The following is a 72,089-nucleotide window of genomic DNA, read 5'->3' on the forward strand; positions in this document are numbered from 1 at the left end:
AAAAAACAATCATAATATATATTTGACAAAATGGAATCCCGAGTTGTATTCTCGGAGTTATCATGACCAAAGTGTTTTGTTTTGGTTTTTAATTTTCTGTTGCCTTTTCTTAACAGACTACAGTGCTACTGGCAATCTCAAACACTCACAAGTCATGTCCCCAGCAGACCAGAAGGTTGTCTTGTATATGGTCCATTTTGACTATAGCCTGAAACAATCAAAAAGGAAAGAGAATTGGAGAAAGGATAAGAACAAGCACGAATCTGGCTTTGTGATTATGGTTATGAAAGTCCTTTGAGAGGCAGAGAAGATCTCTTCTCCAGATCCTGACCTACTGTGTATTTGGAGTAAATAGTGCAAGATGTGCTGCAGCAGGGACTGCATCTCAGACTTCCCTCCCTGCAGGAAGCTGCCCCTTGCTGCTGGGCTGGGGCGATGTACAATACCTAGTTAAGCTCTTACTGATTGCGTGTTGTGTAGCTTTGCAATGCAGAGGAACAGCTTCAGCGGGAAGATCTGCATGCCTGGGAAGTATCCCATGACCAGTTGGGTGGTGCATGTTCCTTTAAACTGAGGTTCAAATCTTCTGGAGGTACTAGGAATGCAGTTAAATGCTTTGAAATTGGTGGAAACCAATTTTTTATTTTTAATTTAAATCAATACACACCAAAAAATAATACTTTTTTCTCAGCTTTAAGGTACAACAGGTTTACCTAAGTCTCTGTGTTTGTGATGCACAGTAGTGATCAAGCTGGCTGCTGAATTATTTCCTTATAAGATCATTTAACTTCAAAACTTCATATTATACAGGTCACATGTTCTGATGATATTCAGAGGGGAATTGTCACTTTCAGACAACTAATATCAGTCATTCTTCTATCTATATTTGGATTGCAGGCTCAGGAAAGTGTGATGGCAGTTATTAACTGCTCTCAAGAAATCCACTTGCAAGATGGATTTATTTCTTGATTAATGATGGAGATTATTCAAGTATTAATTCCAGTTTTTTATACAGCAAACTTGATATCATCCTTGTTCTCTCCACCCTTAAAATTACTATGATTACTTTAATTGTTAGAAAGCTATTATTTGATTCAGATTTGCAAAGTAATTATCAGCTAGTAGCACATCTGCCATTTCTTACTAAATTTTGGTATGTATTGTTGTATCTCAATTAACAAAAGATCTACTAACTGAGGCATTGCTGTATGAATTCTACTAAGGCTTTCAAGCATGACATAAATTTTGTCCTGATTGATTCTGACTCTTACTGTGTGCTGTTTAATTTGTTGCTTTGCATTTCAGAATTGTTCTGTGAACCCAATGCTTGATGTTTTATACAATGATTTCTTCGTCTGCAGCAATCAGATGTACATCTAGAGGTTTTAACTGATGGAGCATCATTTATGACATTATTTCTACTTCTGCTTTGTGAGTTGTATTCTCATTACCTTTTTTCTTTGATTGTGTCACAGGCTGCAGGGATTAAATAGAATTACAGTTTTTAATCTCATCTTTGAGATGGTACTACTAACATAATGGGATAATTACCTCCACATGTCTAGCTTCTCTTTCATGAATATGAGGAGCAGTGAAAGCAGCAAACATACCAGCTATTAATACTGGAGCATCATTGATTTGCTTTTTACACCAGCGGTACTTCTTATATAAAGTTGTTCAACTTGTTGCAAAATTATAAACCATTTAAGAATGAGATTTTAAGCATTCATAAATATGCACATGTGCTTATGTGCACACCCAGACATACTCACATACTGCAAATGTCTGTGAACATTTCTGTATTAGATAAACAATTTCAACAACTTACTACTGAGCTGTTTGAAATGTGTCTTGTACAGAAAATATATGGATAGTTCAGTTCATGTGTAACGTTGCTTTCTTAACACTGTAAACTCTTCCGGGTTATGAAGTTCAGTTTATGTATGTTTTCTGTAAAAGTACTTTAACGACCTTTTTTAGAAGCTATTATCAGACAAAATTGTTTTCAAAGTGTCTGCAGGCTTTTCTCAAACTCCTTCTAGTCTCCAGATTTAGAACAATCTCTCATTACAATGGTTTTCCTTTACAACTTCTTATTTCAGTAATTTTACTTACTGGTTTTACACATAACGATAGCCATGAAAATATTAGTAGAAAGTTGAAAGTTAGAAGGAAAATGAATTTAATTTGTGGGATGGGTACAAAGGTTGGGAAGAGTGGAATATATGCTGTTCCAGTTGCATTTAATGGCTGCTTTACTTGCTTATGTAGATAATTTTGTTGTCCTTAGTATTTACATGTATTACTGTCATACCAGGCACCCTAGCATTTTGTGTGTGTATTAGAATGACTAAATAATTCTGAAACCCTTGAACAGACTGGATTGTGATCCGCAGCTTCAGAATTTTTATGGAAGAGGAGCAAAGAAGGATAGTACAATTTTCTCCTATAGTGGGGCTGTACATCCCAGGCTACAGAGATACTGCTTTTTTTGAATTTGTATCTGACCTTTTTATAATTTCTTGGGGTTTGAAACAGTACAGTATTCTAGTTATAGTTTGATTTTTAATATACTTATTTTAAAAATTGAATTGCATATTCTAGTATTAAAAAAATCTAGTCTGAGCAGGTATGGTTAACTCTAATCTGTTTACAGTACAGAAATACATACATATCTGTCAACATCAACAACAGAAGAGTGGAGTATTTGAACTGCTGGGAGTAGCATGCTGTAACACTAATTGTTTCCTTTTAGATTTGCTGTGGAATTGGCTTCTACAACAGCAAAATGCTTGAATTACTTGTTAAATCAGTTTATTTAAGGTGAAATTCTCTTATTATCACATTGCTGGTTTCTCATGTCCAAAATTCTGGTGTGTAGCTGTTTGGAAGAGGAACTGTGCTCTCCTGGGCATGGAGACCTGGGCTCTCCTAGGGAACGCCAGCAAGGGGGAGAGCGCTGAGGGGCAGGAGTCTTTGATTTCGTAGTCCTGCACGACCTTCAAGAGCTGCAGCTTCTGTTACAAGTTAGATTCCCTTCCCTCTCGCAAGTTGGAAAATCAAGTATATGCTAACTGATACACAGGGATTTCCCGTATTTTTTTTAATTATTATTCTATCTTTGTTAAGTGTCATCTCTTTACTAAAGCTTACACCCATTTGGGCAGCATGAAAGCATGTAAACACTTTTCCAGCAGGCAGGTTAGTGTCTTTTTTCTTACTAATGAAAGTAGAGAAGCTATTCTGTTGCAACTCACTGCTTAGAAAGGCAAATGTCTCCTTCTCCAAAGCAAAACCAATATTCTCTAACAGAAGCCTATTTTCAGGCTATTTTTCACTACAAGTTCAAATTTATCTGATGTTTTTTCCTCATGTTGAGGATTCCCCCATTATTTTTCTACTCCTCCACTTGGAGAGAGGCAGCCATTTAAAAATCCAGCAGGCCTGGTCCTTTGTCTGGTTCCTACCTGATCAGATGTTCATTCTCAGCTCCAGACTTACTGGACCTTAGATGCACTAGCACTTCACAAGTGTGGTGTAAACCACGCGCTGTCTTCAAAGGACACAAGTAGGTAAGCTCTATGTGCTGAAAACGCAGTACTGAAATGAATGTTAAAACAGTTAAATAAAAGTCCTAAGTGTTGAAAGCTCCACAGGATTTTTCAATAGCTGACAGCTCTATCTGGAGACAAGAACTTCCCAGGAGCAAGGCCTTTAACTGTGGCTTTGCTTGCTGAGCTATCAGTTTGAGTCAAGACTACTACAGATTGTGCTGAGAAATCCTTTGGGCGCACAGGAAAATTAGTACAGTATGGTCTTAAGACAGAAATAAAGCCTGCAAGCCTGAGTTTTACTAACTTTATTCTCTGTTGCTTCCAATGAAATTAGTTCTTGTTTCCACGGTTGTTGGTAGGATCAGAATCAGACCCTATATCATCTTTCTACATTGTTTTTATAGGAGTTGTTAAAGTCTTATTCCAGTATGCTGACATAAGCTTAGTTCTATCTCTGATGAACTGGGAATATTGGGTTCTGCTTTGACAGTGTTGGCTGAGCCATACATAAGGAGGTAACAGAGTAGGGCCACAGGAAAACTTGAAGTGGGAAATTCAGAATGGAACTGGAAGACAGCAAAGTGAACACGAACATGGAAAGACAGAGGAAATGCTGGAGGAGGAGGAAGAGGAAGAGAGGATGAAATAATTAATGCAGCTGGTCAGGTCCTCAGTTGTACTGGGAACAGGTAAGACACAGAGGAGCCATTCAAGGATATTATATCCAATTTCCTACCTAAAGATAGTGTAAACATAGACTAAAACAGCCTTAAAAATCACAGGAGAGTCTGACCGCCAGCTTTTTTCAGCCTCATCCTCGGTGCCAAAGTACTGTTGAGGTAAGGTGGTATGTGGGTGCTACAGGGGCTTTCTGCCACTTGAGGTGGCCCTTCCAGGGCATTTTTCAGGTGCTTGGATGCACCCGGTCAGGAATCTGTGTTGGCAAAAAGGTTGACAACTTGGTTTATAGTACAAAAATTGTGTAGTTTGACCTATGTCCACATGATTCATTTGGCATGACGCTACACCTTACTAACACAGATGGAATTAAATTTGCAAGTAATTATCACTATATGGCATATAATAAAGATTAGGGATGTTATAATTGTTGCATAGTTTTAACATACACAGGCCAGATAATATAAACCTAGGAAGGTCCTGGTGAAAATTACACTTCAAAGAAATTCAAAGCTTTAGGTACAGGAGGGCACATTTAAATGAATCAGCCATAGCGGTGTCCTATAGTTACGCTATATTGTTCCTGTGTGATTGGGCCATTTTCATATTCATAATCGCATTTCAAATCACACCAACTCTCAGAGAGGCTTTGAGTGTTTCCTTTTTTACTTTTTTTCCCTCATGGTGTCACTACAGGCCAAACCTGACATACCCTCATGCATCCGTGTACACAAGCCTCACGACGCTGGAAGAGGTATTTGTGCTCTGCTGCCTCCTAAGGGGAGAGTTGTCTTCCATGACCTGTTGCAGGGAATACAAGAAATGGATAAATTAGTGTGCATAAGTTTGAGTGGCTGTACAGCTTGGAGGCTCGTTTTTCTGCAAAGCTTCTATTTGTGCCCCTGGACAGTGGGTATTTTCAATATGAAAGAAGACAAGTCTCAGAGTCAGCAGTTGTGCCAGGCAGCAAATGTATCAGAAATTAAACTGTATACTAACTTTCTGGGCTTTATAGGCTGAGACATTTTATTGAACTTTTAGAGTAAATATTTGTATAAACTGGTGAAGGTCGACTGCAAAGGCAATGTTATTATCTGGCTTAAAATTATTACCTATAAAGTGTTGTTAATAAAATGTTCTCATGTTCAGGCCGAGTTCTCTTACTGCTCATCATTAAGATACATTTTATTGAAAATGTTAGCAAATGTATGGTTCAAACATAATTTCATTATGCAGAAGTCATTTTCTTTAGCACAAAAAAGAAAGGGAGAGCAATTGGCAGTATTTATTTATGAGAGCATACGTGACCTCCATTCCAGCTATTTATGTCATACACTGGCATTTCATCTGTGTACTCCCAAAGTAGATCCTCTGTAAAAAGATGACCTCTGTCTTATTTATGGGCAGAGCAGAGGTGGCAATGGTCAAAATGCTGAGATTCTGACTTCATGACATTTTTATCAACCCTGCTAATGCATTTCAGCTGGAAAATGCTGAAGTTGTCAACATGCAGGTTTTGGATATTTTTTTCATGTCAGATTTTCTGTAATTCAGCTTTTGTAACTGTTGTTTTTACTTCTAAGGACTCTCTTATACCTCATGTATTGCCTCAGACATTCCTGTACATGCATGTAATTCATCCATTTAATTTTCAAGAACATTTCTGTCTTCTCATTAAATGGTAATTTCCTGTATCAGAAATTTATTGTCCTCTCTAGTTGTAGGATAATATTTCAAGATCAGAAAATTATTTATTTTTATATGTTAAGTGGATTTGGGGGTTTGCAAATCAGGTAGAATACATAACTTGATTTGTTTCTTATTGCTTTTAAATTTTTACTTCAGGTTGTTTGCAAATTAGTACTTTGACATTTTCATCACAAAATGACATACTAACCCTACCCCTTCAGCTGTGATGAAAAACGTTATTAAGATTGCAATGTCAAGCTTTCAGAAGCTAGGGGGAAGAAAATGGCATCTTGTCTAAATTGTGCATTCCTAACTTGGCCCTTGCCTCGGTTGAAGGCATTACCATATTGCCTTTAATTATATGAAAAAGTCTATTTTTCCCTTGCTTATTTAATATCCAAAGTAGACCTGTTTTGTACATTAATTAGAATTGTGTAATGAAGAGGTGCTGGGTTTTGTTGCAGAAGTTGGAACGTATTTAGCAAACTTGCTTGGGGATTACAGGAAGAAAAAATGTTGTCTATATTATGGCAGTTGAGGTTTGCCTTGAAGAGATGGATTCCTCTCTTTCACCCGCTGCAGTATTTCTGGACAACTTACTGAAATCAAACTTTTCACAGATGGTCACTGGTTTCCTTGGTGCTTGGGATCATTGGAAATGTTCTGAACACTCAGAGCTGAAAGCCAGGGCAATGGGAGCTGGGCTTTGAGCACATAAAATGCTACACAATGATTTCACAAATGTGATGTCCAAAGTGAGTGTGTAAATTTGACCTCAGTCTTTTTAAGCCTATGTTTCAAGGTGTTCCTCTTCTCAGGATATTTTGAAAGTAAATTATATTATGGATTTCAAGGATAATAACAAAATAGTGATTGGGTAATTTTGTCTTCAGAGCAGTGTTTGAACTACGCACAGTAAGAAAGCCACAGATACCCGCTGAATGATAAGGACAAAATAAATAGCTGCTCATTACATGAAAAGAATCCTCCTGCACTGCATGCATGCATGCTACACAAGCAAGCAAAAAGTTAAAACACATTGAAAAAAAACATAAGAAAGCATACTAAGAGCTACATAATCAGACTGGTAATATCTAAGATGGGAGTTCTCAGGCTACGGTATGTGTACCACTAGTGGTATGAAAACTATTTCAAAGTAGTCTTCAAGTAAAATCTGAGCATCTGAGCAGAACAATGTGTCCTCCTGCATGTGAGTTCCTCTTGTCGCATTCCCACAGGAAACTGGGACAAAGATCTGGAAGCATGCGTATCGCTTGGTACATGCCACATTTCCACCACCGTCACTAATCTGGTAAAATGCAATTCTTTTTCCAGAGCAAATGAAAACGATTACTCCAGGCTCAAAGGATATCCTCTTAAGCAATAGTTCACATTACCTGAAGCAAAGTGCCAGGTTATACACTTACTCCCCTCCTCCAACTCTTATTTAGCAGGAAAGATGAAGTCAAATGGCAGTGTGTCCTTCTAGGAATATCCTCAGGTGCACTTCACAAGCTTTTGCTAAGTAAGCTAATGGAACCAGTGAGAACAAACAGGAGTGACTTGTTGTCTTGTGTAATTTTAAAGTAATTTGCTGACAGCTAAAGAACTGTGAATATTAAATTCCATCCCAGGCATTCTAGTACATAAACTGTAGCAGGCAGAGACTTTTCCCACCTGCTACTCCTTAAAACTGACCTGACTTTTTTTATCCCTAGCTTCCATTCTCATCTGATTATAATTGCCTGGCATTCACAGTTTGTATTCCTCAGGCTTCTCATAGTTCCTTGCTCAGCACATCTGGGCTCCTTGTTCCAACCCCAGTTATCTCCATTGTTTCCTCAGCCCACTCTCCCCATCTGGACGCCTCTGAACCCCACCTTCCCCCATCTTTGTCCAAGTCCCAAGTTTTGTCCGCACGCTAGGGTTCTTCGTGACTAAGGCACAGCAGAGTCTTTAAGGCTTTACTACTCAAATCTACGTTTTCAGTGAGCAAATATTTCAAAGCAAGTTTTTCTGAAAGTTTATAACTTAGCAGAAGCTGGATGTTTTCACCACAATTCTTATTACTCTTTCCTGATTAAAAGTTCCTGTTACAATGAGGCTCCTGGATAGATACATATATTTAACAAATATATTTGAGTGCTTTATATCATCACCGACTCTATAACTATGTAAGCAACCACATACATACATATGACTACGTAAACTAAAAGCATAGATATAAGCTTAAGCAATTTTGCATCGGTGACATTATCTGAAAAATGAAAAATGGATCGTATCCAATTAATGGGTAAACTCGTAATTAGTCATGCTGTCATTAACTAGTCATTTAAGTAGGTTAATTAATATGTGGCTGTGCATTTAAGAACAAAATTTGAACTCAAAAACATATTAAAGATAATATTGCAATCCTATATCACTTGAAATATTTATTCATCTGAACATTTATTCAAACAGAAGCAAGCATCCACTTAACTGCTAAAGATACATAAATGTACAGTGATTTTTGGATCAATACAATGCATTGGAATTAACAGTGCCAAGTAAGTCCTAACTAACATATAAAATGAAGTGATTAGAAGTATAATGCACTTCTTATTTCCAACAGTATGGGAGGTGACAAATAGCATTTCAAGACATTCGCAACTGACAAAGGAAAAATGTATTAATGCTTGCTGCTTAACACAACATAAAAGTAAACATATGGGTGCATGTTTTAATAGATAGTTATAAATAGGCATACATGTGTATTAATTTGAATCTAATAGAGCAGTAGCACTCAGTAATATGATTAATAAAAGACAATTTTAAAATAGTTTTATTGGGCAATCAGTGCTAATGGATTTACTTTTATACTAAATAATCTATGTATTTCCTAGTAGCATTATTAAAACCAGTATTCATTGTTATAATTTCAAAGCAAATACACTTAGGTAATAATCATTGGCAATCACTGGCTTACATAAGCTCTTTCGCTGTCTTTAAACATATACAAATGTTCAAAACTGAGCAATATATATTAACATATTGTATCTTGACAGAGTCCCAAAGAGAACTGCCTGCGAAGTTACTGCACTTCAAGTACTTTCTAGTACTTACAGATGTGTCTGAATGCTTCACTTTGCTGCTGCTTTTGAGAAGAGAAGAAAAGGGAATTAGGGAAAGCCTGCTGAATATTTAGGAAAATATTCTGCTGCATAACTGAAGTAGCAGGAGATCCATAAAACCAGTCCACAGAAATGCTCTGTGGTTTATCAGTCTGTAGTGGAGGTGAAAACTTCCCCATGATTAAATCACTGTTTACATTCCATTTTTGGTATTCATGCACAAACTGCAGTCTATCAGCATACAGCATTTTCCACAGAGGATCCATAAAATAATGTGTTTGGTAAAGCCAGTTTGGTGCTGGGTAGGAAGGATAGTGTTCCCATGGCATGAAATAATTCACAGCAAGGCAATGCTCTAGCTCCTTTTGACGCCCTCGCTTTCTTGACCTTCGATGTTGCCTGAAGTCCCCGTGAACAAAGTCATTTAAATTTGATGGGTGGATACTCCAGTAGTTTCCTTTGCCATCCTCACATCTTCCCACCTTGATGAAACAATCATTTAGTGAAAGGTTGTGCCTTACACTGTTTCTCCAGCCCCGACCTTTGTTCCTGTAGAAAGGAAAATGATCTTCAATATATTTGTAGATAGCAGCTAAATTCAGTTTATTTGTAGGGGAAGAAAGAATTGCCTTTGCAATTAAGGCTATGTAAGATAGGGGTGGTTTTTCCAGAAATCTTGCTTCATCCACACTCACAGAAAGACCATTTTTGTCACCTATGTGAGAGCTGAGAATTCGGGGTGGAATCCTGTGAACCAGTTTTCCTTCTTCTTCTCCTCCTACTGTATAGACGTCTGGATTTCCTTCATTGTTTTCAAGAAAGTCTTCACTCATTATAGCAGCATGAAGTCTAGCATTTATTTTAAGCGTCCTGTTACTGCAAGTTGTCAGTTGAATAACTGGTCCACTGAAAATAACCAGCAGGAGAAATGAAAGTTGGACTTTAAATGTGCTGCTCTCACATACCCAGATTCCTATTTTATACTCTGTTAAGTCAACAATGAAAACTGAACTGCCTATGTTTACAAAAGTCAAGGTGCAAGTCCTAGCTGAATAAAAAAAAATACAAAATAATTATACTGTGTTAAGTATGAAGATAAACAGACCATGACGTTAGCCTCTCACTTCATTATAATCTGAGAAAACACCCTTCAGTGTTCCCCATTGAAACATAATGATTAATGAAAAATTGACGGTGGCTAGATAGAGTTGTGAAAGGATTAGACCCTCCAGTGATATGCAGAACAAATTGAAACCAACATGTTGGTTCCTGTGTTCCACACTTAGTCAAACGTGTTTTATTTAGTACAACAAACATTTGCTTTACACACTAAAAGAAAGTACTGTGTGAAATGAAACTTGCTATCAAATTTTGTAGCTTCAGGATACCTATTCTTGGTGAAATTGAATTAAAGCACAAAAAATCCACAAACCGCTCCCAGTTTTCCTTAATAACTCTCTGATCCCAATTGTGCAACTAGTTTTCATGCTGAGTATGCATGTGACCCGTCCTGCTGACCCAGGAAACCACCTGAGGGAAAAAGTACCACTCCAAGGAAGTGAGCATTGTGCTCTGCGTCCCTCAAAGCATGAACTGTTGCTTGAATTTTGACATTGCCCTCAGCCTCCTGAGGTCTGACACTGTTAAGGACTCCTCTCATGTGATTAGCCAAGGAAGGTAATTAAATATGTTTAAATATGTTCTAAAGAAAATAAAAGCGGTAGAAACTTTAACAGGAGATGCATTGTCTTCTTTTGGGTCACTTTTGATGTTCAAAATACATATTCCCAAATGAGATCCATGTTTCGAGGTATCAATGACAGCCTCAACAATTCAACCTTATGAGGCTGAAGTTGATGTCATTGTTCAGGCTCTGATGGGTTCTGAAAATAACTCTTGGTTGCTTCCTTCAGATATTAATTCTGGCAAAAGGGGTGGGGTGGGTGGGACTAGGACACCCATTAAACTGATCCTTTTCCCTCTGAGCTTAAAGTTCACATCCCGGCTGATCATCTTGATTGGCCACTTGCAAGCCTTTTCTCAGGCTTTCAAATCCACCAGCCTATGTTTCAGTTGGTAGCCACAATGTTTTTAGATCAGGAAAAAAGACTCGTAATGCTATTGTTCACATGGGTTATCCAGCATTTCTGTGTCAGCGCAGAATTGCCACCTACTTTCTTGCAAGATTTAATAGAGGACTTTTCCACTAACCATTGTGAATGGGATGTACCTGGTATTTTAACAGCCTTGGCTGTTCAAAAATCCTAGTGATGACATGATGAGCTACTAATTGTTTTTCCTGGGTCTGAAGTCTCAGCAATGACTTCTTTTGAAGGCATTCATTTGACCTGCTCTATTCCTACCAGAAATTCCCTGCCTGGCACATCCCAAAGTTGCCATTATCTTTCCGTTACTGGTGGCTTTTCATAACCCTCTGATGAACTACTTTACCCAGCTTGTTCTCCTCCTCTCTTATTTGCAGCTGAATGGTTGCCAGATCATAGCAGAAATTACTGAGATTAGCTCTGAAATGTGTGATCTGGCACTTTAGACTATTTGTTACAAATCATTCCTTTTCTGTTGCTGCAACTGTAAGCAGGTCATGCCTAAAGGGGTTCCTACAATAATAACATCAAAAGTTTGATTGCAATTCAAAATACTGGATTTGCTATAGATTATTAGGTTATTTCTACTGAGACTTGTGTTTTTATGGAACACTGCAGTTGCAGACTGGAGAACAAATGCCACTCACTGTGACGAGGACTATATATTTCTTCCCCCATATCTCCAACAAAGAAACACAGAATCAAACACATGTTCTGCTATTTTAGTAGTGACTTTGTAAATGGAGAGGATTTTAAAGAAGGACTAGGCACAGAGACTAGTCTTTGAGTGCCTACAAATACCCACATTAAATCAAGAATAAGCAAAACCATCTTATTATGGTTTTCAGTTTTAAGGGCAGGTTTTCAGAAACTGAGGAAACTGAGGTTATTAAAGGGAGCCAGACTGAAGAGTTCAGAAATTTAAATGTAGTAAATGCCCAAAAGTCAAAAGCATGAGCTTGAACTCAAATCATAAGCAAGAAGAAAAAATGTGTAGGAAAGGGCTCCATACTTGAACAGATGAACAATCCTTTCAGTGAGTAAAAGAAGATTCTACAGGGAAGGAAAGATAAAAGGGTGAGCAAAAGGAGATACATTTGGAAGGGCTGGAAGCCCTGATCTTCGAGATGAAGATTTATTTTTTCAGATATGCCCTAAAGGAAAGCATTCATCCCATACTTCTGGGCATCTTGCTTGTTCCTCCTTTCTCCACATTATTTCTGGAATTAACTTTTGTTTTCCTCTGAGTCCTGCCTTTAAAGGTTAAAGGGTGAAAATCTCTCTCTTTCCCCAAATCAAGGTTCCTTCTGAAAAATGTAAGGCAAATTCCCTGTTTCATCCTTATTCTTTGTGGGAATCTTCTTGTCACTGCCTGAAATGTCTGCAAAGCTTTCACATTAGAGGGACAACCACCTTCACTGGCTTAATGTCCAGTTTTATCTGAAAAGCAGATTCAGAGGCAGGGAAAGCATACTGTCTAGTCTTACTATACAGTCTTTTTCCAACCCGGGGAAGCCGATTCTTCAAATATCCACACACACCTTATTAAAGCAGCATTTTTGTTATTGCATTCTCTACAGTGCTGCTAAGACATTGGATGGTTAGAAATCTGAGATTTCCCACAAAACACCATAACAAAGAAGGGCCCAGCTTTGTTAGCCAGACTCGTTAAATTATTTATCCTTTTGATTTGTCAATAAATGAAACGTTCTTGAAAAGATTAATGGGTAAACCAGAGTATTTGGAAATTCTGTTGCAGTAATGTAATCTGTTCTGAATTTTCACTGCACAAAGATTGTCTTTTCCTCTGTCAGTGTTTGGCTCTCTGTCATCAATTTAGGTTAAAGAGAGTTTTGTCAGTGACTTAGCTGTGATTGTCTGAATGCGGGCTATCCCCTTGCAATAATTCTAATGTTTCTTTTTTTATATATATTTACAAAGACTGCAATTTTTATGCTTGGCACTGTGAAAACAGCAGAAATTTTAAACAGTGAGCTGGTTTCTACTCTGGGTCACAGAATAGACCAGTTGCAGTCATAGGACAAAGTTTCATAAAAAAATTCTGACAGCGCATACAATCTGTAACTAAGAGCAGAAAACATTTGAGGGCAGCCTTTGTCCTCACTCAGTCTTTATTACTGATATTTAACTTCAATCATGTGTAATTTAGAGTGAAAATCTTGCTTAAGCGAAATGCTGTGCTTTCTTCCTTAGCTGTACCTACTTTAAGAATGAATTGCTGTTTCAAAATACCTCTTGCAATGTGCCAGCAATGTTTTTTTCTACGGGATATAACCTTTAAAATCTTTCTTTTACCTCTTGTTCAGCACTTTTGACCATTCAACAGTCAGATAGAATAGTGTTCTGTGCAAGGAGAAAATGTTTTTATGCCTTATCCTGATAGATATATTTAATAACAGTGAAGTAAGTAATATATCTCAAACTCTCAGCTGAAGAAGTGCAGTTTTCTGGGGCACTAGGGAATACACTATTAGGAAGCCAAGTGGAACCAGATTTTATACTGCTCATCTTTAGCCCATGCTTAAGACATAATTGTTTTGCAGTTGACACAGAAAGGTATATTCTTTCTCTTTCCAGTCAAGGCCAAGAAAGATCAGCTGGCCAGTGCTAATAATAGATATGCCAAAAATGTAGGCAGGTGCAAGTATTTGTTAATTAAAGGTCTATTTGGCTATTGCTTTTGTTGCTCTGCTGTGTGTTTAAGTCCCAAGCCTGCTAATTCTGTGACGTTCTTTCCTGTAACGTTTACTATGCTGTTCAATAGAGAAGCTGTCTCATATAGACATGTCTTATTTTATACACAGCCTTCCTCAATTCTATCTGTTGTTTCCACTGTTACTTAAACAGTGTTTAAGAACACCTAGAAGCCATTTGTCTTGATTCAATATTTGAATTTGGTGTGTTCAAAAACAGTAAGGAAGATGAGGCTTTAGAAGTGTTTAGAGAAGTTGTCCCATTAAAATGTTCTAAAATTACCTGGTACTGTTACAGTCTGAAAGGAAATAGTTACTCTGTTGACTCATTTAGGTATTTTTGGGCACTGTTTTGCAAGATGCAGAGAACAAATGATATTATTTTCATTACAATATTTTCACAGTGTTAATGCAATTCTTATACATATAACTATACTTGCTTTGGTGTAACTCTATATACACTTTTGATAAAATACTGCACTGTCATGAAAAGGTTAACCCAGTACAAACTATCCAGGCAAGTCCTAAATCTGGTGGAGAACAGACATAAACTTCTACCCCTCTGCGCTGAAGAAGATGAAGCTTGTGGATAGGAAGTTGCTTTCCACAGAGTGTGGCCTCCCTCTGTTCTCAGCTATGTTTGTTGGTCTCCACCCTTATAACCAGTGATATTTCTTTCTTGTGTGAAGGCAGAATCTTCTCTCTCTTTTATATTGTTTATTTCTTATACAATGTTTTTCTGTTTCTTATTTTAACTGACCTTACTAAGTACACGATGCTTCTCTCAGGGCATGAGACTGAAGACTTTGTCACTCAGTGGTAGCACTTAGGCTAAACTGCTAAATAACCCTTTGCTTCCCAGCTCCCATGTTTCTTTACATCCAGGACAGAAGTAAAGGATTTGAACTCGGTGAATAGCAAGACAGTTACAGGTGCACAGAGTAATCTGAGTCAATTAAAGTCACTGATATTACTTGGTTTAAAAAATAAATATTTGAATACCACTTTGTTTTCAGAACAGCCTGCAGCCCTTATCATGGCATGAAGGGATTTGATGGCTTGGGCAGATGTGCTGGTTTTGGCTGGGGTAAAGTTAATTTTCTTCAGCAGCTAGTGTGAGGCTATGTTTTGGATTTGTGCTGAAAACAGTGTTGATAACACAGGGATGTTTTCGTTATCACTGAGCAGTGCTTACACAGAGCCAAGGCCTTTTCTGCTTCTCACCCCACCCCACCAGCGAGTAGGCCTGGGGTGCACAAGAAGCTGGGAGGGGACACAGCTGGGACAGCTGACTCCAACTGACCAAAGGGATATTCCTGACCATATGACGTTATGCTCAGCATATAGAGCTGGGGGAAGGAGGAAGGGGGGGACATTTTGGGTGATGGTGTTTTTCTTCCCAAGTAACCATTACATGTGATGGAGCCCTGCTTTCATGGAGATGGCTGAACACCTGCCTGCCGATGGGAAGCAGTGATTGAATTCCCTGTTTTGCTTTGCTTGTGTGCGTGGCTTTTGCTTTACTTATTAAACTGTCTTTATCTCAACCCATGAGTTGTCTCACTTTTACTTTTCCAATTCTCTCCCCCATCCCACCAGGGGGGAGTGAGCGAGTGGCTGTGTGGTGCTGAGTTGCCAGCTGGGGTTAAACCATGACAGCAGAATTTCTAACCTGCTGAAGCCAATGGAAAGTGTCTCCTTGACTGAACTCGTGCTGGACTAGACCAAGACAAATCACTGTTTGGTTTCAGCAAGCATTAAGAAAACAAAAATTGCAACAAAAAATAATAAACAGATCAGACCCCTCTTTAACTGGACTTTGACCTATTTTCATACAGTCTAGCAGCAATACTAGTTTCCATGGTGTTTCTTTTTCTGCTTTTCTCCTTCCATTTTTGACTAGAAATGGACCCATTCTCAAAGTATGCCTTGGTTTGAGATATACCCTGCCTTCACCAGAGTGTACTTGGTGGGCGGCCCTCCTCCTTCCTGCACCTCTTACCTCCATGACCCACTGGAGTCCACCAGGGAAGTTACCTTCCCATTTGCATTTGTCTATGCAGCTTTTTTGTAAAGAAACATACAGAATGAAAAAGGGGAAATGGCTTTTCACAGAAATAGGTGTAACCATTTGGGTAACAGTGTCATAAATAAGTTCTCCTTGTTTGGATAATTACTACAGTAGTATTTTCTTAGATTATGTTGACAGAAGAAAATGAGTTGCCATTAGAGCAGGAAGCCTTATTTCCCAAACTGTACCTAATTCACACAGTGCAAAGCCAAAACATGGATGTAGCAAATCAGCTCTGCAGCTATGTGCAGAGCAGTAAGCAGGAGCAGGCAGAAGTGATGCTTCTGGGATCCCACTGAGAAAAACTCTGGATTCTTCTGTGGGGAGAGCTCTGGAGATCTCACTCCTTTCTTAGACACTTATGAATGCATGGCTGGATAGCACTACCATCTATCTCTAAACAAGAAATCTTGAATAATTTTACTGTTGGCCCTTTTTGAAAAATACAGCATTGTACAGCACTGGTTCAAAATCAGTAATGTCCCAGAAGTTTATGGGCTGTGGTAGGGGTTAAGTGGTCTATGGAGGAAAGCTATTTTCTATGTCTCTCCTTATATGATGTTGTCTCAAAGTATGATGATGCTGGGGGAATATAAATGTTTTTACAATAGCATGTGGGATGGCTATTGAGAGGTTAAGATGGAGAAGCATCAGTAAGACCTGGATATGCTCTCATAGTGTGGAAGAATGCCTCATCAGAAAAGGGGATTCATGGTAAGATGTGGTAAGATGTGGTTCACCTTGTTGTCTGGTAATAGATGTACCCAGGTCAGCTTTAAAGTTACCAGTGACACTGTAACTACAGGGGGAAGGATTCAAAGTGGCCCGTAAGACCTGAACCATTTGGAAATGTGAATGAAGAGTTTGGTTTCTAGCCTGTGCTGGGATCTGTGATGATGCCACTAATGCTGTCAGTCTCTGACATGGCTAATTCCAAGCAAGTGCTGTTATATTTATTAGCTCGTACTGCACCATTAGATTATAGTGTAGGCTTACCCTTTGAGACAGACACAGGGGAAACAGGAGAGGTTAAGCAATATGAAGGAAAAAGGTGATGTGTTGAGTTTATTGTCTTTGTCCCATAAAGACTGCATCTTCCCATGCGTGGAATTCCATAAAGGTAAAAGCTAAATGCTAACTGATTAAGTTGATTGAGAAGCCACGGTTTCATTTCATATCATGGGAAGATGTCCTGCACAAAGGTTGAAAACCCTTTAAACAGTGTTTCTTCCTCTTTTTTATAGCTGTGTAGCACAGGGTTTGTGTTTCAGGGTTGGCTGCACAAGTTAATCCTGCAAGTTGCTTTTCTCTCTGGCTGGATGATGCTAAACGCAGTCTAGCACTAGATGATTTCATAATCTAATTAGTGGTGAATTCAGTCATATTTACAGTGGTGCATTACGAGTTCATCTCCAGTGTACTCACTTCAGTGTTTTATAGCATTCCTGGTTCATTTTGGTTGTGGTGGCTAACCCTTAGCTAGAAAAAGCTGGCACAGTCCTAGGATCTGGCCCACTGAGTCAGCATGGTATAACACCAGGGCAGAATGTGACGTTGCACTTTTATATCTGAAAACATTGTAAAAAAAATGGCCTTGAAAATATATGCGGGAATAGTTTACAATACAGAAACTATTTACCTGATGCAGTCAGTATACATCCTAATCAGAGATGAATAGCGCCTCATTTGTGCAATGTGTTGAATTTGTTGTGCAACGTAAGTTATCATCTAAAAATAGCTCCATTTGTGCAGTTTAACAATGCAAAGAAGTTAATTTTTAAATACTATTTTTCTTAGCATGTAGACCCACATAAAAATAGGGAATGCAGTATTTGAAATGTATCATTGAAATTATAACACCTAACACTGTCAGAGAACAGGCCAACATAGCTCACACACCATAGCATCTATTAATAGGCCTGACTCCCTTTTGCAATGTCAACTGTAACATTAATCCTTGTTTTAAATCACAGTGTCTCAAATATCAGCTGCTACTAGCTGTACAGTTCTCTTTCAGTTTATATCAGAGAGCCCAATGGAGTCTTTTGAAGGACCTAGTCAGGTTAGCAGGGCTAACTTTTTAGAAGTCCCCACTGTAAATGATTTCTCTTCAGAGGATGAAGATGTTAAACCTGACATTAAACATCGTTTCTCTCCACTTCCCCGAAGGCGGGATTCTGCTTCTTCAGAGGAAGAGGAGGCAGATACCCCCACCACCATCTCAAGAAAAGTTTCATTTGCTGATGCATTTGGGTTTGATCTTGTGTCTGTTAAAGAGTTTGATACCTGGGAAGTTCCAAATACAGGACAAAATGATGACATAGAAGATGAAGTTTTCCCGCAGGAGGAATATTTTTTCTCTCAACTGTTTACGTTACCTGCTTCACAAGAAGAACTTTTGCAAAAAGTGCGAGAGCAGAAAGTACTGTTGGAGTCAGTCGTGTTCCTGCCTGGGATTACCTGTATGAATGGCATTATACGAGTCCTCAATGTATCCTTTGAAAAAATGGTGTATGTTCGAATGACGCTGAATAACTGGCTCAGTTATTACGATATCCTCGCAGAGTTCATGCCTAATTCTTGTGGTAGTGAAACTGATCAGTTCTGCTTTAAGATTTCTTTGGTGCCTCCTTACCAGAAGGATGGAGCTAAGGTGGAGTTCTGTATACGCTACGAGACATCGGTTGGTACCTTCTGGGCAAACAACAACGACAAAAATTACACACTGATTTGTCACAAGAAAGAAACTGTGCCCAAGGTGGATAATAAACCACACAAAGAGGTTACTGATAGACATCTTAAAGGCTGCTTAAAGACGACACAAAGCAGGTGAGGTTACACCTCAACTTTTGGTAATTTATGATATAGCTGTCTAATGCTAACTTTCTAAGCATGCTTGCTGGAGCTAAGACTGCCCATGCTGTTTTCTTCTATTGTTTTTTTTTTTAATAATAAATTAGACCAAGACTTGTTTTCAGTAGAGCTCTGGTATATATCAGACAGTAGTTTTCTGCAGACAGATTGGTTGGGAACATAGTTTTAATATATGGCGTGCATGCCACTCATTTGAAAAGTAGAGTGAGGGTCTATAAATTATGGTCTGTGTACCAATTTTGATTTCTGTAGGATACAAATTGAGCTGACATCAGTGAGAGCTTTGCTCCAGACTGAGGTAGCTGTACAGTTAAAACACTTTACATCCACTTCCTTGGTAAGTCAACAAAAATTTAAAAGCAAATCTTGGGTTTTCACATGATTTATTTCATATTTCATTCTTTACATGCAATTATTAAAACAGAAATGGCACTGGTGGTTCAGGAAGCTGATAACTTAGGGAAGCATCCTATTGCAATTAGAATAGCAGGTCCAAACTTTTCTGCAAGTTGTTGGGCAGTTCTGCAAGTTGTATTCTAGGGTAATAATTCCCTTTTCCTGCCACTGCTTGATGTTTCTGTTTCACAAATGGCGAAATGAATAATGAATTATAAGACAGAATTGGTAATATATTAAGAAAAAGGATATATAGAATTTACTTCATATGTACTATTCTAATTAAATGTAGGCAATTACTATGTTAATTCTAGAGTAAAGTGGCAGTAACTTATAACTTAACCCCACATAAAGAGAGACACTCAGGAATAGTGACTTTTGGTTAGGGTTAGGGTTAGCGTTAGGGCTTTTAACTGTTTTTAACTCCTCTTCTTTCTGTGAGCAAACCAACATTGCGTGTGAAAATCTAATTCTCAAATTTTGCTCACCAAAATTTGCTATAAATCAGTTGGAGTTCTGCAGAACTGAACCTATAGTTTACCTGCATCATCCTTTACAATACTTAGATCCCTGAACTGAATTCATGTTGAGTTTTTAGTTCCCATACTCTTTCCAAGTAAGGCAGTGCTGTTTGATTCCCTTGATGCTCTTCACCTCGACTGAATTGGTGGGGAAATGGGAAAAAAACTGCAGCAGTGGTGGGAGCTTAAGGAGAAGGGAGACAGCCAGGGCTTCCCCTGTGCAGAACCTCCCTTCCCAAAACCCACACTCACTGTGCTGAGAGCCTCTGCCACCCCTAATCACGCGTCAGCCCTGTGAGGAGAGGTGCGCAATTCAGCTTAGTGCCTGCATCAACACCGTGGTGTAAGAGCAGCCCAGGGGCTAACCCGAGGCCTGATTCATAGCTAGCCCACAGAGCTCTCCTGATAAGTGCCCTGGCTCTGGGGCCACCATGATGATGCTTGCATGGGGGAACATCGCCGTATGTCAGAGCAGAGGGAACGATGCCTTTACCTGCCGTATGGTCAGATCCTGACATTTGTGCCTGGTTCTGTCCGTTGTATCTGTCCTTCAAGAAGTGTCACACGACCTGGGTAAATAAGATAGCCTGAGGTCCCCTGCAGAAGGGCTGTGATATCAAATGCCACAGGCATATGCAGGCAGTGTGACTTCAGCCTGAGTTCAGGTAGCCCACATGGAGCAGATGATGGACACGGAGAGCTGAGTCTTAACTTAGGGAGCCCTGGGCTTCCAGATGCTTTCAGGACTGACCTGCAAATTTAGATACAAGCGGGCATCTGAGGTTGCATCACTCCTAAGAGTTTAATTTCCTAAAGTCTCCTGTGACATACCTAGTGCTAGCATAAGTAGTGGAAGTGTTTATTATGGGGGATCCTCTTTTACATGTATATGCTAAATGTATTATATTTAAGTCAGACAGAGAGGTAGTTTAAAAAAATCACAGAATGGTTTGGGTTAGAAGGGACCTTAAAGATCATCTAGTTCCAACCACCCTGCCATGGGCAGGGACACCTTCCACTAGACTAGGATGAATGGGAAAGGAGATAACATGTCTACCCCTTAACATAAAATTACCTTGTCTCTAATCAGGGTGTAAAGTTGTCTCCCTCCATATCAGGCTGCAGAGGAATGTATATATGTATATACGTATATGTGTGTGTCTGTGTATACATATATATATGTATATATACATTTATCTGCATATTTGTTCATATATACACATATACACACATATATTTGTGATATTAAAACCAAAGTAGTCAGATTCTTGTTTACATTAAGATCTGTTACACCTTTTTGGCAAAGGGTTAACTAACATGCACTTTCCAGACCCTCTTTAGTGGCAGAAGGATGTAAAGAAACCTTACAGTAAATGCAAAAATGAGCTGAAAGTATTTTTGGAATACCGTTTCAGTGGTCGCCAAGGCTTCTGAAAGACAGTTCTGGCAGATTGTAATCCAGGACCAATTTTATGCTACAGGGACTTCATTGACTTCACAGGAGTTACAGCTTTCACCAGTGTAAATGAGGTCAGCATCAGGGCCTTTCGTTTCAAAAGAACTAAGATGCCAACCTCCATTGCTCACTTGTTTTTCAAAGCGTCTTTGTACATGTTGCCCCTTTGAGTGAGGAGGAACACCCTGCAGACATCTGCAAAAGTACCTCATTATTCTCCTTCAGACCCTCATTAAAACTCCTTTGCTTTGATGTCTAGAAAAAAGCGCAAGAAAAACAAACCCCCCAAAATTGGCAAAGTGAGGCTGCTGATGTGCTATGACTCCTTCATATCTCGTTGAACAGTGCTGCCTGTTTCCCTGCTCTCCTCCACCAGCCCGTCTCTCTCTTGCCTCTTGTTTTATGTTCAGATGATAAACTCTGCAGCATTTGTATATGCTGTGCTGGATGATTATAGAACATTTAGCAAAGTGGGGGTCCTGGACCATAACTAGCTTGTCTTAGGAGCTGCAGCAATGCAAACAGGTATATGCAGAAGTAATAACAAGTTTACCTATGGTTCACACAATAAATACGCAGGTAAGGAATATTGCTATCCATGCCCACGAGCTGGACATCTTAAATTAAAGATTTCTTTATAGCAATCTGAATAGAAGGATATTGTAACAGGACACTTATTTAGGCCCCTATTACAAATTAAGAAACCTGTTATAACTTTTTTTTTTTTTTTTAAATCTTGGCTCTGAGATATTTATACTTTCTCTTAAACTGTGCAATTTACCTCTTCAGTTAAAAAATAGGACTGTTAAAGATTTATGTTCTTTAAGCAGAGAGTCTGATCCACTCTAGGGCATACTTGTGTGGCTCATTAAATGTCATTAGTGAGGATTAGTTGCGTTAGTTAAGTGAAAGGAATAATACGCACTTTCAGAGGAAGTTACTGAGGAAACACAACATGACTGTATCATGTTACCCTTAAGAATATGAGCCAGGACAAAGTTCTGTGAATGAGGGCAATGGGGTGGTTTCTGACACAATTATTAAGAAATAAAATAAAAATGGACTTAACCCTCAAAAGTTGTGCCTGAAAAAAATGATAGTAAAAACCAAAACTGCATGGAATAGTTAATGCTGAAAACTGTCTAGATTTGGATATTCAGAACCACATGACTTAAAATCCTGCCTGTTCATTACATGTTTCATTTCCTTTTGCTTCTCTGTCTCGGCAGGAATAAATAGTCTTCTCTTAAATTTTCAAAAAGTATTTGCTTCTAACTGTATTTTTCCAAGCTAAAATTCTTTCCAACATAAATTTTAACAATTTTTGTGGTTTTCAAAAATATTGAAAGGTTTCACAGGCAGAAAATATAGTTTGAAAAAAGTAACATTTGATTGAATTAGTTTATGTTTTAGTCTATCTGGAAGTGTGCATTTAACTTATACATACTTGTAAATATACTTTGTATTTTTTTTATATATATATTATATATATTTTATATATATATAAATATACTTTGAAAAAAATTGATTCCTAAAATTTGAAGGTTGTCACTGGAAAAGAGAGAGCTTCTGTCAGTAAACAACCCTGATTTCTATCATATATACACATCTAAACATTCAGAAAAATGTAAATTAATTGTATCAGCTCTACTCTTTTTTTTTATTTGACTCTCGTGCTTTCAGGACATGGACAATGATTCTGAACACAAATTTCTCCTGGTCCTCAGGTTTGGACCAGATGATTTTGTTGTGGACCCCAGGCTCCTGCATCGGTCTGATCAGACAGGGACTGGTTGTGTGTTGCATGAGGCAAACTCCTGTAGATCATGCTGCATGGCGCAGTGATAACGACCTGCAACCATTTCCCCCGTCACTGGTGAGGCTGCGCCCCATTTCTGTGCTTGGTCCTGGTTTGCCACCTGTCAAGACAGCAGCGGGAGCAAGAGCACAAGGAAAATGGCTGATAAGCATGAGAATTTTTTTACAAAAGGTTAAAACATATATTTAGACTCCTGTCCTCTGACAAGGAAGGGGGAAGCTAGTATTTTTATCATAGCTGTTAGAGTTATTCCCCCTCTTACCTCTCTGAGCCTACAAGTGTATCACTCTGAACTGATGCTGGTCCTGTGCTTTTTTTCATAATTGTCAGACTGTACCTTTCTTTAAATGGTCGTACATCAATTCACTTCCCTCCGGGATGCCACTTTAAAACAGAACACAAAATAGGGCAATGTCTCGTACAAGAGCCGCTCTATGTACAATGCGCGATGAGAAGGAAGAGATTAAAAACCCCAGGTCTGTGGGCCACCAGTGCCAACTTCAGCAGCTTCAGACTGAATGGTCTTAAAACAATTGCCAGTGAGAAAATTTCTTCAGTGCATGAGTAGTCTCCCATCTTCAGCTGCTGTCTCATCCCCTTTCTGATGGAAACCAAAGGAAGTAAGTTGCTGAAGATCCAGCCTGGCAGGACTGCACTGTGCCCAGTCAGTCTTCCTCAGGCAGACGGCAGACCAGTGCCTAGGCTGCCCCGAGAAACGCAGTTCTGCATCGGCTCCTCTCGGCCTTTTCTGCAAACCCGTGATGTGATTAAAAAATGAAAGACTTCTGAGGAAGATGTTTGGAAATAGCTTCGCATATACTTTGCTATGAGGAAAAACCACATTATTCCCAGCAGGTCCACTTAAACTATGGCATTTAAATTATGTTCCCTTTTAATGCTTTTTCTTTTGATTATTGCCCATCCTAATCGGAAAGGGAAAAGGAGAGCAGAAAAGGTGTTAAAACACACATCGTCTTTGTGTACTGCTGTTTAATCTCAAGGTTGTTTCTGGCATCTCAAGTCACGGGTTACACCTTTATCAGCATACAGATAAGGGATTTGATTAAAGTTTATTACTATTATTAGGAAGTGACTGCAGTCACTGTTTTTACCAGGAGAGCAGCTGCTAGAGAAGCTATCCATTCACAGGGAGCCAGCTAAAAGCAGCACTCTTCTGCTGTTCAATCTGACCTAGTATTCCCGGCCCTTCTCTTGCCTCCTGGTCATTGCCAGTCTTTGCCAGTTGTAGAAGTGGGTAGCGCTGGCACCAAAATAAGACTTCTCCAGGTGCTTGAAGACCATGATTACCAGGGACACAGGATAATTATTTAAGGTGGTCTAAAATATATTATTCAGAGAAGTAAGGTAAAAGCAAGCTGTGGAACTGAGACTGAGTGTTAGGAAGTGCTTCTCAATAGCGACTCGAGTTATCCTTTAAGGAAATTGCTGCAGCCTGACTCTCCAAAGTAACTTAAAATAAGATAAACTGGCTAAAAAATGTTCTACAGGGAACAATCCTACTTGGCCAGGAACTATGCTCAATGGTCTTTTTTCTATCTGTCTAATCATAATATGTCAAAATCTTGGCATACTTACTATTTGAATTATGAAATACATTAAAGACTGTAAAGGTAGATATCTAAGTTGATGGCATAAGGCTTTGAATGCTATCACAGAAATGCTGAAGAAACAGGTGGAAGTTATGGATGAGAATGGCAGGCACAGAGCAAATAGACACCTGCTAACCATACCTGTGGTCTCCTAATTGGAGAGAACCTGCAGACTGAAAAACCATCTCATTTTTGCTTTTGGTGATTGTGAACTGTGCTACTCATGTGCCATCCATTTATTGCACTGGAAATATTAAAATAAGCTTCTAAACTTTTAAGTAACAACATACAAAAATAACATGTTGCTTTACTGACAATCTTAGTGTAATATTTACTCTGGATCTTATTAGTATCAGTGGTTTCTCACTCACTTCCATGATCTACCTTAGAAACTGCTCTCACCAATGTTACAGAACAGAAAGTTGTGCTCCAATGTATGGAAAATATTGGTTGCTATAAAGCTTTTTTGCTTGTTTGCATAAAACCATATAAAGCTGATGCTTTGTAATCTGAGTATCATTTCTCAACCATATGATAAGTACATACTTGTAACTATACATGCATTGCTTGGCTGTACACTTGTAAGATTTTTTTTGCAGTTGCTACAATTTCATCAGTTTATTTAAATATGCCAATACTGTAACACTATTACAACTGACTCTTAGAGGTCTTTAATGCAGCAACTGGCTTGATCCTGCAATAGGCACAATAAACAATTTAATGAATATCAGGAGTCTCACTGAACTTTGTAGAACTCTGCATGTGTAAAACTATCCTTGAATGTTAATATTTACAGGACCAGAGCTTATTTCTATGCTCTTTCAGATCAGTGATTAAGGACCTTTGGACAAATAGAAATACATTGTTAAGGAAACTCCTGTATTCCATTGTTCAATGACTTTTGTTTAGTGAGATGTCTGTTTTGCAAATGGAACCAGGCTGATATAATGACCATTTCAATACTGTCTCCTGTCCACTGTTCAGGTATCACAGTTCATAAATGTTCAGTTGGAAAAAAATTGTTCCATTACATTCACCTTGACTTGGCTAAATGTTAGTCCTGAAAAGGTGTTTAAAGTCAGTGAAACATTAACTGAGAGCACTGGAGTCATATTTAATCAATGCATTCACTACCAGTGTCATTTGAGCTGTTTATTCTGATTATGAACTTTAAGCCATGATCCAGCCACAGCACTAAAGCTCTGAAATTGAAGCAATTGATTCAGCTACAGTGTAAGTCCAGAGAACCAATCGCCCATGGTATTTTTAAGATAAAATGTGTGTTATCTTCTCAGTTACAAAAGGTAGAAAAAAGGTCCAAACAAATACTTTGCAAGTTAAAGGTAGTTCCTGCCTTAGTGCAAAGGAAGAGATAAGAATTTTTAAACACCGTGGGAGCATGTCAGAAGTGGCTATTTGATCCCTAGGCCTTCAGTGACACACAAGAAAATATTAGTTGATATGCCAAAGCATAATGGGGGGCTTGGTTTTCTGACTGTGTCTCCACCTCCTCCTGATCTGTGGAACCAGCTGATACTCTGACACTAAGCCCAAAGATTTATTACTGCTGGTTACTAATAGCAGTCCTAAAGAGCACTGAAGAGCACTGAGCTACACAACTGAATGTGAACTAGGTAAAGCTGGCAGGTTTTTCTTACCTTGCACTTCGGTGCAAGTGGATTTACATTTACATTTTGCTTTGATGCATAGTAATTGTCCCTGCAATAATGTTTATGGCTGCTGGATGATAAGCATAAGATGTTCAAGCCTGGATCACTTCATGTTGTGGTAGAGGGCTGGGGAGTTTGTCAGTCTTTCTCTAAGAGAAGTTCTTCTTTTCTTCTACCAGAAGTCTCTTCCTGTCATGATAACCCTGGGAATTTTATCCTCTTGAGATGCTTACTGAATTTACAATTGCTTTCCAAGATTTAGGTCATAGTTGTCCTCTCAAGAATGACTGGCTAAGGCTTTTTGTGGTGACCCATTCTGTTCTCCTCCTCAGGGATGGTATCTGTGTCTTAGTCTCACCTGACTGCCATCTGTCTATCTACAGTCTCTCTAAGGCATCTGTCACTTCTTGCATACGTGCCTCAGGATACTGCAGTTAGCTTCAAGGAAACGACTCTTCTGAAATGGCAGTAGGGGACTGTTCCTTCTCTATTTTTTTCCACATGAGATCCAGGGAAAGACCAGGTGCCACATAGGTTAAGGTCTTTTTCCTCTCAGATGTATCCAACATAGATAGAACTTGGGAGAAGAGCAAGACCTGTTGGACGGTACTTGGTTTACTCACCTTCCATCTTTTAAAACAGTGGGAGAAAAAGCAAGAGAAGAACAGGGGGACTCTACCCCCAACTCCTTTCTACAACACCATTTTGATATTTGACCATGGTCATTCCAGACAAAATATCAACCTAAGAAGTGTCTTCTCTGGCCTCAGGCCAAGCTTAGCCCTTACAAAACTTGACTCCTAACTCATCTTTTCCTCTTTTTCAGTAGCCTGGCCCTGAAGATAGGCATCCCAATAGTAAGGTACTGCATTACTAATTCACAATGGAGCTGTCAAAAGATCTTCTGACCTTGTCCAGGGAAGTCTTTCCTAAAGAATTTCCTTGTTTCTCAAAAAGTTAGGCCATTCTGTTGAGGGATTTATGCAATTTTCTGACCAATCTGTGTACAAAACAGCTGTATAAAAAGACTTCTGAACTGGTTTCTTTTCAACATTGTTATGTGCATATCATAATAAGGTACAACAATCATGACAGAGCCATAAAAGGGTCTGATAAAAGTTGCAATCTTCCTGTTCATAGCTTCTGTAGCTTAGTTTGAGATATAATGACTCATTATGCATGGGTTTTTCTGCAGTCATCGTACCTATAGTCAGGAGAATTGGGGATAGACAAGGCTAAATTAAAGGTTTGAGCCTGGCACCAAACTGGTCCAGACTGTATGGAACTAAAATCTTCAAATGGACAGATATAAACCTGTATTTTTTAAAAAATTGTATGAATGTTTTGCCATTAAAATTCAAGGTCTTTTTTAATGAGCTAGAAAATAAAGACTAGTTTCTTGGGACTCTGCTTGCTTTGAGGCTATGATTATTCTCATCCCAAACCAGGCCAATGCATTTTGTTCTGTGCCACCTATGTCCCTGCTTCAATCATAAACTAAGACTGAAAAATGAAAATATTAGTAATTGGAAAATATAATCCCCTGGATAGCACCAATCCAATAATCTTAATAAAAATAGGTTTATTACAAACATTGCCTGAACCCTACTGGGAATTATCTTTTCAGAAAAAAACACTCAAATTCCCTTACAGCTGCTCTCTTGATCAATTGTCCCCCTCAATACTATTAATCATACTATATACCACTTATTCTGAGCATCTTTTTCCACTTTGGTTTCCAAACTTCCTTTCCAATTTCTCCTTGTGTAGAAGCTCCTGACAGTCCTTTATTGTCCTTTTGCTGGCCCACCTTTTCTCCTTTTCTGGTGTCAGCCCCTTTTCTTAGATGCGATGACCAAAACTAAGGGGTATTTTCTCAAGGTGGGGAAATACCACAGATTAATATTCTCTTCCTCAGATTTCAAATATTTAAGTAGAGGTTCTTTGTGGCTCTATTTTTGTGCACAATGCTTGTGAAGGTTGCTAGACTGGCTCTCCTGATAATGCAGTCTTTTATTCACAGCGTAGTTTCAAAATGGTAGCTGCAGTGCAAACCTCCATTGCCATGCCAGCGTGCAAACAGCCTCACCTACCGCTCTAACGATGAGTGGGTCACTCCATCTCCGTGCCTCTATCCTTTGTGTCCTGACTATCAACAAAGGAGCTAATTAGCGTCAGTCCTGTTTGTTTGGTGACACCTATTTGCTAGGAACTAGATTGAGCCTTCTCTAACACTGCTGGTAGTTGAAGGTCATATAAGAAAATCAGTCTTGCCTATAAGGTCTCTGATTTTACGTACAGCTTCATTCTAACAGGATCACTTGTAATGGCATCATATTTTCAAATATTATTCAGTAATTTCTACTGAATGTTCACACAGCTATTCATTTGTGGCTGTTGATTTTCTTTGCAGTTTTTGCTTTAATTTCTGAATCTTATCCTGTGTGCTCTCAATTGGTTTGGAATCTAACAATGTAACTGAAATTATTGTTTTCTGCATTGTTTAAATTAAATTATTTTCCTGCTGTGCTTCTATTTTTTAAATACTCCTGAAAAAATTAAACTTATAAACAGAAGGCAATGATACTGACACATGTGACATGCAATAGCAACGTCGTGGTTCAGGCACACATCCCTCCACACAGAGGGATCATTTGAAGCCGAAATGCTCCTAGGTAGGAATTGGCCGTATTCAGGTAAAGCCATCTGGCAAGTAGAAATTCGTGTGTGGGTGTGTTAGGAGCCCAGAACTGAGGAACGATGCTCGCTGAGCTTCAGTCGCCCTCTGCTTTGCGGTCAGCACGGACAGCAATGCTCCACGCTGCGCTCGCACCGTTCTCTGCAGTTTCTTGGTCTGTCTGGAATTCGTGCAGCTGTTGGTTTCTGCTCTGCCTGAGGTCTGGCTCCCTGGACTCTGCCTCGAGTTTTCACAGGAGGCAGTAACTTCAGCCTGAGGATGCAGCCAGCTGCCCAGGCCCACAGCCCAGCCACCCTCTGAGCTCTGCTCCCCAACACCTCCCTTAACTTCAGTCCGGCGCCATCGCTTTCCAACACAGCTGTGACGCCCCGACTGAGCATTACGATCAGCTTCTCTTAACAGTGTGTAAAAGCCTGAAATCGACTTCGAGCGTTTCCCTGAAAGGTGGTACAGCTGAGTACTTAGTTGCCTTGCAACTTTCTTGCAAAGCCACTTTACTGCTTCCCCCCTGCCCCTACTAATGGATTTGGTAATTCAGAGCTCACACATGCTGCAGTGTTGACACTGCCTGCCTGTTGCTGGCTGTCGTCTTTGCTCTGCTGCTCACTTTGTCCTCCCCTCGCAAACCCTGGGCAGGCTCTCCCCACTTGTGCTTTTACATGCCCAGCACCCCTGCCTTCTTGGCCAGTCATAATTCTTTGTCCAGTTGTTTAGCGCTCTCGCTAGGGTCTAATATTTGAATTTTATTTCATTGGGGTTTATCCCTATGTCCTATCTTAAAAGAGCAGAGGTCCATTTAATTTTCTTATGCAGCAATGTCACTTTTCTTGTAATTTCTTCATATCTACCACAGTCTATCGCAACATAGAATCATAGAATCATTTAGGTTGGAAAAGACCTTTAAGACCAATGTCTTCTTGTAGGGTGCACAGGGTTTTTTTTATGCACCCTAATCTTTTTATACTGCAAATCTGGTTTGAATGATTGAAATCCTTTAGCAATGATAAAACCCCTTACTCTGTATTTAGATGATTCCTAAGAAAACAATGTATTCCCTTAATTTCTAGCAAATTCTTATCAATACCTTTATATACAAATTGTTATAAAGATAAGCTATTCTTATCTAATGGTTTCTAGGAGTTTAAGACTGTCTCAGCAGGAGTTGCTGAGGGATGAAACTCTAATGATGATTTAAAGCAATGAAGTGTGTAGGCTGAAACTGAAATAATTATTGCTGTAACCCTCTAAGCACTCTAAGTTCCTCAAGAGAAAATACTTTGTTCAGAACAGACCCTGAACAACAAAATGCTAAAAAAGTAAAATAATAATAATAAAAAAAACGCCTTGGAGCAGGATGATAATTTAGAACTAGAATCAGTATAATGTGAGGATGTTCTCAACAACTGCTCACAAATGCATCAGACATCACAATTAAAAAGGAATAATAATTATGGCCCCATTCTAAAGTATGTAATATTCTATTCCATTCAATAAGCCATGAACACTTTAAAACCATCAGTGTAATCCACAAACCTATATTTACAACATTAAACTGGATGTTCTGGCTTTTCAATAACTGTCATCTCATCTCTATTATTTTCACCTCAGACTCTAATTGTTTCTTTTATAGGAGCTAACCTACCAGTGTCCTTGGCAGTACAGTTTATGGCTCATGCATTTACAGTAATTGTTTGGGCAATTTGCCACACAGTATAACAATCTTCACATCACAATCAGTTTTTATAATAAACAGCATTAGTTGTGAAAAATACAAGTGATGCATGATTCTTATGGTAGATAAAGAGCACTGAAGATGCCCTTTAGAAAAAGAAAGGAAAATGCTCAAGCCTTGAACTGCTTGAGAAAAATACTGATGTCACAATAGAGCTAATTAATTTGATGGTACAAACAAGAGGGGGAAAGGGCCTTGCATTCATTAGTGTCAATTCCAAATAAGAGCATACCGTTCATAAAAATAATATTCTGCCTTCGTTTAGACAAAATGGGCAGGTAAACAAGTCAGAAATAAGCACCAGTTCCTGCAATAACAATGGTCTCACTCCTTAGCTTTACCGAGGCTCTTTCTCTTCTTTAGCCGCAGGGAGCTCAAAGCCTGGGTAGGTGCAACTTGCAGGTAGACCTCGGGATGAGGTCAGATCCCGTTGCCCACCAGCCTGGCTGGCTCCAGTGTGGCCAGCACTGCTGGGTGCTACGGGGCACTGGAGCTTCTGTGCATGGTACTGGTCTGCTCCTGGGAAGCTGAGCACTTCCTTAATGGCTTCTCTCCACAACCCATAGGTGGTTGCACGTAAAGATGCCCCACCACATGCGGCTCTGCTGAAGACATTTTGTGGCCTCTCAGTTTTCAAGCACCCAGAAATAAGAGGTGAAGCATTGCTTGGTGGGGAGGCTGTCTGACACACCTCCGGCAGGTACAGTTTCCCACGTTAGAAATTCTCCAGAGGAGAAATAAGGTATATGCCCTCTTATGCTGGTGCACAGGCAGGTAATCCTCAGCTTCCCTGTCATCTCCATGCCACCTGACAAATCTGGCTTGTGCTGAGGCACAGTGAAGTGAGGCCCCAAGAAGCACAAAGATGGCTTCAAGCCAAGGTTGTACCTCCTGTTCTGCAGCTAGGCTGTGAATTCTCTGTGAGCACCAGGGTTTGAGACTAATATTTATCGGGTGCTGGAACCACGTGTGATAAGAGATCATGGAGTCGTTATATTATAAGACTATAACTTCAACAGTTGATAACATGGGCATCAATTTAAATCAGTAGGAGACTTGTCCCTATAGTGAGTTTTGGACTGAGCCTTATGGAGGCAGGGAATGAGTTTATCTTTACTTGTTAAATACTTAGTTCTCATATATTCAGTGAGGGTGATAGAACAGAATTAACTATGGACACCCCTTCACAAGAGAAGTCAAAGTCTGCACTTTGGAGATCCACACCATGATCCTTGGCATCTCCTGAACCCCTTTCGTGATTTGTCATACAAAGACAGAGACAGGACACGATTTGGATCTAGATCCCAGAGGGTGTGTGGGATGTATCTTCAGTGGTAGTCTCACCATGATAATGAGACCAGAATCAAGCTTATGTTTTAAACTTTTTTTTAATAGTACCAGCTTTTTTTCCCTCGCATTTTTTTTCTCTCCCTGAACTGGTTTTGCTAATATTTTCTCCCCTGTCCCACTGGTATTTTAAGAGCAGTATAAACAGAGCAATATTTTAAATGTAATTTTCCAGTAAGCCAATTGCTTGGGTGGGGGGGTACGTTAGTAAAACAATGGGTTGAATTCTTACTCTACTATATCTTACAAACAATTTAACAGGACTTTAAAGCTCTCTTTAGTACTTTACACATACACAACCTTTCCTACTGCTTTCCAAAATTCCTTCTTCCTTAGATTTTTATTTTTGTTGTATGTTCGTTGGATTCAAATGACATTGCATACAATACTTCTGAAGTTCAGAGTTATGTGTGGAAAATCCTCTATTTAGTTTCTCATAAATGTTCTTTTAACCCAACACCTCCAAACCTTTTACATGCTTTCTGCATGTAAAATTTTATAACAACATTTGTTGTTGCTTGGGTTTTTTTTAAATACATGTAGTTATTTCCTTTTCTACTTCCTTTTGACATGACATCTAATGCTAATGGTACAAAAATAACCAAAAAAACCTACTCTCCCTTCCTTCACCATGTGCTCCCCCTCTCCTCAGCTTCGTGGGGTTACAGTTCTGTGCAGGATGCCTGTTTGGCTCCAGTGACATCTCAAATGTGAGCACTTACCTGCACTAATTGCTTTTTGCTCTCCTGCTTCTCAGGACAACGTTGCTGACACATTTAACTACTTCCTTTCAAGGATCTCGTATGTTGTTTACATCCCAGTGGCATCATTCTTCAGCAAGGCTGGCTATTTTCAGCACTAGATCCAAAAGCACTAGTTGTATTGGAGGTTGCTGCTGTATTAGGCTCCCGTTAGGTTTAGAAATCTGACCTGAAATTAAAATAGAATTACTGTTTGGTTAGCGACTGCAATCTTGCCAGCTCCTTTCATGAGGACATTTTAGCTTCACTTCAACTTCAGGGTAGAAGAGGATTGTTTTGATTTTTAATCCACCTTGAAGTAAAAACCAGAAGCATGAAAGATTCTGCGAGAGCCTAAGTCTATCTGGATTTTTAAATAAAATTGTATTGAGAACTTTTTTCCCCTCTTACATGCTTTTAACTAAATATTTGACAAATATATTCTTTAAATACTTTAATGTCCCCATACTTCTTTAAATTTTAGACTAAATAATATATTCCCACATTTTCTTTTAAATACGAGATAGTATAAAATTGTTCAGGTTGCATTAATTTCAAGAGTTTTACAGGTAGGTTTTCATCTTTTCATACTTTGTACTCCAACACTTTTATCCTTTTCCCACATTCTGTAAAACAAATATCTTGTGATTTAGGTATTAAGATATAGCATAAGCAGTTATAACACAGAACGATGTGAACAGTGCTGCGGGTTATACAAACATACAGACACAACTTCTGCCAAATATTGCTGTGTGGATTAAAACCACGACAAACTATAACAACCTCGCCCATTATGAAGAGATTAGTAGCTCCTGGCTATAGTCCCAAACCTATTTCAGACCAGACCAAAGCACCTGCTGTTCCACAGTGAAATGTGCGCTCCTGAAAGCATAACTCTCAGGGCATATAGCTGCATAGGAGCATTTGAAATAGGACTGGACTGGGATTGTGGGACCATGGAGTCTTATCTTGGGAAATGTGTTCCATAATCCGGTTCACAAAAATATATCCATGTTTCCATACTGAGACCACCTCAGTTTCTTGCATCTGGTACTTGCACTGAAAAACTACAGTACATACCTTGCTAATATCTTCTTCTAAGTTTCCACAACAAATGTTTTTGTGAACTCTTTCTATTGATACATTAACAGAGCCTTGCTGCTTAATATCTTTTCTGCCATCTCAGTATTTACCCCTTTGCTATATTAATAGAGAACATTTATTTCTCCTCTCAGACTTTATTTTGCTAGGCTGAAAATAGAAATACTGGATTTGCCTCCTTGGTTAATATAGATTTTTCTTTCTGCCAGTCTTCTTGTAGTCCTTTTCTGCACCTGTTCCAGTTTGAATTAATCTTTCTTGAACATCGTATACAAATGTTCCAGAGGAGTTCTTACTAGTGCCTGGTGCCGCAAGATGAGCATTTCTTGGAAATCTTTCATTACTGGGAATACCTTCTCTGACACATTACTACAGAACTCTGCCTTGTTGCCACAGCCATCTCACTCTGGTGGCTTGGAAATGTTTTGTGCCAAACCCAAACTTTTTTCTTGTTTGCCTGTTTCTTCCAATTTCTGAGCCCTCATTTGGTGGCAGAAACTCTTTCTAGTCCCTAAATGTATAACTTGGCACTTTATAATTTTGAATTTCACCCCTTATCTATTATTCTGATCCTCCAGGCCACCCATTTCTTTCAATCCTCCTCTGCGTGGGTGATGTCTCCCAACTTCCTATCTGCCACGGATTTAATTTAACTTTGACTTTTTGTGCCTTGGTCTGTAATAACATGACTGAGTAAGTCTGATCACACGACCGGTCCCCTGCAATTCCCTGGCGATGTCTGCCAGCTTTGCACAGCCCAGCTCACGGGGCCCCGCTTGGCACCGAGCCCCTCTCCCACCGCCCAGCTCTTGTACTTATCTCCCTCTTCTCCAGTTTAATTAATAAATTTCCCATGTGGCTGCACAACAAATGCTTTAATGAAGTCCAGATAGATTAGATAACTGATTTTTAGACAAGGGAAATATAGTAATCTTATCAAAGACAGATATTATCAGGTGAGTCGGGCATTTTTATGCATTTTCCATTTATCTGTATTTATTCTCTCATTTAAATTTTGTCCTAAATCTATTGTGAAAACTTTTTGAAGACACCTGGGCCTGTAGTTGCTCTGACACTACTTCTCTTCTTTTTCCTAAATACCGATACTATTTTTCCTACTCTTCTGATACCCTTACAGTAGTATCAGGACCAATTTGATAGATTTCAATAGCAAAGATTTTAAACCAATGTATGATTGCCTCTGTTGGGTGTCTCAGTATTTTGGGTTGGAGATTATCTGCTGCTCTTAACTGGAGCATATTTAAACACCAAGTTCTGCTCCCAGACTGGATGAAATAATATTATTTTCTAAATCTGTGTTCCTATCAGTTATGCCCTGTAACATCTCTGATCCTATAAGATTCTGCCCCACTACTAGCACTGTGGCAGACAAGTTTAGGAGAAGTCTTTTGATTGTGGGGTTATACATTAATTATCTGAAATCTTGATCAAACCTCACTTCTAAAAAAAATTCCCATTTAACTTAAAAAGACTAATTCCAAAACCTTGACATGTCTTACTTTATCCCAACCCTTTCTGAAGTCAAAGCAATATTGTTTATTAGCTAATTACGTTTTTTTCTCATCACTTATATGGTGTCTATCTAATCCTCACATCTTTAGGGTTCAAGTTTTAACATTTTTTTCTCTGTTTGGGATGCCAATTCCACATAACTTTGGGACTTCTGAAATCCTTCACATAATGTCCACCAAATTTTAGTCTTCTCAGTCCTACTAACTGGTCCCTGAACTTCCCATTTGTTTTTTCTAAGTGCAAAATTACAGTGATAACCTATTTTCATTCCTGCTTTCTTTTTATCACTCAGTCCAAGTGAATGATAATTCCATCAAGAGTTAATTATATGAGCATAAGTATTTTTTTTGAAGCTGCTAGAAATTCTTAACTTCCTGAGGTACTTTATGAAGATGTGCCCCATTCAGCTGAAGGAGAAAAAGCAGCTGAGCTTCTGCAGGTGTACAGGTACTTATGTTGGAGAGAAACCTCATCAGCTGATATAATGGATTTTTCTAGCACGCATTGTTGTCAGAATGCCTGGATCACTTAAAAATAAAACTAAATGCTTTTAAACAGAACACAAATTTTGTGTCTCTCACTACACAATGTAGGCACATTTAGACCACCTCCACAACACAGTGAAATAATTAATTTAGAAAACAAAAGCTTAATTAATATTATAACTAAAAATCTGCTCATGGAATTCTGGTAGTGAGCTAGGAACTTTTCAGGGAAATATGGAGAAAAAACAGCCAGTCAGAAAACTTACTAACTAGAAAAACACCTAATTGCCACTGTTTGATGAAGGGGCTAATTTTTATTGGCTTTTGGGAAGTATTTCAGTCTTTAGGGTGTACATATATGTTTGAGGTTGTTCTGTTGCATACACCTGCAGTCTCAGCATCTTCATATCACTTCTTAGATTGAAGTAGTGCTGTTAAATGACTGTTGTTTTGTGCTCCTTGTGATCCTCAAAGACTGCAGTATCAATATCCTCAATTTAGGTTAATTTTAGATTTCCCACTAGAATAATTATTTGAGGACAGCTATTTCTGGTGTAGAAGTAAAACAAGGAAAATAGCTGTTACACTGACTTTCCCTGTACTCAGGTATTTGCAGGACAGGTGTGCACAAATAATGGGCTATAAACCAGCAATCTTTATAAAATTCAGTGCAACATGCAAGAAGTTACGTTACAAGCCCTGCAGAGTGGATCCAGGCTGTAAGGGTGTATTATCATTGCTATTTATTAACTATGTTCCAGTTGTGAAAAGAAACTTGCGGACTAGGGGTCCAGATGCTACCAGAACAAGAGTTAAGGACAAATTCAACTCTATTCATAACAAAAGTAAAACTGGGGGGCTCAGGTTACAGCCCCAGCCACTAAAACTCAATAGCTGCGTTCCAGTTTAGATTTAGATTATCAAGGTGAGAATCACTGAGCTCATTTCAGTTAACTAAAATTTATAGTTCCAGCCTAAGGCAGTCACTGTAGGTCCAGTTATGGTCAGTTTTTTCCAGAGGCAGAGAAGCTCCTTCAGAGTACATGCCACTCCATCTCACTCATGATGTCCATGACAGAGGGAATGAATCTCCCTTCGGAAACGTTAATCTCTCACTGGTGATGATAGGGATGAGGTACATGACTGCCTCAGCAGAGGTGCTTAGAAAACTAATGCTAGATAAGGTAAACCCCATCCTGGCACATGTCTATAAGCATCCAGCTTGAAGCAGCTTTATATTTGTTCATTTAAAGGTCCAGAAAATAGGTTCTCCTCCTTAGCATCCCTATTCAAAGACTCTGTCTATATATTACATCGAAAAGTAGTTAATCAAAACCAGAAATAATCACTGGATGGGGAACACAGGGAACAGGAGACAGAATCCGGTTTCTCTTTTCTCCAAGGAATGAAGAATAAGCTGAAGAGTAAGCTAAAGAGTAAGGATCCTGCTTGTACATTCAGCTTCAAGAGCAGTAAGCAAATCTGCCCTCCAGTTTCTCCCTATATAGTCTACATCCTGGTAATTTGAGTGCGTTTTGGATGTGTGTGCAGTGGATTTTTTAATCTCATGAGGGTGTGGTAGAAGCTGAAAGTGCTACTGCATCTTGGATGTGAGCTCTGGCTGCCAGTAGACTATTATGTTACATGTGGGCATGAACGTCTCTCCTTCTTCTGGGAGTGAAAGAAAAAAATGTATCAAACTCTATTCCTTTAAGAAGTAGATGAGGGCCCCTTCTAGCAGTAACGGATGCCATCCTTGCTTCCCGAGAGTTGCATCCTCATGGCTGAACGCTGCAGGTAGCCAGCTACATTCAAAGAAAAGCTTTGAGACACTCTTGCTTTCCCACTGGATAGTGGTAGAAGGTTCCCTGCTGTGCCCATGTGGTTTTGGGATCATTATTTTGGGGTGACTGACTCAGCTCACGCGTTATGTATGTCTTGGTTCCTAATTCGGGGCTTTTGCAGACACCCTATTAGCACCTAAAGGCTTTAATGCATCTGTCTTATGGTTAAGCCTCAACCTGCACAGTGTCTAGGCTTATGGAAGCAGGTGGGTGAAAAAGATGCAAAAGGACAGAAGAAAACTGGGAACTAGATGTAACAGTAAGACAAGCATTTGAACAGTAAAAAAAAAAAAACAAACCATAAATAATAAGCAGAAATTATTTACCTTAAAAACCCCACAGATCTGCTGAAAATAAGGGCCTGGCTCTGCCAGCCTTTTCAGGATGAAATGCAGATTATAGCAACTGCTGGTGGGGGAAAGTACGGCTCGGTGTGAGTAGGAGAGTGAGAAACGTGCGGAGGCTATGCATGCACCAGAATTCAAGAGTGACATGACATTCGTATGGGTAGCAAGAATATTCAGCATTACTGCAATTAATGGTGAAAAAGAACTGTTGAGAGAGCATTAAATCTTGTGCTTCAAGGACAGCTTCTAACAACAAAAGGCTGAGAGGAAATTTAATGGGGCAGTGCAAATTACTCCAAGTATTTTCCTACAAGAATTTTACATCTTCACCTGAAGTATCTGATGGTGGCCAGTGTCAGAGATCAGACGCTAGACTGGCAGGATCTTCTGTCTGCTTTAGGCTGACAATCCCTATAAAGGCTGGATTTTAAAAAGTTGGTGACAGTCAATGTCTAGGTTCTTTTAACAGAGTATAAATTTAGCATCCTCCTTCTGAATTAAGCATTTAGGTGACAGAGTTAATGTTATATCAATTCAAATGAAAGACGCTAGGAGAAAATAGAAGGGGAAAAGATTAATATTTGAAAATTAGAAAGTAATTTTCAGTAACAGAGGTGGACGACTGGTTGAAAAATGCATAAATTAAGACCTACAGAAAAAAAATTGCTCCTCATAGAGAAGTCATTAGGTGTGATACAATAATTTACATTTTACATAAGTGACATACTTTTTACATTTTTTTCCCCTTTTCCACTAAAGGTTACACCCCTGTGAGCACGCAATTCAAACTGCTATCACTTTGCATTGATATTGATGAAGGCTGCAGGCACTCGGCATCTCTCTGTAGGTGTTTGTCGTGTTGGACCTGGCCTTTGTTTTCACAGCCAGCAAAGCAACAGCAAAAATTGCACCAGCTGCAGGGAAGCAGAATTCATTCCTGCCGGCCAGGCATAGCTTAGCAACAGGATTTATACAGTATACATGCAGGGAGAATCTTTTGATTTATTTCAGGTAACAAAGATGTCTTTTTCCAGTGATCTCTGTATACATACAAATATTTGAAAAATATAAGCAAGAGAGAGGCCCAGTCTCCTGAACACATATATCCTTCCAGACCCTTGCCTGACCCCAAAGTTACGCTCTCCTGTCACTGACCCATCTAATCACCTTTGTGCTGCTTTCTCAGAAAAGGCCTGGGAAAACCCATCAGCTTTGCAATGTAATCTGAAGGTCAACACATTTTCATTTTCTTGGCCAATTCTTTCTTTGACCAAGACTTAATATCAGGTCACTCAGAAAAAGCTACATTTTATAAAGCTGTTATTTTCAGAATTTCAAACAGCTTTCAAAATTTTGTGTAATTAACTAGCAGTCTTTATAGCTGAGTCTAAGAGGAATTAGAACAATAATTTTTGCAGAATAACACAGGAAGTTTCTTTTTGTTTAACAGCAAAGAAGAAATATTGGCAACGTCTGACGATGACACGTGGAATAATTCAAGGACTTCAGGTACAACACCCGGTTTAATTAGTTCTTCCTTACCGCACATGTTAATTAAAAAATAGTGTAACAGCCAACCTCGTGGAAATTATTCAAGTATGTTTTTGTTAACTCTTCAGACACAAACATCCCAGAGATTGTTTATTCACAAGCAGAAGACAAAGACACCAAACCAGCTAATGAAAATATAAAAGACAAAAATGCAGAATACAACCAGGGTGATCATGAAGATGATGAAAAAGAATTAGAGTTGCTGGTAAGTGTTATACAATTATATCTACAGTATTAAATGATATGAATCCATTTACGCTTCAAAGCTGGTGAAATGCCCCCTTTTAACAGAGCTGACTGATGTACTAATTTACAAATGTAAAGCCTTGGTCTGTACTTTCATTGAATCTCTAACTGATTCAACAATAGAAGGTGCTTTGATTTCAGTATAGTGCATCAACTTTTTCTGGTCTTAAATTAATGACTTCTCCCTTTTACTTCTTTACCAGAGGCTCTAAATGACAGTTTGAAGGAATTAGAACAGTAGCATTTCAGAAATCTCCCCTCTTAGTCTCTAGGATGAGAATATTCTTAAATAAATGCCTTATATTTGGTAAAATTCTTATATTTAAGGTACGGTTTGCTTTTGGGGTTTTTCAAAGGATAACTATGTATCATGCTAGATGAACAAAATAAATATATATATATTAATATTAGCCAATTTTTCTATATCTGTATTTGACATTAAATTTTTTATAATAAATTTCACACTCGGTGAACATTCAATCTATTTGGATTTGTGTGTGTGCATGTGTGTGCGTGGTTTGGCTTGCATTTTTCAGTATGAAAGAAAAAATGGCAATAAATGAGACATGTACAGCAATCTATTATTCTCAGTGTCTGTTCTCAGCTCATATCATTTGGGTGCATAGATTCATAATCATAGATTATAATAGCTATCACCTGTGAAAATGTGAATGCTGAATCAGACAGGAGAGGAAGATGAGAATCTTTTTTTTTTTTCTTATTGATATAGAGAGAATAAATTCCTCTTATTTGAATATAATTTTTTCTTGTCTTTTACTTAAAAAAAGTTGAAAATTGTTGCCTATTGTGGGACCTTTCACTGCCTGAAAGTCAACATCTCCTTTTCTTTTTTTTTTTAATGGTGAAACATAAAAAGGAGGACCTCTAAAATCCCTTGTTGTTCTCAGTTGACCCTGTTAAAGAAAGCAGGATCAAATATAACTGTTTGTTTATCAGTTGCCAGGATTGTCTGTACAATAAACGAAGGGGGAGCTATAATTTAGATGTTAATTTGCACTATGCACTCTTTAATGAATTAAACAATGAAAGCTTATAATAGATGGAAATACAACCAAATCTTTGAAACACACAGGCATTGGCTCACAAGACAGCTGTGCAGTTGACAAGTAACATGAGCCTTATGTGAGAAGAAGGGGAAATCGTAAGATTTGCATATAATTATTGAGATCATGCAAATGTCAGTTATGAGGAGGGGAAAAAAACACAGGCATCTCACTGTTAAATCCTGACAGTTGGCATCACCGAAGAACTCAAATACACTTGAGCACTGGTTGGCAGAGGGTCATTAAAACAGAATTTGCAGAGACATTAGCTCCCTCACTTTTCTTTGAGTGACGTTTTACTATTAATAGTTTGCAGAGGCTTTGCAGAAAACATATTAATAAGAGAAACTGTAATGGGGGTATCTACAGCAAGTGCGAATGCATAAAGGGGTGCCCAAGAAGCTAGCCTCTAATTGATCAGCTAGTGCTATCCCTGTGACTATGCTAAAGTGAGAAGAGAGTGCAATGACAAGCAGGCAGAGCTGAATAATACAATATGATATTTGGGAGCTAGGAGGGACAGTGATTAGTTTCTGGCCTTTTACTTCGCTAATCTCATTTCCAACTCATGTCTTACCAGATTGTCTAAAAACAGGCTGGCTTGAAGCCTGTAAAATGGTCCCTGAGAGAAATGAAGCACAGATAATCCTTACAGTATTTGTCAGTGTGAAATGTGTCTTTGTTTTAGTGGACAATACTGTACATTACCAGGCTTTGATGTACTGTGTCAATGCCCTCATTTAAGAGCCAATCCTCCACCCTCGCCCACACCTCCCTCTCTCCAAACCTAGAACCAAACGTATAGAAAATGAATTAGCCTCCCTTTAAGGGAATATTCTCTTCAGATTTAATTTGTATAAAATGCACTAGCAGCTTACTGAGCTTATGAATAAGGAGAGAGGGTTCTGAAAGCTATTTTATTTCCTGCTCCTTTCAGCACCACCATAAAGCTCATTACCTATGTTAAAAAATACATGCAATGCAAATTTTGCAAATGGTTTGGAACACGTTTCCATAAAAGCTTTGTTACTGAAAACAAAACTTTCCATAACGAAATCCTGCCTCCTTTATTTGGCATGTTTTTGCAAAGCACTTTTTGATCATTCTTTTCTATTCTATTGTTTCAGGTAAATCAGCACTTCACAGGAGCTAGAGGTACCTCTTCCAGAGATGAAAGGAATTTATACACAACAGAACCAGTTAATTTTCCAAGTGAAACTGAAAGATTGGAGAAAAAGCTAACTTATTTAGAAAGAAGTGACTTGCTAAGGCACCCTGTGCCTATCAGTTCTTCATGTGCAAACACTTCACAAGACATAGGAGGAGAATTAAAACATGAAGTTAAGTATTCCCTGAGAGATTATAATAGTCAGCCATCAGGGAAGGAAGTTGTTGCCAGCTCGGTAAACAGTGGTGAGTGGTCTTTGGAATGTACTGGTACTAGTGAAAGCCTTTTATCAGAAAAATATTTTCCTGGGACAAAGCAGAATGAGGCTATCGATATTACGGCTACTGTCTCAAGCCGACAAGGAGAGAGCCACACAGATATTTCAAAAGGTGAAACAGATAGTGCCTTGGGAAGTAAGATGATGCAGAGGTTATTCATCAGTGAGGATGCTGCTGATACCTCAAAAGGGCCCTGTGAAACGAGGCCAGAAACCATTTCTCCAGAGCATGATGAATCCATGCAATTAAATGCATGCATAGCAGGAACGCTGGATGGCAATGCTAATCCAGCTCCGGAGCACCAGGCGCCGCAAATGTCTCACCAAACTCTGGATTCATTGTTGTCAGATGCTGACAAAAATGAAGGAAAAATCAAGGTGATTGAAAGCAAAGTTCAGGTACATTTAAGAGGAGATTTATATGCCGACACTTTTGCACATGCTGATGCCTCAATAGATTCCACAAAAAGCCAATGTACGCAAAAAAAAGGAGTTGGTGAAGTGTTGGGAAAGAACTATAACACTGATGGAGGGAAGGAGAAGAAAGTCATCGAAGTAGCAGACTTAGCACTAATCGGCGAGGAGGAAGCACCCAAGCCTTTCAAGTCGCACAGAAAACACGCCGCCAAAGCGTCGAACACAACGCCTCTGTCAGCCGAAGACAACAAACAGGCACCCACGCCCGCACAGGCAGATCCCCCAGCATCCTTCCTGGGGGATGAAAGGAGAGCTGAAGACACTCGGGAACACAGAGGATTCACGAGGTTAAAAGACAGAGGAAAGTCAGACAATGCAAATAAAGGAAGCCTGGTAGGAAAGGAAAGCAAAGCAAACCCCGCAGAGCCGAGGTGGCAAGAATTGGGTAGCGAGGTTCGGTGGGGGGAGAGGGGGAGCATAGGGCCTGGGAGTACGGCTTCCGCAAAGGAGCTGTTTACCTGCCAGGAAGCAGAGAGTTGTGAAAAGTCTTCTGTCTCTGAGCAGGGTATTACAGAGGAAGCAGAGGCAGGTACAGCTTATATAATTAAAACAACATCAGAAAGTGCTCCAGAAAAAATGTCTGCCAGTGAAAAAGCAGTAATTGCTAAGCTACCTCAAGAGACTGCACTAAGTGACAGGCCCACAGAGGAAAAGGAAACAGCGTTTGATACACATGAAGGGAGAAATGATGGTTCACATTATGCTCTTTGTCAACTCAACACAGTGGGTGTATTATATGACACTGAATTTGAAAAGGAATCAGTTTTAGATATTTATAATGCACGCGTACATGAAACACTGCAAGGAGAAACGATGTCTGTATGCAACAGCAGGGAAAAACGTGCCAAAGCACAACCAGACATCGGCAATATTCTACCTGTAGAAGAAGCACTGAAGGCTTCTGCTACAGGAAAGAAAGAAGATTTGCAGCAGGGTTTATATTCAGAAGTATCTAAATGTCACCCGAGTGCCCAGAAGCATCTATACAGTGAGGAAGCAGAAGCACTCTGTAGGGAAGGAAGCCATGTTTGTGCACTTTCCTATTTATGTGCTGAAGCTGAAACAAAAATGCCACCTTCTGGTACAAATGTTGTGCCCAGTTACCATTATAAAAGCTCTTCAGCGGCATCTTCTGAAGGGTCCACTGTGGCAGGAGATATGGAGCATCTGTATAGACACTTTGAATTCAAAGTCATTGACAAGGTTGCTGCTGAGTCAGGGTACGATTTAAGTCTACCAAATGAAATGACATGTATTAATAAAAATCCCTCTCCTGAAGCTGAAAAAAAGGAAGTACCTTCCACTTCAGACATAGTGATTTCTCAAGAAGGAAGAGGAAGGAATATAGGTCAATGTTTCCATCAAGCAGAGTTCAAACAAGAGAAGTCATCGAGGCCAGAGGTTTTAATTAGTAAGCCTACTGAAGAAGTTGGAGGGACAGGCTCTCACTCTGACCATTTAATAACTGAGGGGAAAACGCTAAACTGGCTTGATGACTCACAGAAGGAAAGTCAGCACATTTCTGATTCTGCAGATAGTTCTAACCAGGAGAGTGAAGCACGTAAGTTACCTAGTGAGTCTCCAGGTTTAAAACATATTGCTTGCAAAATCTTTTATTTCTTCTTCTTTCTTTTATTTGCTGCAACACTCTACCACTATGATTTGATGGTTTGTCTTGCACTCTACCTGTTCTCCTTGTATTGGCTATACTGCGAAGGAGGAAGAAACAAGGAGTCTGTCAAGAAGGAATAACACTGATTGCCAACTGTGCTCAAGATCCATGGTCAAACATCTCCAACTCCTCCAAAGCATTTTCACAGCTTATTCGTTGTTAGAACCAAAGGAAGTTTTCCACTGAAGCATCTTTTTTAAAAGATTACATATGAAGTTGAGCCTTCATACAAGTAATTATACTATATAGGACCATTATGTTTGGATCATTAAATACCTATAAGAATATGAGTTCTGAAGCATGTCAAGTTAAAATGAAGTACAGCTGTTGCTCCTTAGCAGGATATGAAGAAACAATGCTTCATATCTCTTTAGTACTTAAAAACACCATTTTCTTGCATTAAGTTCTTTGCAGTAAAGCTTTGTATTTTTCTGGGAGTTTTTTTCTAAGGTTTTGTGTAGTACATAACAACACAAGGAACGGTATAAAAACTAACTCAGTATTTTGGTACTGACATTGCAGTTGATAATCTGCTGATCTAATTAGGCAATGTTCTAGGAAGTATGACATCCATTGACAGGTTAATACTTTTTTCCAAATTTTTATTTCATTGTTTTGACTTAGAGCTCCAGTGGTACCCCTGTTTGAAAAATGTAAGGCTTTGACTTTAGTAACATTATGTAATTTTCAGGATGTAACTGCATAGCAGAATAGATGTGCTGTTTCCACCCTGAAAGGATCGAAGACCACAGCCACAGGCCTCTTACCATTCACTCACATGCATGAATGTTTTTATTTTTTGTAAATGAGGACTGTGTAACATGACTGAGAATTTCACTGAACTAAGTCTTATTCCAGACAAAGCCTTTGAATGACATTTTTTTCATCACTGTTGCTTGAGCATATCTACAAAGCATTAAATAAATTTTACAAAGGAGTGCTCTGATTGTGTTGGGCATGTCTGAATTAGGTTTACTGCTTTTTTCTATGGCTTGTTACCTAGAGCTAATCGAACACCAAGAGAAAACACAGGGCATAGTCCTGGCATTCAGTGAGGTTGTTTTGTGTGGTTTGGATGAGGCAGAAAAGCCTGGTATCTGCCCTAAGGAGAGCCCAGATTGATCCCGTGCAGCAGGAGTCCCACATGGCAGGCATGCTGGTGGCTCTGCTGCTCCAACATTGTGGGTCTCCCACATAGGGTCAAAGTTTGTCCGGAAAGAAACAAACAGATTATGTTGTGCTTCAGCCATTTTCCAGATGATGGTCACTAAATGCCATCATAGGTAGTATGTTAAAAGAAGCACCAAGGCTACATGATGTTATTAGAGCCCTAAAATTTAAGAAGCAAGAAGAGTTGTTTTTAAGCTGTGTTTGTTTCCCTCTCCTCACTGCCATGGTGAAATACCACATCAACAGTGAAAGGCTTGGTTGCAATATATGGCTGAAGCTACTTAATAGTGAAGTTATTTAGTTGTTAGCTTAGCTCTGAAATAAGTTTTTTAAAGTCTATTTAAAACTTATTCACATGTTTCAGGACGTTAGGAGATGCTGCCACAGGAGGCACCTTGGCATTCCTGTTCTGCAGGGGGGCAAAACTTTGGAGCATTGTGGGAACAGTGCATTCAGTGGGGTGAGCAAATGTGTGAGTGGTCTATTGCTGATGTGCGTGCTGATGGCTGGATACCTTGACAACTTTCAACAGCAATCCATGAATGAGTTATACTGATGGGCTAGAGGCATTAAGGAGCAACAGAGAAGGCTGTAATACTGGTCCAGATGTTCAAAGGTATATAGGAACTAAATGTTAATTGAGATGAAGAAATTAATTCAATAGGCATTAGGAGCTAGATCCAATAAAAAGCTTAGGCTTAGACTTAAAGCAGGATTGAGGTTGAATCTGTGTAAGTCCAAAATAATGGATTGTAAACCCTTCTTTACCTGGAGACCACAAATGCTGAAAGAACCTAGCCTTTTCATGGTGTTTATAGGCACTTTTTAAAAAGCATGACATTCCCTTACTTTTGGTGGTTTGCTCTCTGCAGTGTGACAAGTTCCTGGTCTAGGTGGTTCAGAATTTCAACCTCACTGGGATAGAGACATCAGGTATTGCTTCACTTCCCAGTACAGTGGGAGCTCTTGAGTAGTGTCTAATATATTCTGATGGGATCAAAGTCCTCAGTTAGAGGGCTAAAAAGGTGAAGAAAGCACCCTGCATCTGTCCTGCTGAAACTGTCACCATGCAGTCAAGTACCAGGCTTCTGGGGCCAGAGAGAACAAGCACATAAGACACATTTTAGTCTAATAGTCAAAACCACTATGCCAGAAAGAAGAATCTTTAGATTCAGCTCCCAGTTCAAAGCCTTCTTCAATCTATTTTACCCTATAACTGTTTAAAACAAAGTTCATAAAATTCAGAGCAAGGACCAAAACAGGTTCCTATCCTGATAGGTAAATGCTCTATTCATTAAACCACAGGATTCAAAACCATGTTTGAATATCTTCAGCTTTACCAAACCTGGGCCTTCCATCCAGCAGGATGTACTTTAACCATTGGACTACTATTGTTGTCAGGAGGGTTCTGGTTCCCAGGGTTTGGAAGTACCTCTGTTCATAAGTGGATTCCTACTTTGCCAACTGAGTTAAGTGGAAAGAGGTTCTCTGCTCAAAATAATAGCTACTTTGCTTTCCATTTGGGAGTAGAGACTTTCATTTGCAGCTCACATCCCAGGGGAGTTTTCTTCTCCCAGAGCTTTGGTCCTAAAAGAGACATGTAATGTCTATTTTTTTAGAGACATCTAAATCAGGTGTAGTCCAAATGCTGAAGTGTCTGAGATAGCTAAATAACTTTCAATATCTTGGACACAGGCCTTATTGCAAGCACAGCTGAGCAGTTCAGCCACCATGGAAATGGGAAAGCCTGGTTGCATTTTTTTATTTAATCTTGCGGACTCCAAGGAATGTGCACTTTGGGAAATCTTTTGCTCTTTTACCTGGGAGCCATGACATCCTGGAGCCATGGGAACCTCTGTACAGTGGTCCTTTGTATGTAATGTGCAAGTTGAATGTGGTTTCTCTCATTTATTTCAACCCAAAATATTTGATCGGTTGTCAAAGATTCAGCTCAGCTGATTGGACAGCAAGAAAAGAGGTCAGGGATAACTAACAGACCCAGGACTATGGGTGGAAGAAAGCCGTTGGATTGGATCAGTCTCTGGAGAACAGCAAAAAATGTTACGGAGAGCCCAGGAGAGTCAATATGACCTGCAAAAAGAATGCAGGGGATAAATAGAGAGGATCTATTAATACAGACATTCATTAAAAATTAGTGGGCTTTTAGTGTGTGTCATAATATACTTAAACCAGTTGCTAAATATCAGCTAAAATGTAGCTAAGTTACTTCAATCTCTACAGAAAGCTAGCTTCAAACAGCTGTATTCCTGTGTCCAACAGGTTAAACATATGGGTCTGCCATTTTAACACGTACAGTCACTCAGAGTTGGAATTTAGGGTAAATATTTGAATGTTAGAATAAGCATATTTCATCTACATACAAGTGGAATACTGTTAGCATTTCTCAGATTTGGAATGGGATTTTATGTTCTATATTTAAGATATTTAGTCAGCATATCATACCTTATGATTGCAAAACAGAACTCTAGACTGATCCGTGAACACAGGTGCCCGAACTTTTAAGTACTTATGTACTTAAAACAACAAAGCAAGTAATTTTATCTTTTTTTTATTTATCATTTGATAAGCTATCTTTTAAAAATCCTCTCTTTTTTTGTAGTAGTAGTATGAAAACAACACCTTTATAACATTGGCAAAATATTCAGCTTTAACTTATTTCACGGAATAAGTGATGTGTTGCATTTTTGCAATGATTTATATTTAGCCTGCCTACTAGGCCTCAGTAGCATACTTCTAGTTAATACTTTAATTTCTAGTAGTTTCCAGTTACTTCTTTAGGCTATGCAACAGAAAGAAGGTATGATCCTATGTGGCAGGCCCATGGTCATGAAAGGCTCAGCTCTGATATGATACAGAGATTAAAAGTAATATAGTGGGGAAAAGCTTGCTTGCATTATTACAGGTATATGAGGTATACACATCTCATACCATGGGAAGTGTGTCCCATGGCTATTATCTGAACTGTAAGTGTAACAAATACATCAATTTTCATATTGTGGCATCTATAATCTGTTGAATTTACTTAAATCTAAAAATTTGGGGCAGCAGGGAGAGGAGAGATAGTGAGAACAAGCCACATCATTAATGCCTCAAATATTTGTTGTTGCTAATTGTTTGTTGCTTCTTATCCATGAGTGACTTTTGGCTCCACAGTAGATAGGCTACAGAAACAAGCTACAGGCTTTAAAGGTCTATTTAATATTGGAAATGAAAAATAAGGAGGACAGAGTATGAACTAGATCCTAAAGAAAGGTTAACATGGTAATATTTGGAGTCACTACACTAAATTTTAGGTGCCTAGCGGTATCTGCACCACTGAAAAAAGCACATAAGCTCTCTAGTCATCGAACCTATGAATGAGAATCAAAATAACCAATGTGTTGAATAGGGAGCTGCTGAAGTTATCTAACAGGAAACCCTGATGGCAGAGTTGGGTCTTAGACCCTTACCCTGTCAGAGAGATTAGATACTTAATGCTGGGTTGCAGGGACACGTTTTTATCAGATCAGGTTTCATATCCTGCAGCTCTCTTGTGCACTGAGGTACCTAAGCTGCTGCTTTCAGAAACAGAATACTTTGCAGAAAACAATCCCAGAGTTTTGGGACTGGAGAAAGGAAAATTTTAACCCCTTAAAGCATGGATTGGGACATTCACTTAAGAGGGGATATTTGGGTACAAACCCTGTTCCAAGAACAACTTGTGCATTTTATGTAAAATTCTAGTTAGATAAGATACAAAACTGACACCAAGACCTTCATGTCTCCACAGCGAGGTCAACTTCTTCCTTAGTCTGTAAAGTCACTCTTCCAGGCCTACACCAGTGCCTCATGAACTGGGACTGGAGAATTGTTCCAGCCATGAAGGTGTCATAGGAAAAGGGGCAACATCTCCACTGGCTGAGCCCACTGTGCTTTTTGAAGAGTTTGATCTTATAACTGTGCTTTAAGGTCAGGCCCCTCCTGAACAACCACAGTCAGGATTGCTCTGCTCAGTTACATAGTCTGGACCAAGGAACTGGACTGGTAAAATGTGTAAATGTCTAAAGATAGGTGGAATTTGTGGATTTCTCTCTAAGACCCACAAATGTGCTTAAATCCCAGCACAGTCCCACTTCAGGCAACCATGTCCTTTTGGGAATCTCAGCTGAGCTTTCTAAGACTTGCAGCTTTTCTGAGAGTACTGTCTGCATAGGAGACTGTAGAGGTATATGGATAATGACGAGACCCAGGATGCTTTGCTGTTCTAGGAGGTCTTGATGTTGCTGATGATTCAGGGTTGAGGTGGTAATCCAGAACCCTGGTATTCTTTGGGTATCCGGGGAGATTTTTTGACCAAAGCTATATATGCCTGAGTGACAACATTTGTGAAACAGGGTGGGTAGGTTGAAGGGAACAGATAATTTCTATGTTCTGAGCAGGCATGAACTAGGTGAGCTGAGTCATTCAACGAGTGAGGTATGTATGACTTGGTGGTACATATGAGGTGTGTGTGTGCATATGTGTGTGGGTGGCACTAGGACAAGTGGGTGGAAAGGTGAGAACTAGATTTCATGGATGAACAGAGAAGAAATAATAAACAGAATGGCTAATTGGAAAGTTTCTGAACAGCCTTCTCTAGAGATGTGAAAGTTTAATAAGTTCTGAGTAGGTTGGACAGATAACACAAATACAGTATTAGCTATAAAAAGTAGTAAAAATTAAAGTATATGCTAACTTCTTTTTGTAACATCAATTACCACTTAATGGAATTATAGTGGAGAATATCTTGCCCTTGACCTTGATAGTCAATGATTCAAGGTTAGAGCATAGCTCTGAGGACCAGAAACACAGGCTCCTTCTCAGGATGCTATAGCCCTCCAGGGAGGGACAGCCTCCAGCTGGAGCCATGAACCCCTTGTGGCCATTTACTCAGGTCAGTCCCCAATGACATGAAGCTATGTGCATCAGGAGAAAACATGTCAGCCTGTGGTTATTAGTGCAGAAATATAAAACTACCTGTAAATGGTTAAGCTCCTGCAATCCTGCATTGTTTAGTATAGCTCAGGGCCACCTAGGAGCTTCTTTAATTTCTTGTTAGTACACATGGCTGCAGGAGGACATTCGGATTCCCAGGGACCACAGGGCATGAGCGTGCCTCGCGTATGTGTGATGGCAGGGAGATCATAGGACATATAGACTCATATGAGCCACTATACTGGTTGTATTTATGTGGAAATTTCTTCTCCTCTCCACCAGGGGAATCTTTGTGGGGCTGAGTGTGCCAACTGCTCGTGCTCCTGGCACTGCCTTCTCCAGGGGAAGACAGAAGACTGCTCCATACTGCCATGCGTCCCTGGTGTCTCTGAAGGGGGAATGAGAACTGCCAAGGGATAGACAGTGAAAGAGCCAGCTTACTAATTAAGGCCCCTTTATTAGGGAGGTATACCTTCTACTCCCAGGGCGATCAGGGACAATTAGGAGCAGCCTGATCTCTTTAAATACAACAACAGTGACCTGTTTGGGGGAAAGTCCTGATTAAGCTCCTCAGAAGCTCCTTATTTCTTCATACAAGCTATATGCCTGTCTGTCCCTCTGTGTTATGGATGAGCCAAGAGCCATGACTGACAGACGACAAGGGTAGGAGGCCTCTCTCATATAGATTTCTTACCTCCTTAAATGGCCAAGGCTGTTGAATGGCTTGGGGCAGTTAGAAACACTATGCAATGCTTTGACCATCCTTGGAACTAGGCAAACCTATGGAAATGAGCCAGCAGTCACAGGGGCACTTGGCTAGTACCCTTCATAATTTCATGTTATGGGGGACAGAAGTCAGGCTTTTATAAGAGATTATGTGTGGAAGAGAAATACTGCTTGATAAACTACAGGTATTTGCCTAATAAAAGGACCTTTTAAGTACTAACTAGAACTCTTTCACACAATTTTGTGATGTGATTTTAGTGTATAATCCTTTTATACAATGCAGTATTTTTGTAGAATTATGACAGAATTAATAATAAACCTTTAAAAACCAGAGGGAAGAAAGGAAGAGAGAGCGAGCTGGAAAAGAGAGAGAAAAAGCAAGAAAGCATGTGTCTGCATTGTTCCATAGCAGGCAAGAGATTCAGAAATAAGAAAATTTTATTCTTCTAAGTTCAGGTTGAGCTTGTGATCAACACATCTAAGATATGCTGCACTCCAGAAAAGGACACAAATGCAGACAAGCCTTTTCATTCCCCTCCCCCCCACCGCCCCCGCCTTATATGTTAGTAATAACAACAGCATCAGTAATAGCAAACCGATTAATGAAGGTTGTTTTCCTGGGGGCAAGGGCAATGCCTCTGTTAGCCTTGCAGGCAAGGTGGGCAGACTGCTGTAAATGCAGAGTGTTTGGACGGTGTGGCTGGGACATGCTATCAGCCCGCTTCGCTGGGACTCTGCTTCCACGTTTCACGTACACCCATTCATGTGACCATTAGCAACCAACTAATCCACCTAAGTCCTGGAGCACGGACACTTGCCTTCAATCTTATGCTAACGTGCATGGTAAACTGCACGCACAGTATACAGTGTTTTACTCATTACATGATATATAATTTGCTATAAAGAAATGTTTAAATAAGCTGTTATTACCTTGAAATTATCAAACATTGCAAGACATAAAGTGCACGAAACTCAACACTAGTAACTGCGGCTGCGACCTTTTAGACTAGCTGATCTGGACAGACTTACACCTGTAGCTGTACATCATCTTTTAGTGCAGACGTATCAAGCGAGAAGCAAACGTGATTTTTCAAAAGTGTGTTGTCTGATACTGCATACAGCAATAGTATGACTTGCCATGTACTTTTGTTTTAATTCTACAAAAGTCAAGAATTTACACATTCAATAAACATTAATTATAAATTAGATTAATGACAACTGTAATCTCATTAATTGTATTTTTAATAAACTAGTGCTAAACTATGTTCTATTGTGTGGATACAAGGCTACATTTTTTGCTATGCAGTAGGTATCACAATTTTTATGTTTGTTTGATCTGCGGAATATTTAAGCCAGTCATACTGTTGTGGGCAAGTTTTCTTCACAGTCCACAGGGCTCGCCCCAGTGGAGGGCTCAGGTGCCCACCAGCTGGGAGTGCAACCCAGAGCCCTGAGTAAGGTTTCTGTGCTCACTACCCAATGCGATGGAAAATGAGCTATTTCCGAACGACATCTCAGAAACCCACTGAATACGGTCTCATCTCTCTTTTGAACAGAAAGCACCTGGTCAGTCTAAATAAATCTGGAATTAGGTAGAAGCCACAGTAAGGAAGAGGTACCAATAGTCTGGAGAGTCTTACCCTCAGAGAGCTTCCCCCTCCAAACTCCAGGTTGGGGAAGACTGGGATGCCCCACCATTCCTCTGCACATCTGTGTTTCCTTCTCTGGGGTCAGGTATATGTCAGGTTTCCTGATAGGGATGACCAGGAGACTATAACTTGGGGCACGCTATGGACCCTGCCTTACAATGCATGTGACTCATGTCAGCATGAGTCACTGGTTTACAATTTTGGCTTTACATATCTCAGCTCCATCTAATTCTTGTTTTAAGCACCCAAGACCTTTATTGAATAATAGGCTAATATTATCCGTCCTTTTCAGTGCATGAGAAGAGACAATATTTGGAATAGAATTTAATGTTACTCTTAATTTAATTAGTAATAAAAACTTGCAGTTCCCCTTCAATACCTACCCTGTTTCTTTCTTGATAATATTTTGCCTCCTGTCTGGCATCATAGCTCTAATTAAAAGAACTGCCTTTATAGGTGCCCAGTTCTTTAATACTTATGTCCTTTTAAATGTTCATATTCCACAAGCACTCCCATTCAATTTGACATTATGGTAGATGGCATTTGGCTTTTCATACTTCTGCTTAGCACAGAGGCATATTTATGCAGATATTTTACTCATACACAAATGAAAACCATAGGATTATTTAATTTATTACCATTACATTAGTGGTAAGCAAATCATGTCCCAAAACAGGCTGATGCCAAATAGGCTGATGCAGGCGGTCAAGCAGATAGAGCTCTAGTATGGCGAGTCTAGAGAAAAGTGAGTGCGAGAGCAGAGAAGTCAAACTCCTGACCCTGCAATGCCTGTTGAATGGTTTCTGTTCTGAAAGGATGGGAGTTCTTCCAGTAATACAGATGCTGAAGATTTCAGGAAGAACCTCTCTAACCACGTCATTAAAAATTGCAATCCTCCTTCAAATACCCACCTTGATGTCTTCACTATATTCTTCCTCCTGTTTGGCATCAATGGCAAAGCTGTTTATTAATTATGCTATAATTACCCCTGCTGGAACAAAAACTCCTGCAAAAGCTGTGCTGTGACTGTAGGCATTTCTAAATGGCTCATTGGAGGCAGGAGGAGGCTTGGTCAGCTCATAGCGTGGGTCAGCATGGGGCTGCTCTCCTGCTGGGCAAAAATGGTTAAACACGCTGCCAGGTGTGACCAGTGAGCTCTCCCTGGGATGAACTACTCTGAACTACTGAGATCATAGAATCATAGAATCATAGAATCATAGAATGCTTTGGGTTGGAAGGGACCTTCAGAGGTCATCTAGCCCACTACCCCTGCAGTGAGCAGGGACAGCTTTAACCAGATCAGGTTGCTCAGAGTCCCGTCCAACCTGACCTTGAATGTTGCCAGGGATGGGGCCTCCACCACCACTCTGGGCAACCTGTTCCAGTGCCTCACCATCCTCATTATAAAAAATTTCTTTCTTATGTCTAGTCTAAATCTATTCTTCTTTAGTTTAAATCCATTATTCCTTGTCCTGTCACAACAGGCCTTGCTAAAAAGATTCTCCCCATCTTTCCTGTAGGCCCCCTTTAAGTACTGAAAGGCCGCAATAAGGTCTCCTCGCAGCCTTCTCTTCTCTAGGCTGAACAACCCCAACTCTCTCAGCCTGGCCTCATAGGAGAGGTGCTCCAGCCCTCGGATCATTTTTGTGGCCCTCTTCTGGACCCTCTCCAACAGGTCCATGTCCTTCTTGTGCTGAGGGCCCCAGAGCTGGACGCAGTGCTCCAGGTGAGGTCTCACCAGAGCAGAGTGGAGAGGCAGTAGAGATGGGAAAGTGGTCTTTGGTTAGTGCAAAGTATGGCACAATGAGCCCATATCTGCTTGGAGGAAAGGAAGAAATAGTTCATATATTGACTGGGTAATGCTGAAGGTGCTGAGGAACTGAAGGTGGCTGAAAAGGCTGAAAGTCATGCCAAGCAAATTATTCCACAAATCTCAATCTGAAATACATGAACTTTAGACAAATTCTTCACATGGATTTGCTCATAAAAACTTATTGACTTCATATAAATAAAAAAAAATTTACAAATTATAAGTTCTATTGTGTCATTTTGGAGTGACACAATTGCAATTTCAAGAAATTGATGAACGTTTCACAGTGATAATTTGAATTAATTCTCTCAAAGTATTAATGGAAAATCCTTCCAGTAAATCTGTGAGCATTGGACAGCACTGACAAAAAATGCTTATTTAAAAACTACATGCCTAGGACACAACCTGTGGAGCAGGTCTGTGTTGTGTGAGGGTGAGTGGAAGGTCTAACAAATCAAACTGTGTGACTTTTGGGGTAATTTTGGCTACAGTCTTTGTTATAAGCTACAGTGATAATCTATTTCCTTACACCATATTAAGAGCACCTCCTTGCTGTTATTACTTGTGCTCTGTATTATGAAGACTGTGTATTTTGGGCTGAATATTTTCCCATAACAAGATACTTAAGACCACAGCTACATGTTCATCCCTTGAAACTGAGTGGAAATTAAAAACACTGAATAAAATTACAGATACAACAAGGACATATTCTGAGGATCCTGCCTGCTGCCTGGGAGCTGCAGAGACCTCTATTAGGCTATGAAATGAGAGGAAGGCAGAAGAGAGGACAGAGAAAAAGCAGAAAGAAACTATCATAGCGCAATCCTGTTGTGCTTGGGTGGGTTTCCCAACAGAAATCTCTACCTGACTCAGAAGTACTGCTTAGGCCAGCAATAAGACTAAGACAGGCTGGATTTGGGTGACAAATCCTCAGGTGGCAGGCTCTGTCCTTCAGTGAGTGCAAGGACATCCCCTGGGCTCCTGCATCCTCTGGTTATTTGAGAGGCAGGTCTAGTCTGCACCCCCAGCCAGAGCAGCAGGGGTGGGAAACACTTAGGGTAGAAATGGAGAAAATTCTGCATTGGAGTGGAATTTGGTTCACTGCTTTGCAGCAGGTATGTAAACTGTTCATGCCTGGGACAGCATTTAATTCAGTGTTTGAACAACTCTTGGCACAACAAGGTCCAAATATTTAAGTCTAAGAAGTAACAGCTGTGTTTTTAAAGGTATTAGGATAGTGAAATCAATGAAAGATGGCTAAAACACCTCTTAATTGGGCTCTTGCATCTTAATAAAAGATGTGGGATAATGTCTTCTTTTGTAAAACATTTTCAGAGCAATTACTATATTATTTTAATTCTAACAAGTAAAGAGAATTCAAGGCCAGGTGGAGGGGTGTACTAGGGGCATTGTGAGAGATGCAGACCAAATGGGGACAAATATCTCTAAAACTCGCTGGTTGTTTCATCTGCAGGAAAGAGGGATTGCAGGCTGATGTCAGCTGACAGGAGCCAGAGCTCAGGGATGTGGTATGTGAGTGTCCCAGGAGCCAAAATATTCTTTGACATCTCTGGCAAAAAATGTCCATCATTATTACGATCTCCTGCATAGCACAGGTCATGGAACTTCAAATAAATGATCACAGGATAAAGACAGTGTCTTTTAAAAACAGACCTACTCTTGATTTAAGAGGGTGAATGAGAATGTATTGTATTCTTTGATAGTCTGTTCCAGTGGTTAATTATTCTCACTGTCAAAAATGCATGTCTTCTTTTCTTGTTTGGATGTATGCTAATTTCAAACAGGTGTTTGGTTTTGATTGTGCAATTAAAAAACTGTGGAGTAATCTACAAGGCACTTTAGACAAATGGAAATTCTGAAATACTTCTTTATTATAAAACTTCACAATTGTATAATTTTGATAAAACTGGTTTTCACCTCTCCCTTTAGCTGGCTTGTTATGATTTTTGAAAGAATTTGGCACTTTAAAGCTATAATTAGGAAGTAAAGTTGTAAGACATTTTTATTTCTATAAAATGAATGTAGATTTTATTTTAATTAGGAAAAACACTTTAAGTTAATAGTTTATTACTGTCATGGTTTAACCTCAGTTGGCAACTAAGCACCACACAGCTCTCTCTCACTCCCCCCTTGTCCAATGGGGGAGAGGATCAGAGGGGGAAAAGTGAGAAGACTCATGGATTGAGACAAAGACAATTTAATAAGTAAAGCAAAAGCCATGCACGCAAACAAAGCAAAATAAGGAATTAATTCACTGCTTCCCATCAGCAGGCAGGTGTTCAGCCATCTCCAGGAAAGCAGGGCTCCATCACACATAATGGTTACTTGGGAAGAAAAATGCCACCACTCCAAACGTCCTCCCCTTCCTTCTTCTTCCCCCAGCTTCATACGCTGAACATGATATTGTATGGTGTGGAACATCCCTTTGGTCAGCTGGGGTCAGCTGTCCCAGCTGTGTCCCCTCCCAACTTCTTGTGCACCCCCAGCCTACTCACTGGTGGGGTGGGGTGAGAAGCAGAAAAGGCCTTGACTCTGTGTAAGCACTGCTCAGCAGTGACAAGAACATCCCTGTGTTATCAACACTGTTTTCAGCACAAATGCAGAACATAGCCCCATACCATCTACTCTAAAGAATATTAACTCTATCCCAGGCAAAACCAGCACAATTACCAGCTTAACTGTTATAAGGCCACAGCTTTTGCAACTCAAAATGGGACTGCACCAAGTATGAGATAAACCATTCTGGGCTAACACCGAAAAATAGCTAGTCTCCAAGCCTCACTGCTCAAAGAATAAAATGGGGAAAAAAATGAAGTTCTAAGAATTTAAGACCCATGTGCTTTTGCTGCACTGAGTACAGAGTCATGGTACGTGCCTAACCCACCTCTCTCTGGCCCATGATACCCTTTCTCCACCCACATCCATGATCCTACAGCACATCTCTGGCCAGCTGAGTGTGATCTGTCAGCTCTTGGCAGAGATGCTGCTGCCTTCCAGCACGCACCGCACACAGCCCCTGGCACCACATGCGGCTGTACCCAGGTCTAGGAAAAGCAGTAGTTTGTAGGGACACTACTTAAGGGTCAGAAGAAGGTGTGATCAGCCAATGTGCGGTGGTGATGATTCAGACCAGTGCCCGCACAAAGCTGGAGTAATTTGGGCCCACGTGATGCAAAATGCATCTGCCGGCAGTGGCATGGCACAGGAGGGCAGCGCTACAGCATCAGCCTCTGCCTTCTGCGGGTTGCAGCTGGGGAGATGCTGAAGTTCGGTGTGCTGTCTGGTGTCTTTATTATTACGGCTTCTCTCACCAAAGCCCACCCTTATGTCCTCAAGTGTATGTCCTAGCATATCTCACATGAAAGGTCTGTGTGTATTTCTTTCGCTCTTCACACACATTATTAGTAGTGAGAACCCACAGCATCTCAAGAGAGCAGAGAAGAACTCTGTGAATGTAGCAAAATCTTCCTCTCTGGATTAAAACCAGTTCTGGACATATAGGACACGTAGTTTGACTAAATATAATTTGTACTGCTCACCTCTTTATTTGCAGTTGCTCAAGAGGTGGCAGAGAAACAACCAGCAGAATGGGAAGCAAAAATCTACTTGGATGGATGACTTTCTTTTTCTTTAGTGAATCTAAAGAGCTCCTGTGGCAGCTTAGACGTGCTGCAGCACAAGCTCTTCCAGTAAGCTGCCAGGTCAAGATGTGACTTTAAGCTGGCCAGTGGGAAAAAATGATAGGGGAGCTAGCAAGTGAAATGTCAGGAAAGAGGCATAACATTTGGCACATTTGTGAAGGTGCCTTGTGATTTTGGGTGCTCGGCTGAAATAGAATATGGGCCAGGCATCTTTGATGGGCACAGGAGTTGCTTTTGGAAATATTAGCTGTGATGTCTCACACATGATGTGGTCACGCCGTAGTCAACAGGGCACTGTGGGTCAGGACATAGAACAGAATTTGCACCTGCAGTGTTTGCACAGAAGGGCCCACTGCTGTTCTCACACCTGTGTAAATCAAGATCCTTTCCAAGAGTTAGGATGTTAACTTGTATAAAATCAGGACAAATAAGATCATGTAGTGAATAGCGTTTGTAAAATTCTTGAATTATTACTGTTTATACCAAGACATAACAGCATAAATTGAGGTTTGCCTCATTGTTTTCTAAGCAGTTTGATCTTAAATATTGTAATTGTTACTAATTTCACAGTAAGCCAAGCTAAATGAGAATGAGATTTACAGATGGTTCGTTTAAATGTTAATTTTTCATATATTGTTATTTTTATTTCACAAATTATTGTTTCATTGTGCAGTGCTCAGAAACTTATTTTATGAAAGTATTCTCTTGTTACTGTGAGATGTGCTTGTGAGTCACACCGCAGTGAGAAAAACAATGCTGTATTTGTCAGCCCAGCGGCACTGGTGCAGCCATAGAACAGAGCTGTGTCCCAGGCACTGCATGAATCTTTAACAAGACTATCAGTACTCCACCTAGATGCTATAGTTATGGTCGCATTAGGAATAACAGCTAAAACTGTACAGATATGTGGCTTCCAAATCATTATTGCTGATACTTATGTACTAGATTTGGCAGAAAGAACACAAATTGAATTTTAAATATCCAACACAGTCAAGCTGAGTTGTCAGTTAAAAAAAAGAAATTGCTTTTGACCTTGTAAAGTAAGCACATAATTTTCTTATGTGAATTTATTAAAATTCTGTATTTTAAAATAGCATAAGTGCACCTATAGTTGCAAACTGCAAAGGTAAGATTGTAAGATGAAACTAAGAATGCCTGGTATGTTAAATGACACAAGTTTCTTAGGTCTCATATATTACTTTCACAGTCTCACTACTATTAGTCTCAATCCTTTTTAGTCCACCAAACCAGAGAAGTGAGCTAGACAAAGTGAGAAGTGAATTCTCCATCATTCACTTCTTTATGTTATTGTGAGGATCAATAAATGCCCATTCAAAGGACCTGAGGTTAAGCCACTCATTAATCCTGCCTCTCAGAGATTCTAAAATATGATTTTCTTTTCTTTGTCATCACTTTTAAAGCATGCAACATGCAGTTTATGGAAAGTGGGAATAATATAGAAAAGAACTTGCCAGAAGATTAAGCAAGTATTTGTACGGGGAAAACAGTGTTCATTGAACAGGCCCTCTTCTAATCTGTGGTTGGGCCAATTGTAGCACTTTTTTCTTGGCACCTTTCTTGCTGTAGGACCTGATTTCTCTCTGAATTTATTTTTTTTCCGAAGATTTTTGTCGCTCCACAGACAAAAAAAGTGTGTCCTTGAATGTAAATGACATTGGACAACATTTTTTAAATAATAAACTTGGAATATAAACAAAGGAATAATCAATGCATCAATCCAAATTCAATGAAAAACTGCTCAGAACTGTTGGACAGCTCAGGATGCCTTTGCTTATGCATCCCTGTATTTTTCACTCTATAATTTTGATTTTCTTTTAGCTGTCTTTTCAATTACCGTGGTTTAACCCCAGCTGGCAGCTAAGCACCACACAGCCGCTCACTCCCTCCCTCTCTGTCTGATGGGGGACAGAATCGGACGAGTAAAAGTGAGAAAACTTGTGGGTTGATATAAAGACAGTTTAATAGATACAGTGAAAGCTGCACATGCAAGCAAAGCAAAACAAGGAATTCATTCACTGCTTCCCATTGGCAGTGTTCAGCCATCTCCAGGAAAGCAGGGCTCCATCACACATAATGGTTACTTGGGAAGAAAAATGCCACCACTCCAAACGTCCTCCCCTTCCTTCTTCTTCCCCCAGCTTCATATGCTGAGCATAATGTCATATGGTATGGCATATCCCTTTGGTCAGCTGGGGTCAGCTGTCCCAGCTGTGTCCCCTCCCAGCTTCTTGTGCACCCCCAGCCTACTCACTGGTGGGGTGGGGTGAGAAGCAGAAAAGGCCTTGACTCTGTGTAAGCACTGCTCAGTGATAACTAAAACATCCCTGTGTTATCAACACTGTTTTCAGCACAAATGCAGAACATAGCCCCATACCATCTACTCTAAAGAATATTAACTCTATCCCAGGCAAAACCAGCACAATTACCAGCTTAACTGTTATAAGGCCACAGCTTTTGCCACTCAAAATGGGACTGCACTAAGTGTGAGATAAACCATTTTGAGTCAGCCAGAACCAGCACATTCTACATCCCTTATTCCATACCATTTATGTCATGCTCAGGTCTCACACTATCCAATACATTCTTATTAACCACCACCACCCTTTCCATCCTTTGACATAATACACAGATATCATTCCCTTAGTCTATGGACCACCTCTGTGAAATGTCTCTAAAATGTCCACAAAATGTCCATTGAGTTCATTTAGTCCATGACTTTGGGGTCCATCCGGTGGTCACTCAGGACAGGAGAAGTGGTGTGTTGTGTGGAGTTATTGGGCACCAGAGCCAGCTCAGGTTGGTCACTGCTGCACTTGCGCTGCTTCTTGTAAGGCTTGTCCTCCATTGGTTCAGGTGGTTCCCGCTATAGTAATTCCTATAACATGCAAATCATGGGTTACAACAATTTAAAGGTATACCCATTGCAATCTCCACCCCTGGTCCTGTTGGGCCAGGTTATAGTGTTTAACATTGCAATGAACTCCTCCCCTTTCCCCTGCTCTGGCTTGAATTTATCCACAGACTGCAGTCCATTAAGGGTGTACCTGCTGCAAGTGGAGCCTTATCTGTGAGCCACAGTCTTTCCAGGGGTATATCTGCTGTTGCACAGACTTATCCACAGCCACAGTCACACTGAGGTGCACCTGTTCCAGCATGGCCTTATCCATGGGCCACAATGCCTTCAGAGATATACCTACTCCAGCATGGCCTTACCTACAGCCACGGTCCTTTCAGATGTAAACCTACTCAAACATGGCCTTACCCATGGCTGCAGTCCCTCCAGGGGTGTAGCTGCTCTGTCGTGGGCTTATCTATCCATGGCCACACACTCTGAGGTGCTCCAGCATGTTCAAGGTGCACCTGCTGTAGCATGGACTTATCCACAGCCACAGATGCTTTGAGGTGTACCTTCTCCAGCATGGACTTATCCTTGGGCCACAATCCCTTCAGAGGTATAGCTGCTGTGGCACAGACATAACCATGGCCACAGACACTTTGAGATGTACCTGCTCTGGTGTGGACCTATCCACAGCCACTGATGCTTCGGGGTGTCTTGCTCCTGTGCAGACTCATCCACAGGTCGCAGTCCCTTTGACTCGAGTTCACAGTGGAGTTCCAGCCTGTCCAGTACAGCAGCACAGAAACAGCAGCAATGCCCTAGTCATCTGCCAGGCCAGGTGCATGGCCATTGCTGTTATCAGAATGTTTCCAGGCACAGCAGAGTCAGATGATCGCAGTACAGCAGTACAGCAAGCAGCGAAAGCAAAAAGCAGCCATTAACGAGCACTAGACTCTAATATACAGTAAGGCAAGCAAGCCCCATGGCAAGCACAGGAGCCTGACAATTAATAGCTAATGGCAATAACAGCTATAAATTTGATTTGGCACATTCCAATCAAACTTGTCATTATCTCGAACTCTTCGAGCCCCATGTCGGGCACCAAAAAGGACAGTCGTGGTTTAACCCCAGCCGGCAACTAAGCACCACACAGTTGCTTACTCATCCCCCCCCGGTGTGATAGGGGAGAGAATCAGAAGGGTAAAAGTGAGAAAACTCATGGGTTGAGATACAGACAGTTTAATAAGTAAAGCAAAAGCCGTGAGCACAAGTGAAGCAAAATAAGGAATTCATTCACTGCTTCCCATCATCAGGCAGGTGTTCAGCCATCTCCAGGAAAGCAGGGCTCCATCACGCATAATCCATCCACCCAGATTTTCAGTGCTGGGACTCACAGTAGCAGGTACTCCAGATGTTTGAACAGTACTGTACAGAATGGCTATCAGGAAGGTCTGCTTCTGTTTGATTTTGTGTTTATTTTGGCAAAACCCCTAGAGTTAATATTTGTTACTCTAAAACAACCTTAAAACTTGCTTGGGAGTGAGCCATTCAAGGTATCTACAAACAGATATATATCTGATCTGGAATACAACTCTGGCTTGGAAACAGGGTAGCTACATATGCCTGAGCTAATAACGTACCTTGGAATATGAATAAAGCAAACTTGACTTTGTTCGCACCCATCTACTTAGACGTGGCATAAATTGTCACTCAGACCAGGGTCCACGTAGAATGCCAGAAAAAGAAATAAGTTGCTAACTGAATCCAGCTCACCACACAAAAGGATGCTCCAGTATGAAGAGAAGAAGGAAGCATGCAACTGGGGCTGTGGGGAGAAGGCAACCTGCTTTTCCAGCAGCAGCTTGCTCTAAAATCAACTGTCAGCATGCATCCCAACAATCTAATATAAAGTGAGAGATTTAGTGCAATGTAACATTATAAACCAAACATTTCAAAATAGATGCATAAAAGGCCTTAATAAGAAATTCTTATACTTTCCTCAAAATGGGTATTTTTAAAACCTTCAGGATTCTAGCTTTCCTAGAGAAAGAATTTACAGGAGTAGCCATTTTTTATTTCTGTGAAAAGTTGGTGAATTTGTATGAAAGTCTAGTCACATACCCTGCATGAGTGATAGAGAAGTATGTATAGAGCTTCTTGTCTAGATAATTCATTGCAGTATCAATCCTATTCTGTAATGTTAATGGGATACTGTACAAGACTACCACTGTATAGGAAACCACTCTTAAATCCATTCATCTCCTTTCCATCACAACCACAGGAAGAGAAAGACAATGGCAGGATGGATTTTATGTCTATTCAGTTACATTTTGTACACAAAGAGAATACAAATATATTGTTAGTCTTGCTCTTTATTAATTGCCTCACTGGCTATTGACTCAAGCTCAGGTGGCATATTTTTCAAAATCATTAATAAGCTCTTTGTGTTCTAGGCCAGTGTTCCTCAGTCTTTTCAGGATGATGATTCCTTATTTCAAGCCAATATTACAACTACCCTTCCAACATTTATTGTAGAGTAAGAGTAAAAAATGTTTACACAGGGTAATAGCAATGAGCTGGTTTAATCCAGTGTGTTTTGAAAGAATGACTCCATCCATGTCTAAACATCAATCACAAATGGCATGCCTGGGGCCCCTGTACCCTGACTGCCCCTATCTGGGACGTGACCCACCTGTGCCCTAGAAGGTGCCCAGCTTCCCTACCCACACAGGAGACCGAGACAGATGCCATGCACCCAGCTCTTGTCCCGTTTGAGACAAAAGAAGAGATTTGCACCCAGACTGGAGAGCTAGGAACCACTACACAGTCCAGCATTGTGGTTTTAGCCAGAAAACACCAGTCTTTTAAAGCTGAAGTCCTGCGGGGACTGAAATAGCAAGGAAAGGTCACTTGTGGTTGAGAGAAGCAGATCTCGGGTACCTTGATGATTTTGACATCCTGAGAGTGATTCTGGGACTTCTTTTCTTGGACACGGATTCTACTCAGCTCTTTGCAAACCCACTAACTTTGCAGTCAAAAGTATCACAGGGTAACAATGATCCAGCACTGCTGCTCCAGGCAGATGGTGGCTGCTGGCTGAGGTGGGGTCTGATGTCGGATTCTGCAATTCTCCCCCTATTCACAGAGCCCAGCATTTTCTTTGGAAACCACACACATGTGCAGGTTTAGTCACAACCACAGTGTCTCATTTCTTTACACCTCAGGCTTCAGCTGGCCTTTTGATTTTGTGGAACCCTATAAATTCTCTTCCTTCAGGCCAATACTTCTGGCACCAATTCACTGCAGTCACCTCGGCAAGCCAGAATGTACTTCTGCACTTGAATCCTTCTCTCCTTGAAGCTATTACAGGACAGTTCAGTCACCTGCCAGCCTTTTAAAAGCACAGTAGCATTAATTCAACACAAAAGTGTATCAGAGAAGTAACATCTTTCCATATCTGAAATAATGGGCAGCCAGTGCTCGAGGTTGTATTAAAACTCAGATAAAATAGCTGAAGAGACTACAGGCACCCTGCTGTCTGTGCAAGAAGGCAATTGCGTCCAGCTGGACTTACTGGTTTTGTTTGTGTTTCTGGACGTTCTCTGGTTCCCAGAGAGCTAGGAAGGAGCTCTGTGCTGTCATTGTGCATTCAACAAAACTCTCCACGCTGGGCAAACTTCTCATCCTGATACAATTCCTGTGGCCTAATAGTACTGGGCCCAAATTAAAAGTGTCATTGCAGGGTAAGTAGAAAGTACTGTGGAGCATGAGCAAAGTTAGTGGAGCAACATGGAATCAGTTCAGGTCCTATGTGGCCAAAGCAAATAAGCATGGTAGGAGACAGGTGGATTCCAGGGGAATTGGCTGGGTGTTGCTGTGACGTTTCTAAGTGCTTCCAGCTCTGAAAGTGCCTTGCAGGTTTGCATGAGCTCTCCATGGAGCCAGCTGGGTTTGTTCATTCCATCTCCAAGCCATATGGAAAGGAGTCAAACCCTTCCCAAACCTGCAAGCCAGGGCTGGGAAGGGATGCTCTCGCACACCTGACGGACCTAAACTGTCATCTGCATCTGGGGCATGAACAATCCACAGACAAAATCATATCATCATGGATACAACTATATCAAAACAATTTATACACAAACATACTTTACTAAGTTGTCTTTTATCTTTCATGTTCTGATATGTCTGAAGGACCTCATGTGTGACTGCATGACCTGTTTCAGTCTGGTGCTTGCTAGTTTTCATGCAGCATATCTGTGGGGCAGAATATAATTTAATGTCTCCTTAGGCCTTCACCTAGGTAATGTAGGTGCTTCCTCTCTAGGAAGGTGACCTTTCAAAACACTCATTATCATCCATCTTTGGCTGCTGGGGATTTGCCTTTATTTACCTCCTGCTGCCTTTAGAAACTGCAGTAAGTGTTCCTGTTTGTGGTCACTCAGACAGCAATGTTAGAATTTGCAAGCGTCTAAAGGTACATTTGTAATGCTGTGCTCGCAGTGTGTTTGAGTAGTCTTGGGTTCTGTAACGCACAGGTTTAACATATATTCAGGAAAATTTCACCCAGGCATCCATGGACTTTAAACGCCTGCTTTAAATTGGAAATACAACTCATGGGGTGTGGCTTTGAAGGTAATTCCAGTTTTTATCAAGTGAGATGTTTAGTTTAGCATTGTATTTCTCTCTGTAAGGGAAACCTAATATGGCACTATGTAAAACAAATTCAGATATGGTGGAAAAGTATAAAAGTGTTCCCAAGATAAGGAAAAGTACCGTTTCACATGCAATATTTGTACTCAGACTTACTTTCTGCCTGTGAAATAGTAGTGGGTCAAAAGTCAGATAAAAATCACTTGAAGTGGATAAGTCATAGTTCCCTCTTGATTGTTATCTTTATGCAGAAGTTCATGGTATAATGTTGCATTATTATGGTGTTTTTGCATGAAAATTGTGCTGCATTAGACTGAATGAAAATACTGAAAAGAGCCCTTATTGAATTTCTTACTCTCTTAACTAGTACCTACTGAAGAATGGAGTACCAAAAAATAAAATAGAATTGTATGCTACAGAAAATTGCTTGTCTGAAACCAGTTTACTACTATAAAGTGTGTTATTCCAGCAGAGTTTGCATAGTTGCCATGTCACAGAGTGACACATTTTGGAAAACATCAACAAAGCTGGAGTTTGCATTATGTCTCTAGGGGATTTTAGAAAAGGAAAATAAAAGTAGTTGGGTTTTTTTTTTTTTTCTACTTGATAGGCTTCTTCACATTAGCTGATTGAAGCATTTTGAGGTAATGGTGAAAAAAACAAAAATTATTATTTTTATTTGTCAGTAATCTTTAAGGATTTTTGTCTTAATTAGGCTAGTAGAAGCTTTATCATTACATATTTTCTGTATCCAAAAGGCCTTCAGAATATTTGAAGTCATAATGCAACAAACTAAAAACTGGACCATAAAATATAAATACAGTATGTACAGATGAAACAGTAATATACATGAATAGAGGGGACATAAAATTCACCATAAAATATGATTAACCCAGTTCCAAGGAAAGTCTCACAAGTGGTGATCTCATTAGTGAGTTATGGGTGTTTCCACATGAGTGAGGAAATCACATATAATGGTTGCTCATTACATACCCTATTTATTCATAGGGCATCTTTAGGAAAGGTTTTCTCCCTGATTAAGTTGGGACTAGTAAAAAAAAAAAAGAAAAAAAATACAAAGAGGAGATTCCCCAGAACTTCAATTTCTTTGACTGTGTGAGTTCTTTTCACTAAAATGAAAGTTTGTCAATGCAAAAGTAAAAAAACCAAACAACAAAAATACCTAAGCCCCAAACTCTTCTCTTTTTTAACAGATAAATAGAAAGTATGCTGATTTTAGAAGTCATTTGACAAGGACAACAGCAACAAGTCTGCATAATGTCTCTGCAAGCTTTTTCGGCATCAAGGTTTCAACTTCAGAGATAGACACGGCAGTAAGACCAGGGTATGAATCTACAGTATCATTACATGGGCAAAACTGAAAAACAACCCTAGTTTATATGTACTAAGAAATATTTTCCAATCAGTAAAACTAAATGAAGAATTAGATCTATTATTACTTTGGAACTGAAAAACAAGACAAAGGTACAGAAATACCTGGGAAGAGTTGTAGGCTGTAAAAACATTTCCTATCTGTCCTCAAACTCTGCTGAGTAAGGGCTGCTTGAGTATCAGTAATGCAAACATTGAGTTCACAGATAACAAGATGCTGTGAGATACTCCATCAGCCTACTCTCATCCGATTAACACCTAACATCTGAAGTTGATTTTTGCCCCCTAGGTTTAGTGGGAATATTTACAAACAAAAAAAGGGGAATCTTAATTTCTTTTTTTCTTTAATTTTCTATTCCATGGCATTTTTTGTACCATGGAAAGCACTAAATGAAACCAGTCAAATGTGAAAACGCATGCTCTTAATAGAATAAAAATGGAGTATCAAGAGCTGAATTAGCATTTTTGGTACAATTCAGAGCAAGAGACTAGTTATGAAACAATGAGACTCTTTTGGAAACATACAGTTTTCAACATTGCTGATATTCCGTGTTTCATTGTTCTAAGAATTTCTAAAAAATGTCAGGGTACTTTTTTAATATATGCTGGGACAATTTTTCTCCAAATACAGTTTTCCTTCTACTAATAATATCAGTAAAAATGAGTATTTCCAAACAATTTTCACTGCATTAGTATTTTGTTTTCCCTCAGTGTGAGTTCTAACAAATCCTATGGTATTTTGATAATGTTGTTCAAACTTGAAATACAGAGAAACCTTTCGTAATAAATCTCACATTATACCCTCAGCAGACAGGATACAGTCTGGGCTAGCTTGCTCTGTGCCTAATGGAGGGAAATGCTTTCTCTGTGTAGTCCCTCTTCTCACATATCTGTCTTAAAAATAACAGCAATAAAGATGTGATACGCCAGTAATACTCATTAGGCCAGACCTGGAGCAATTCACACTGTAGATTGAATTTCTAGATATTGAAAATTAATCTAAAATTCTGACACTAAGTAACACTCACAGTAGCATCATAATATTTGTACCTGAAATGTCCCAACTAGAACAAGTGATGTGATTCACTGGCTGATCCCCATCCTGATGGACAGCACGGAAGACTTTCTGGTCAGTGAAACAGGTAACTCAGCTACCTGCTTCAGGGAATGTGTCTGGCTGCTTACATTTCATGTTTTCCAGGCATGGAAAACCAAAAACTTGATGAAGAAATTCATTCTTAAGTGAAAAAAAAGAACGTGCCTACTTTCTGCATGCCACTTTTTATGAACAGTCTGGCACATTTTTTAAATTTCAGTGACATTTTCTGCAATACAGCATGTACTACAGGGAAAGTAACAGCCTTTTTCGTATATAATCGATACTGTACCAACCCAGTTCAAAGAGAAGTCAGACTAACAATACTTTGAGATGGCTGGCACATTATGCATTCTGGAAATTCTAATTTTATGTAAATTTGGGAAATGTATGCATGTGCCAGAGTTGCTCTTTGTTCATGCACTGTTTTAGCATGTCTAAGTAGGAGAGGCTGCCATACAACATGGGTTGCAAAACAGCAGATGGGGGTGATTTAGTCTCTGAGGAACTCTAATTTCCTCTGAAAAAGTACTTGGGTTTGTTATTTTATTACTATGGGGAAATATATATTTTAAAATATATTAACAGTTAGTGCTTGTCTAGTTGGAAAATATCTCAGAATACCTTTAAGAAATAGTTCTCTGTGTGGACGCTAATTCCTCTGTAGGAGTCCACTGTGAAAATGGATTAAGTTAAACTGGAAAAAAACCACAAAGTCTTAGTGTTGAAGAGCATCTACATAGAGACTTAGAGCACAGCAGTTATTGTGCTTGAAATTCATGCCCTGACATATTTTGTTGTAACTTCCCCATACAGACAGACCCACATTTTATTACCTCCAGATGGAGTTATGAAATGCTACTATTTCTTTCTGCATTTACTGATATAATTCTACAGCAAAGACTGATTAGGGGTGACAAAACTTTGCAGTCAGAGGTTGAATAGTGCATCCCTGAAATACTCATTTTATGCAGATTTAGAAAATAAATACATTTACAATGGTTTTCTCTTTGTTCTGCCACTGTTCTGGCATGTCAGATTAGTGGTAGATGCCACACAGCAGGAGCTAGGAAATTCTGTCTGAAAAAGAGATGAGGTTTAGAGTCATTTTAGTCCCTGTCAAGACCAGAGTTCCCAAGTAAAGGGACACAGATTTAATACTGTTGTAATCAGGATATTTTAAACATTGAAAGGGTTTGTGTTTGTGTTGTCAGATTATTTGCTGGAGTTTCATACCCAAGCAGCTGTGTGCGTGTGGCAGGGGTGTAGGAAGAAAGGAAGCTTGTATTTGCTGTGCTCTTTTACGTTACTTTGGCCTCAAGAAGATTTGTAGCTAACACAACTTTGATGTAGAATGTCAAATTGATATTCCTGAAATCCTGATTTTGGTTATCACCTTTCAGATATAAAATGCATAGGTGGCTCTAAGTCTTGTTGGCAGTAGGATGAGGTCAGTGTACACAGGGCTTGATCCACCACTCACCTGAGTTTGCTCAAAAGTTCCCACTGATTTTAACTCTACAGAATCAGGATACTTATGCCAAATTTATGGTGTTTGGGAAAAGTGTGGTTAGATTACAGTGTCTACAATCTATGACTTTCCCAGAATGTCAAGATATATTTGCCTGTAGAAATACTATTTTCAACTGAAAATCTGTGATTTGTCTGCATTCAACTTGGATTTTTTGAACATATAATTAGGTAGCAAGAATCTGTTGCATTTCTTTGAAAAATACTGGTTGCAGTGAAAAAAAATGCTGAAATACTGTTCGGGGAGCAATCACAAAATTCTGTATGGTGATGAATGTTTAGTGATTAACAGGCTGACATGGGTTTGCAAAGTTCCCTCACTAAGCATTTGCTGGACTTCTGAGTTTGAATCCATGTATTCACTTCAACACGTTTTAGCTCCATTTGCTCAGGGCAGCCTTATAGGATTGTCCTTTTCTTTGGCCTCTGGCTTACATCTAGGCCTAGAGTGTCTAGAAGGCACATCATCTTCAAAGTGAAACCCAAATATACAAGCAGTTGAGGCCCTAGGAACAGGCCTGCTAAGTTTTCCTGGTGACAAAAGTGTTTCTTCCTCAGAATAACTCTTTCATGGAGGTTTAAGTAAATATGTTTTAAGGAAATTCATTTTACTTTGCAGACCTCTAGGAACACTCATATGGAATCAGCTACCACATTTCAAACAATCTACTGCATTTCAGAAGAGAGTATCATGCTTAGCAACTATGGAAGTATACAGGACCATTTTAATCTTTCTTTTTATAAGCATACATGTATTAGCAGAATCCTGATATTGAATTTTACATTCTGGTGGACGCAAAGACTCAACTACCCTTAGTCTGTTCAACTATGAAGAAATAAATAACCATACATTGGATCAGAGAGAAAGAGAGATTCAACTTGCAGGCTGGGATATGGAAGTCTCTTCGTTTTTAGTTTTCATTGGAGAGGACTCTGTTTCATCCTATCTGTCACTCCTTATAAATCATATCACAAATTTGAAATCTGAAGCTTGCTGTTGTTGGCATTTGAGCCTAATGTCAAAATGCTTTTGCTGCTTTACCTGTGAAGTAGACAATCTATATTGAATGTCCTTGAGATAGTCATACTGGTAGACTCTGACCTTTTTCACGCAGAGCAATCTTGGTTTAGAAGCACAGATAAACCAAATATTGTTAACATTCACTAACCCACTTTCTCACTCATGAAATGGGAGTTATGAGTATTAGCTATTAAATTACCAGTGGGAGAAAAATGGAATAGCCTGACTGCCCTTTCACAATCTGGCAGTCTTGGGCCCACAAAGAAAGAAGTGCAGAAGCTTTACTTGTCCAGGGGTAGCACCAGCAACCCCTACGCCTGCCCATAAGCAAAAGCAACAGCTATCCCATGACTGTTTCAGTAACTACATCTTCCATGACACTTATGATGCTAGTTTTACATAGTCAGTAAATTATATTTTTGTATTTTCACAGCTGAGATGGTCTTGGATCCAGCTTGGGTCTAAACCTGATAAGTTTACCTGTGTGTAACGTCACTGTGTAGCTTTGCATAACTAAAGATTTTCAACACGTTCAGTGGATCTGTGCTTCACATTAATTCAGGAACATGCATGATCCAAATAGGCCCTGGAGAGCATGACATCTGACTTTCCAGAATATGCAAATTATATAGAAATCCAAAGTATATCCTAGAGCATCGATGCAAGCTAAGCAGCTAGTATATTAATATGACTGAAGTGATATAAATATATATAAATAATCTTCCCATTTTAATAAAATATTTAGTTTTTCTGAAATTAATATTAAGTATTTCCATAGTGGAATAGTGACTATAAAATAATTATAATATTATCTTACCACTTATACTTATTTACATCTTGCATTAGTCATACATTATTTTTTTCCTTTGTGTTTCCTTTTTCCAATGTATTACAATTACATTCCAGCACTTACTTCTTTCAGGCTAATTCTACAGATCACCTCTTTCCTGGATCCACTTATGAAAGGTGTATCCTTCACTGACAAAACTCAGTGCTGTTT

General features: G+C 39.6%; 1 protein-coding gene across 1 annotated transcript; it reads left to right on the plus strand.

Moving 5' to 3' along the window:
* The first annotated feature begins 4,913 nt into the window (after positions 1–4,913).
* PPP1R3A (protein phosphatase 1 regulatory subunit 3A) lies at positions 4,914–44,629 on the plus strand. Its single transcript, XM_075727655.1, is given in 7 exon segments — positions 4,914–5,012; positions 5,014–5,066; positions 5,143–5,145; positions 18,091–18,750; positions 39,545–39,603; positions 39,714–39,850; positions 42,083–44,629. Coding segments are annotated over 7 exon segments (3,558 nt in total).
* Positions 44,630–72,089: the final 27,460 nt, after the last annotated feature.

Source organism: Pelecanus crispus, chromosome 1 (assembly GCF_030463565.1).
Source record: "Pelecanus crispus isolate bPelCri1 chromosome 1, bPelCri1.pri, whole genome shotgun sequence".
Classification (NCBI taxonomy): Eukaryota; Metazoa; Chordata; class Aves; order Pelecaniformes; family Pelecanidae; genus Pelecanus; species Pelecanus crispus.